The sequence below is a fragment of the Taurulus bubalis genome, assembly GCF_910589615.1.
Source record: "Taurulus bubalis genome assembly, chromosome: 8".
NCBI lineage: Eukaryota > Metazoa > Chordata > Actinopteri > Perciformes > Cottidae > Taurulus > Taurulus bubalis.
In genome coordinates this window covers 27,096,646-27,168,734 of record NC_136596.1, presented here as the reverse complement: position 1 = coordinate 27,168,734, position 72,089 = coordinate 27,096,646, and the positions used below count along the sequence as shown (strand labels likewise).

At 43.7% G+C, this 72,089-nt stretch overlaps 1 protein-coding gene across 1 annotated transcript; it reads right to left on the bottom strand.

The window, feature by feature from the left end:
• Window positions 1–12,807: 12,807 nt before the first annotated feature.
• On the bottom strand, window positions 12,808–64,733 carry nsmfb (NMDA receptor synaptonuclear signaling and neuronal migration factor b; the record flags this gene model as incomplete). The annotated part of the gene is made up of 15 exons (XM_079222650.1): window positions 64,624–64,733; window positions 46,785–46,846; window positions 44,452–45,204; window positions 44,193–44,265; window positions 38,622–38,690; window positions 32,222–32,274; window positions 30,822–30,911; window positions 29,684–29,811; window positions 29,489–29,572; window positions 28,250–28,283; window positions 27,865–27,935; window positions 25,261–25,340; window positions 24,962–25,064; window positions 16,970–17,045; window positions 12,808–12,905 (listed from the first exon to the last, which is right to left on the bottom strand). The coding sequence occupies exons 1-15, from the start codon at window positions 64,692–64,694 to the stop codon at window positions 12,808–12,810; spliced, it is 1,845 nt and encodes a 614-aa protein (XP_079078776.1). The 5' UTR covers window positions 64,695–64,733.
• Between the last annotated feature and the right edge of the window lie 7,356 nt (window positions 64,734–72,089).

The following is a 72,089-nucleotide window of genomic DNA, read 5'->3' as shown; positions in this document are numbered from 1 at the left end:
CGTTTTGACCATCACCGTCCTGGATAACGGCCGTCGCCATCATTGATTTTTGCAACCACTGAAAAGAAGTGACCATATTTGGACATATCCTGCTTTATGGTCTATTTGACTCTAAATGGACATCATTTACTAAATGAACATCATGCTGAATTGAAGAAGACTTGAAACTAGAGATTGAGATAGAGGAGCGAGGAAACGACAATTTAGAGACTTGGGATGCACCCAGTGGCTTCACTTTTCAGCCTGCCCATTCCTCACTTCCTATCCCCTTACTCCTGGCTCCCTCGCTCCGACCACACCCATCTTCGACCCCGGCCTTCATGTTGATCTCAACTACACACCTGGAAACCTTTGTGACTGCATCTCACCGGATTGCGACACTATAACAGGGACAATTCTGTCTACAGACAGACATACCTACAAATACAAAGTACTCACAACCACCTGAGTGGTAGTTCCTGCTAGTAGGTGTCTCCAGGACCACAGTGTGCCATGATGACACACTCAGTCACATGGTGAAACATTACCAGCCTCTGTTGCTGCAGGTAATATGCGATGTGTGTCTTGTATCTTATCAGGATATTACATTTACAAGATAGAAGCAGTTTCAGAGACTGTTCACTGAAGTCATGTTTTAACTTGTGTACAATGTATATGGGCACCTGGGGAATGAGAGCAGAAATACAAACATTGCCAGTAAAAAGTATTGAGAAAGAGCAGAAACCACTGGGTTGATACGTAGAACTCAGGTGGAACAAAAAGCCGGTAAAATGGTGTTTGATCGCTTTCATCTCCTTTTTACATAAATCATTAAACTGCACTCAGAGAGCATCTACAGAGCCACTGCAGAAACGAAGTAAATGTTCTTAGTGTACAGTGAAAAGTGGAAAAAAAGTGGGAAAAAGTGGAAAGCCTGAAAAGCCAGTGAGTCATTCATACTAAATGCAATAATCTAACGCACTTCGTAAACACCATTCCCACTGGAGCCGAGTTCATTATTGATGTCTGCCCATGTCCACACATGTCCTACATGTGACTACATGTCCACATGAATATTGTTATTCATGTGGATGTATTTTAACCCAACCTGTGAAGCACAAGGCAGTTGTAAAATCTTTGAAGTTTAACTTGCATTTGGGAATCAGGTTCTGAACATTTAACTTATCTCAAGAAAACCAAACCATGAACCCGATGGGCTCAGCAGAGGGCCAACAGACCAGCAGGTGTGAGCTCAGCTGATTCTTGTCTTCACACCATCTCCCCCGGGTCACAAGCTCGGGTTGCAGCAGACAGGAGGAGCGCTGACGGTGCAGAGCAGCGCTGAGAAAGAACAACAGTGCTGCTGACAGCTGGAATGGAGTTTTTCAAGACTTTTTTTCGAGTAAAAGACAGGAACAGCTAATGATCCGGCTTCATAAATGGTTTATAAATTGTAACTAATGTTTTTTTCAATGGTTAACTCATTTAACCCCAGTTAAGCCCCAGCCATTTGTCTCAAAAATTCCGAATGGATTTGAATACCCATACTAAATACAGAATATCTCCTCAACCACAAGGGCTATTTGAATAATTTCAAAAGGTATACTATACAGAAAACACGTGTGAGACTAGTTAAGAGGTTAATATAGCAGTATATGTGTTATTGGTTTATTGGTTGATGATAGAACATAGGAAATAAATAAAGAAAAACACTTCCGAAAAGAAAAAACTTCCAGGATGCCCTAGCTTTCTTCCTGGACCTTGAACGCCTCTGGTTCCAACACAAGCGACCTCTGCTCAAGCAGTTTTTTTTTGCTATGTCACATCAGTGGCTTTGGTATGGATTCATGGGAGTACGAGGTCTTGGAGAGTGAGGAAGACCTCCTGATGAAGAAGGGGCTGCTAGGGTTTAATGAACAATTCATGTAAAAATCCTTAAAGGTTTCGCGACTTTCTTTTTCAGACCCCGATAGTGACTTTATTTCTAAAAATGTGAGAAATTCAACAAGTTATTCAGACCAAGAAATATATTAGATATTTTACTTTGTACTTAATTGTGATCACAGCTGGTGTTCGATAGCATCCTCCTCACGCTCTGAACGTTCTCTCGGTTGGAACCTTTCAGCGTTAGCAAAGTGGTCAACATAATGCTCATCCTATTCACCTTTTATTATGAGGATTTTCTATAAATGCTTCCACTTCTGTCTGAGTATAATAAAGAATAAAACATCAATCATACTTGATTTTATTTGTATAGTGTTATTTGTCACAGAACATTTCACCGATTACAAACGAGTCCTCGATGGAATCAACGTCATCGATTACAGAGATTCACCACGTGAAAGACGTGCATTAGTATGCAGATATATGTAAATTATTCTCTCTTTGGCCCCTCCCCTTAAACCCATCACGCCAAAACTGTGAATAATGAAACTGAAAACAATTATCATTGAAAACTACTGTTACTTTAACCAAAATAGCAGAGCGGCATGAGGGAAACAATCTGAAGATTACCATTGAAACGCATCAAAATAAAATACATGTTTAATTTTGGAATTTGTGGAATTTGTTTCATGGCCAAAACAACTTGTTGTTGTTGTTTCCTTTTTCAGTTCAGGCTTTATACTCAATACCACATTTAATGTTTTTTATGTGATAAAAGTAATGCCACTGTCGTGGCTCCATACACAGAGAGAGAGGGAGAGTTCAACGCATTTATTTAAATGAATTGTTTGTGTCACAATCACACAGAAAGATACATTTGAGTTTATGTTGGGCTGCTGTTGTGTCCCCTGACCGATGGTTTGGTTGGTTCAAGGTTCCAGGCAGCTGGAATAACTTGAACTCTTTCCATGTAATGCTGTTTCCATCAGTTCCATCAGTCCTGTGACATTGCAGTTACATATCAATTCCTTTTCTTGGAAACTATTGGGGAATTGGGACCCAAAAGATAGAGCAATACCGTAAAACCGTATTATTAATTAGAAATTAAAATAATTATGAATTCACATACATAGAGACACATGGAGCTGCATACTTTATATTCCTGCCTGTGCAGAAAGTTGAATACCAGCCGAGCAGGCTCGTCCAAAGCAGGGCGCGGATATAGAGGCTGTGTGAGCATCACTTCTATGTGAGCATCACTTCTATGTGAGCATCACTTCTATGGTGCTTTCATGACATCCGTACGGACTAAAAAAGAAAAGAAAAAGCCTAAGAATGCAAAAATCTTCCCTCCCTCTGCAATCAATTAACCACAGGGCTCCTGTTGTGTGTTGCTCGCCATCAATATTCAGCATCCATCCCAGCTTCTACTGGTGGACCTCGTTTCTGTAGCATTTTGCCCAGGTGTTCTTTCTGGGCCTTCGACTCCAATTGACAGGCCTGATGTGGCATAATGGTCTTATTACCATGTTAATGGTGAGCGCCCCTCTTCCACCCCGTCAGCACGTCGTCTGGTCCTGGCTAATCAAGATGGATGCCTTAAACTGAATGCCGTGCCTCTAAACACCCAGCGTGATGCAAGTGACCCTTACTTTTGGTTGCATTACCCTGTTAAATAATATGTACGCCTATATACATATAGAGACTTTTTCCATATCTCCAGTGTATTGTTCACATAGTCAGCCTGCTGCTTGCCACATTCCCACTCAGAAACACTGTAATACTTCCACACACATCATGAACACATGTCCTTCTCACAGCATAAGACATCCTTTTGAAATTGGTTCCCAAAGATGTTCATTTGAAGCAAAAATATGTTTTTACCAAACCAAGAAAGCCATGGATCATGAATGAACTCTGGATTACATCAATGTGGTTTTCTTGTCTTGACCATAGGCTGTTTTGGTCGTTTAGGTGTTTAGGTTGCTTTGAAGCCTCACGTTCGACGATTTGGCCGTCGGCATCTTGGTAGTTTGTTGCAACCAATAAACGGAAGTTAACATTTGGAAAGCGCAGGAGTGATGTAGTGACTTTGTTTACAGTAGTAGGGTAATTTTCTCATTGACTTCTATACAACCAGACTTCTTTCTGCAGCCGCAGGAGTCGCCCCCTGAGGTCAGTTGAGAGGCTGCAAGTGTTTGGTTGGCTTCACTCAGCAGAACTGAAGGTTGCCACCTGTTCTTGACTAATTTATGAGTTTACATTAAAGTGACCGGTGTGGGGTTTACAGCTGGCGTTATGCTGAAGGGGTCAGGCTGTTGTGATGATGTAAAAGCCCTCTGATTGATCTTAACTGGATGATCTATGCCGGGGCTCAACCCAATTAACCTTCAATCAAAGTCAAAGGTGGAGCTGAAGGAAAGCTGCAGACAGATAGATGGCTGACACGGAAAAGACTGGACGGCAGACGGTAACAAACAAGACAAAGGTTAATCACACCCACAGTATTGATGGTTCTTCTCATTTCTTACAGTCAGACCTGCAGGGATATAAAGCTCAGTCTGTAATTGGAACAAGGAGGTTCAGTTACACGTATCTCTTACTGTATCTCAGGTATCTGGCTAAATCTATCTCTGGTTTGTTTATCTCACCTGAAACAAATCTAACTATAAAGCAAGGAATCTCCGTCTGTCCACCTGGCGCTCATCCGATCTACTTCACACTTTATCGGATTTAGTGCAATTTGGACCCTCGACATATTTAATAAGAGTAAACTTTGAATAAAGAAGCACGATTTAAAAAAATGCTGAGTGCAGCAGCAGGGGGCGGAGCTGGAAAATGGTAAAAACCAACCGTTTTTTTTGTCTTCACTCCCCTGGAGTCAACGAGCAGTGCAACTCCAAATGTGTACGTTTTTAAAAATACTCCCTTTTAACATTGAGCATGGGGAAAAACTCATTAAATCCATGCTCTATAACCACAGCTGGTATGTCAAAGCAAGCTACTAATATGCATATATGGAAGATATTAATAAGTGCTTTTCCCCGGTGCTGCAGCCAGTATTTGGGTTTGTTTTTCCCCCATGATAAAATGTGAAATATTGTTAGTATAATAACTGTTGAAAGCTATTGCTCACTAAAACAAAAATGTGAGGATTTCTGTTTAACTCTGCATTATAGTCTAGTAAAAACATAAAATACATAATGACACTAATCCATATATGTAGAATATATATAAATGATCTGACAGACAACCATCATCTCTGACTATGGAGAGTATTCACGCTCTCATGCTGCCTACTTTACCTTAAAATAACTTGATGCACTTCATCATCGAGCATTGGTCCTCACTAGCAGAGCAGAACTACGTTTATATTTATAAAGGTAAACGCTACATGGACTTGGATAGCGCTACCTGTCACTCATCCATTCATACACTGCAGACAGGGACCATGCAGGTTCCACCTTCCCGTCAGGACTCTAACTAACGTTTTATTTTTAGCCGGGGTTCAAACGTATGAAATGGACGAGGCAGCAAATTAGGAGCTATACAGTATTTAAAATGCCAGAAAATGTCATGCTGATTAATAACATAGTGAACACTACTATTAGTGCATGTGGTTTGATAGAAGGCTTCTTTTAGAGCGAGCGCTGACACATGATGAAGGAACACTATAATGCAGCAGCTCAGTGAGAACAAACCGTATATTACTCCGGTTCTCTGCATCCCCCACTGAAGGTTCCCATGGTGATGCATACAGTCTGCCTTACTGCACGTGCACGTCTTTGTTAGGTGGCATTGTGACGTTCTTCCCTCAGCTGAGAACCTGTAATGCTCATAGAAAATATTGTTCTCTAAACACTCACATTCTTGTCTATGGCTCTTTATAAATTGTGATAAGAGTTGTGCATTACACTTATATCCATACATATCCATGGTCAGATTTTGGGTTATATTCAGTGTTTGTCTGCACAAGGAAAGGTTTGGAGAGTTTGACACGTTGCCGCTGCACACCAAGATACAAGATGGTCAGAATGTCCTCAAAAGGTTTCCTCGGTTCTTGATTCTCCTCTCTGCTCTCTCTCACACCGACTCCACTCCCAACCTCCTCTCTCGCTTAGTTACTCATCAAACGGTCCTCGATCGCCTCAGCCTCCCTCGGCCTGCTGGGTCGAGGACAAACTTGGTTTCTGCGCTATTGTGGTCCAGTGGCGTCTGATCCTCTCTTCAATTATTCATCTCATGCTTCTGTGGTCCAGTATGTATGTGTGTGTGTGTGTGTGTGTGTGTGTGTGTGTGTGTGTGTGTGTGTGCTGTAGAAATGTATATAATCATGCAGTGAATTCCTAATCAGCGTATACAGTCAAGTGGTTTCATTTGGTCTGTCCCAGTCAGAGCAGCAGTCCTGGGTTTCAGCTCTGATGAATCCTCCATCTGGACGTTCCCCCAGCTGAGTGCTAACAATGCACTTGTAGCCTCTGCACACATGTTACCGCCATCTGTTTGGCTAATAACGACACGTGTTTCTCACAGTGGGGCTAAAACGTGCAACAATATACATTTACATTATGCAGGGCCAAAATCTCAATGTTCTCTACGTTATCGTCATTTCTGTGTGTCGGTTCATTCTTGATTTGTATTGGACGTGTAGTCCGGCCCACTACCTGTTCGTTAACACGGAGGGGGCGGGGCTTATGACGGATATCGCAGCCAGCAATCAGGGAGCGATCATTATGTTTTGCCTTCACTACGGCGGGCTGTTTTGTCGGCTATCTTTATGTACAGTCTATGGTAAGTAGCTGTCAGTTTCAATTAATGAGTTATCTAAATATTAATATTTTAACTCGAGACTAATCTCTTTGTTGCAAGGATCTAAATTCTACACGAACTAATCAAGTAAAATGTAATATAATCCACATTTCATGCAACTTCCACACAAAGTGAACATTAATAAGTTGCATAATATATTGGCTCTCATCCGAAGTGCATTGCAGCTTCATGTGCCCGTACACATTTAGAAGTGTTACTGTGGTGTTTCTGCCTGCTGCATCGAGAATAGAACCCGAAGCCTTTCTACTGCGTTCACGTCATCACTCAATCAACAACACAATGAGACATGCTGTGTAGAGCTCAGGTTTAATAGGGGGGGAAAACCCGCTTTAAAAACAATCATTTTTCTCACCAACATTGTGCAATGCAACAACATTTCTTTGTTAGTAGTTCAGACACAATTAGTTTGGATTAAAGTTCCATCTATAATGTCTATTCTAAGGAAGAACCCAAAAGCTCAGGAAAGCTACCCAAATATATACTCTTAACTTTCTCTAGTATCAAAATCACCAGACACAGTCATGTTAATTGCTATTATACCTTCTATAATGAACAAGACACATTGTAAGATCACATGAGCGTTGGTGTAGCATCGACCACTCCTACAGGCACTGCTGCGCGTTAGTCTGAGGAAGCTGTTCCACGATGGAGCACTCACTTAAATGGCCTAGGAGTTGATCCAAAGTGAAACAGACGTTACATAAACACATTATTTTCCACTCTTCCCAAAATACAATCTCAGCCCGACTGGAGGTGTCAGGGCAATCAAAAGCGGCATCAATCCATCATCCTCATCAAACTCAATCAAGCTCCCGACTGAGCCCCGGCAATCTTCACGGGAACCGGCAAGAGCAGCGGGGAGGGCACAAAGGTGCTTATTACCAACTTGAACTGGAGGGGGAGGTGTCCTCTTTTCTCCGCCGTGACACACGGCTTCAGTTGGAAGATAACTGGGGGAGAGTTGCCGTTCAAAGATCAATCTCTTGATTCGTGTAATTATGTTCTCAGAAGATGTAAATAGGCGCCTCAGTGAGCGAGCGCCGCAAGCCGCTCTGCGTGGGCCGCTCGCTCACCTCCAGTGGAATCAACACGTCTTCACTGGCTGACGGCTGTCTGCCGTCGCAAAGTTGCCGGCGCACCAAAAAAGATTGCCAAGACTATCCTTGTATCACTCTCTGCTCAACCTTATGTTAGGTCTCCTGCTTTCTCCAATGGTCACACTGTATAAACACACTAGTTTGAAATATGAAGTTGCAGCCGTCAATGTGTATTGAGAAGTCTTTTATAGTGACAAACCCAAAAATGATTGTCAGCCAACTTTGTGGTTCCTCTCGGCTCAAAGAAGAGTGCATGTTGGACTTGGGTTGCCAAAACCTTCAAGCTACTGTAATGGTGCTCTCTAGTTGAGCCATCAGATCTTAACGGATATCTCAACTTATTATTAATGTGTATTCAATTCAAGTGTTAATGCCGACTAATAAAGGATTATCTTAAAAGATGTTGACGATCTACATTCCAGCAAACCTGAACTGAAAACTACTTTTCATATCAGCCTAACAATCAAAGTCCCAATGCCACATTAACAACGGTTAGGTTATGAAACAATGCAGACTTTCTTGCGCGGCATCAAACATCGTTATGTATCAAGCGTTAAGTCGATGTTTAGTTTTGGTTTCACACGGGACACAAACAACGGTCTCCTGAGTGAAAGTCCTGTGTTTGTCCTGCATGTTATCTGCTGTACTGACGGATGAACAGATGTGGACACAGCGTTGGAGGCGAGGAATCAAATCTGCATCTCTCGAAGATCTTCTGCATCTATGTGTTCTCAGAGCAAGTCTCAGGTTCACATTAACGGTTAGTTAATTAGTCTATTTTACAATATTGAAGACCTAAGGACCTAAAAAAGGGAACCTAGATATTATAATTGTTTTGTTTGTTTTGACTTTAAAACTCTTTTCAAGGGCTTGGCTGTACTACTTTAGCTTAGTTAGCTTAGACAGCCGGTTAGCTGCTGTCATGCTTTGAGTTTCAGCACGAGAGGCGATGTCCCATGTGGCCACAGGCTCAGCGCTCCACAGTGTAAGTATTGTAAGTAAGGGCTTTGTTTCCATTGTGATCAGAAAATCATTAGGAATCCATTAAGCTTATGTCAATTTTTTTTTAGCACAACTCAACTTGCAATGTAACCCAATGCAGCAGCAGGATTAATGCCATTGACTTGAGAAGCAGTTAGAAGCATCGAGCGGGCATGTGATCATGTGATCATGTGATCATGTGATCATGTGATCACTGAGAGCAGAGGAGGAAGCAGGACGAGTGCTGGGCGGCAGCACAAAGAACACAAAGGAGCAGAGAGTGAGCAGCTTCCTGTGTAGCTGTCCATCATCCGCAGTGATGAACATCAATAGTCATTCAAATCCATGTATTACAGACAATGCCTTGAACTTTGTCCCCTATCGTGTACATTTTACACATCTAAGTACAGCAATATTCATACTCACTATATTGCTACAGAAGAAAGGTTTTCAGAGTGGGTGATGTTTGAACAAGTACACATCAGCATGAAGCAACACATGAATGTACAACAATAACAAGGTGAGATCTTATTCAGCAAAAGAGACCATGTGAGCTCACAAGACTCGCTCACATGGAACCAGCAGTCGGGATACAATGTTTGAGAAATGTAAGCTCGAGGAAAAAAGAAAAAGTTCTGTGATTTAACATGAATGGATGATTACATACATTTTGCGGTTGGTGAAAATACAAGCAAGAAGATCAATAAGAGTGGCAGCACCGACTGGCTAATAATCTAAAATGACACAAAAAGACAATATTCCAGTATTTGCTGACTGCATGGCGCGCACAAACAAAAGGGTGTGTGAATACCTGTACTAGTTCACATGATACATTGAGCATTATGTTCATTAAGCATTAATTCCACCAGGACAGGAACATTTCATGGCTTCTACTCTGCCCCCTTTTTGTTTGTTTGGGGTTCGCTGTGAATTATAGTTTAATTCAGTTAAACTCAGCGCTTCCTGCAGATGTTGCAAATTAAAAAAAGCCTACCGTACCATGAATATGATGGGTTCTGCATGTTGAGCTGCTGGGAGGCTTTTGATGTGACACGTCGGTGCAGGAAGTGTTTCACTGATGGCGGCTTAACCACCTTAAGAAAATAAACTAACGAACTGAAACGGCAAAGCAGAAGCCACCAGGAATCAAAGAAAAAGGTATTCCTGTTCAGCTGAGTGCAATGGGAATATCTTCAATTTAGTTTAATTTTAAGTCAACAAGTGAACATAGAAACAATTTGAGTTTGTATTAATAGCAAATACAATCAACAACCAATTAGAACGGGGATACTTCTTATAAACTATGATATATTATGCACATTATAAACATGGGAAATTAGATGTAAAGGCCCGGCTCTCTCTGCAGTCTTATATGTTGGCTCTCTTTACAGCACAAACCAGGAGGAGGGTTCAATCAAACCTGTTTTAAAAAATGGGGCTCAGTCCTTCATCCACTTAAAGGGCTTTCATTTCACCCTCTTCCTCAGTGATTATGCAGTGAATATTTTTAAATTATAAAACAGCGTTCTTAAGACGGTCACTAGCGGTCGGGCCGGTCCGGACGCTGCAGTTCAAATCATAACACAACCGACTTCATCGAGCACAATCCTAATCTAGACAATCAAACATTAGTGTCGGATCTCTAAGGCCCAGATATAGGGACCGAAAAAGTTGAATCGGTGCATCCCTAGTTACTATAACTTCCATCATATTTAACCGCATGGTTTACTTACATTCGCACTGGCAATAAGGAGATGTCCTAAATGCTCAACATGTTCCACTGTGGACCCAGAGCTCTCTGTGGAGCCCCGACGTCCTCGTGGATGCATTAAGATAAATAGTCCCCCATCCCGATTCCTCAAGCACTCCAACGCAATGAATGCTTCCTCCAGCTTGGTTGACTGGCACGGTTCAGGAAGCAACAACAACAACAACAACAACAACAACAACAACAACAACAACAGCAGCAACACAAGACATGAATGAAGACAGAAGCAGTGGAAGCGCTCAGCCAGCCGTGGTCCTGACGCACACATTCACAGCGTGCAGGGAAGCTTCGATATAAAGTTATTGTATATAAACTATGCTAGAAACTCCTCCCCTGAACCGCTCTTGAACGCTACTTCAAGGACACACACACACACACACACACACACACACACACGTACAGTGTGGTTTACCATGTATGTACAAGCTCGAGATGGAGCAAAGCATCGGTACGGATACCAGCGAGTATACCGTTCCAAATAAAAAAAACGCTCAATGTTAGTTTTTTAACGCAGCAGGTAGTTCTGCATCGTTAGTGTGGTAAGCCCTTGCTTTAGAAAATATAATCACATTTTATTAAATATGGGTTGGGCCAGCAATGCAGCGTCAGGCTATCACTGACCTTTGTTGTAAAATGGGTTCCAAGTTTTAAAAGGGCACTCTACCAATTAAAATTAGAACACATAAAGATCAGTTCATTTTAAATAACGGAGAAAAACACCCCTGATGATGTCATAGTGTCCGATGATGTCATCTGGGCTTCTCAGCTCAGGCTTCAGGCATGTTTTACAAAAAGCCTGCCCAATAAACGATGGGGTTCAGAGTGTGAAAGACAGGTTAATAAAAAGATGCGATCCAGTTGCATCGTGGAAAACGTAGATGACGTTTTTTGAAATTTTACCCATACATATTAACGTACTGACAGTGCAGTACTAAATTGCTGTTTTTAAACGCTAAAACACACAAAATACACATAATACACGTAATTTCAACTCGAGCAAAAGTATCCTGATGTTTGAAAATGGATATTAGAGATGAACGTGTCACTGAAATGCCACCGCACTGGTTTTCTAAGAGTATAGTCAAACTGAAACAACAATTAGTTGGTGGAGGAGACACAAAAAATATCTCTAAGGAAAGTACCGCCGATACCACTCTGTTGCTACTTTGAGTGATTCAAGTCTTACATAATACATTATTATTATTTACTCCGAAAAAAGTGAGTAAATCAAGTGTTAAATAAATGTATGTATCTACTAAAGAGACGCCGTGGACACACACATGCAATACAAACACACTAACACGGATCGGTTCAGCCGGCGGCTCCAGAAAGGTCAAAGTGTAATGCTGAAAATGGCATGAAACATGCGTGGACACGTCTCTCAGTTCGGCTACAGTTGACTCGAAAGACTATAAGAAAAAAAAAAGAACCTCCGCTCTTCACACACACGTTAAAATATGACATCCCTGACAGTCCGCTGAGGATGACTGTGTGTGGCTGCGAAGGCCTTGGGTTCTGCTCTACAGTGTGTTGCCAACAGCGAGTACAATTCTTAGTATCAAACAAGGGATTTCACCTGAGTTAATACAACAGTCTGTACGAAATACTAGTACATGTATTTGTAAAAAAAGAAAAAAGCTGTGTTAAATAGACAACTCTAAATTTGAATAAGTCTAGATTTTCACATGACAGCGTGGAGAGAGATGCTGTAAATCTATTCTCTAAGGCTCCAGTAAGCACTTGTTTATTTACATATGAGCTCTAATCCCCTTGTGAATAATTTCCACACCTGACAAAGACAATACTTTCATCCTCGTATACGCCTCCATCTTAAAAGAGCAGATAGGTCGGCTAAAGGCAAAACAAAGAGTCTCTTCTGTTCTCTGCTGACACTCTTTCATCTAACATCCTTCCTGAACTCAGGGATCTAACTCTAGTTTGCATCGTCTGACACATTTAGGCTAGGATGATGAGTCCCTCGATTTCCGTCCTTTTTCGCGTCCTCTTCTCTTTCTCTTTTCTCCGAGAGATTGTCAGAAGGTGAAAATGAATAAGGGAGAAAAGGTTGAATCTACGGGGGCCGCCCTGAGTGGGGGGAAATAAAAGACCCGACTGCTGCAAACTTCTCCAGCTCTGCCGCATGGCCCCGTCCAGGAGCCTCTCGCGGTGTTGCGTTGGGGGGGCCCCCTTCAACCAAAGGCCCCGTCACCGTACAGTGGGCTCAGACGTGAGATAACCGCTCCAAAAGCCGACAGAACGCGGGGCGGCTCACAGGAGGTCGTCGTAGTCCAGAAGCTTGGAGTGCTGGCGGCTCTTCCACAGGCGGAACAGACGGAAGTCAAAGTACATCTCGATCATCTCTTTGCCTGAGAAAAGATCAAGACCACACAGCGTTACCCTGCCCATTGGACCATGATTGTTACTAGTTTGTTACTTTTAAAGGACCATATCATTGTCATTTTCCAGTCCCGAGTTGGGGAAGTAAGTAACGACTGAAATTGTGTACGCTAAGATAAGATAAGATAAAATAAGATAATCCTTTATTAGTCCCGCAATGGGGAAATTGGAGGATTACAGCAGCAGTGCACACAAGAGACACATAGAAAATACAATTACAATCAAGTAATATAAATAAACAGAAAAACAGTAATAAAAACAGTAAAGAAGAATACAGTAGCAATATTAAATTACAAATACAGACGGAATAAAAAAAAGTATATAAAAGCACTTAAATGTATTTTTATATATCATCGGGATGCGACTGTGTTCCTTAGTTTGAATAAGCCCCGCGACCTCCACCAATAACTGGAAGGTAAACAATACAACCTAAATGTTAAAATATAACTAACTTATACATTTTGGTAACAAGACGTTAAGCAGGTCACGTTAACCAGTTACGCTAACGTTGTTAACGCAAAGTTTACGTTAACATTGGCTCAAAATTTGTAGGTTACAAAATGTTCTTTATGAATGCATAATGTTTATGAATTCAGTGGAAAATGCTATTAAATAATCATGATATCAATATTGACCATAACAATCGTGACCATGATTTTTGGCCATGATCAAGCAGCCCAAACTGAAATGAGAAAAAAGAATGTCCTTGCCGCTGAGCTAATGTTGCCGTTGGCTCGCTAGCGGCTTTAGCACAGCAATAGTTATTTGCTGCTTAATGTCACAGTTAAGTTGAAATATCAAGACTGTTCACCTTGGGGATATCGGTGAAGGTCGTGGTGCTTCATACAATGTCTAAAACATACACTCAGTTGGCTACTTTATCAACCACCAACACCATACAACAATAAATTGCACGGAGGCATATGGACAATATTTTCTCATGAGGAAACACACATACATGTTTTTCCATCTGGACACTATGGGATCGGGTCCCGGTGACGGTCGTTCTTCAGTGGGACGCCATTGGATTTGATCACAAGTCATGTGTAATGCTTATTATTAAAATACAGCTCATGTTGCAGACGTGAAGCGTGCATCAGCGAGGTAACCATCCCAGCAAACCATTTCTGCTTTGTGTTGTTGCAGTTAGACCTGTTTTCTATTGAGGTTATGATGGTATGTGAGATCAATACCAAGGTGTACTCCGTGACCGTGAGATTATTGATGGAAATGTACATGCCATCAATTTTGCTGACAATAGTGTGATCGTGGCAGGAGAAGGATCTGGTCATTGGGCTTGGGTTGATTTTCTGTCATGGCGTCATCAGTCATTGCATTGGTCATTTTCTAAATAATCGTGTGACACGCGCTTTTGCATGTTTTCACACGCACTCACGCCACACAACCAATTTCCCACGGCAAAAAAAAACAAACATTTTGGGCCGCGGCGCGTTCGTTCCTTTTCAAACTCCCCGACGATAGATGGCGCTAAGGAGCGCATCTGTAAACCTATTCGCTGCATAGACATCCTATTTACCCCAAAGAGTCCCGAAGTTAGCAACAGAAGAAGATTTTCAAACAGACACAACCGCGGGAGAAACTCAGGAGGAGCAGAGACTAAGGCAGACCTGGGCATCTTACGGCCCGCGGCTCTCCCAGTCTGGCCCGCGTGAGGTCAATCAAAAGTGAAAAATAAATAAGGTGCACGCCATGAATGCAATACAAACGGCACTGCTTTTACTTTGAAGGCGATTTATTTATGTGTGCGCGCACGCTTACGCAGCCTCACGACGGGCAGTGTTGCCGACTTGGAGACTGAAGTGAAAGTGTATTGTTATGCAGTTTCTGTCCTCAGCGAGCAGCGGGTGCTGCCGCGAGACCCCCGCGCGTATCTGACCTGCGGTCTGATACATTATGGCAGAGCACTTTAAGTCAGGATCACTTCTGGATTTTTATTTTTCTCTCAAAGAGGAGAACTTTCCTCACATGAGGAGGCCTGCTCAGAAGATGTATAGATCAGATCCTGATCAGATCCAGATACCTGTCAGCTGTCCTTCATCTCCACCTCATTCAACCAGACTTTATGCTCTTGTTCAAGCAACACAGACTGGACTTTTCTCACTGAGTAAGAACAACTGAACTGGAAAACATCAAAAGCACTTATTTCTTTTGTTTAAAGTTAATAAATTGCTGGTCTTTAGCATACATATTTAAGGTATGGTTTAAAAAAATCTTAAAAATTAAATTATTTTGTTTTACTTATTTTCATAGCCTTATTGTAGCATGTATTCTCACCAGTAGCAGCTCAAAACCATATAATTTACAGTTTTTTAATAAATTAATAACATTCATATTGAGTCAATTGAATTAAGTTCAGACTATTGGTTCGGCCCTCCAAATTTCTCATGTGGCCCCTTGGGAAAATTAATTGCCCACCCCTAGAATAAGATATGTTAATGACATGTGTTCCCAAGCGCTCTTTGGTGACGTGGTTGATTACGTTACTGTCATCTGTCCATCATCGTATAAAGCCCGCCCTGACAATTTGATTGGTCCGAACTATTTTTGATTTTGGATAATTTCTCCCCAACGGAGCAGTGCCAGACCGAACTTCCAGACCTCAAATGTTGTGGGCGGGGCTAAATTCGGCTGGTACCAGGCTACATCTTTAGCATACCACCCAAAAATCCACTAGAATGCATGAAATAACATCTACTTAAACCAAAATGTCCTGGGGGTGGACCATCAGCTATGCCTTTGCTTCATAGAATGTAACCAATGTTGTCCATCTCCAGTAGGCCGCCCCTATCAATGACTTTGGGCCTAACAAACCACCAGAATGCAGGGTACAACACCAAATTAATTCAAATTTCCTGATATTTGAGCCCAAAAATCTCACTCCAAGGTTTTTTGAAAAGTTGGCAGCTCTGCCATCATTAGGACAAAAGCATAATTTGTCCGATTCTTCGGTAATCCAAAAACTTTCAAAAGTAATCTTGCATCAGCCTCAGCTGCATGCTAGTAAATCATAGCGCAACGCCCTCTGTTCTATGACCGACAGAACAAATACTTCATAGTCCTCGTGTCAATCAATACACATGCACTTTATATCATCACTACTTATTGCACTATTCCTACACTAAATGCTTTCATCAGACACTGAGGTTGAAGGGCTGATCTCTGACCTGTAGAATTATATAATGTTCTTGTATTTCTAATATTATCTGTTAGACTATATCACCCCTGTTGGCTCCATGTTTAAACTATTATGTAGTTAATTCATTATTTTACTCTAACCAAACCACTCTTCTTTGGAATCGTCTCTCTGCCCAAATCCCAAAGACGTTTTCAGTCGACTCATTCAAAATTAAACTTAAAACACTTTCAGCCTTCGACCTCACTTAGTCTGCCCTGACATGCTGAACTATGGTTAACAGACATATACACAGTTTGAATATATGTTGTGTTATTGCTGCTGGTGTTTTTAATGTATTGTGTTTTCTAACGTCCTGTTTGTAATTCTTTGCGTGCAGTTTCTCTCACTTCTATATGTTGCTCATTGCGGTTTTTATTTTAGGTACAGCCCATGTGATATTGATATTGAGCTCTAATAAACTTTGACCTGACCACATCTAGCACAGTGGTAAGATCATAAAATATACGTTGCCGGTTGCTTCTTCACAGCTCGCATGTGTGGAGAGAATCCGTAAGAACGTTGGCTCAATGGAAGATGGGGAAACACACGGAGGGCGATAACGACATTTTCATGGGAAAATAATTAGCGTTGCATCGATGGGTATCGGGAAAATGAATGATGAGGGATGCCGAGTTCACACCTGTGTATTTGCTCATGTTGCTAATGTGCTTTCACCACGGCCCACCGTCATTGATTAATGGACGCTATTAACATTCAGCGAGCGTGCATGTGAAGCTGTATGAATGTTTTTGTAGAAACAGACATGTCTAAAGATGAAAGAAATCTAGCATGCGTGAGCTTGCAACTATATTGCAGATGTGCGAGTCGTGCTCTCACCCTCTGCAGACAGCTCCAGTGGGGACTTGAAGTCCACCGAGGAGGGTCTCAGCAGCCTCTTCAGAGTCTGGATCAGCTGCGTGGAGAGAGAGAGAGAGGGAGAGAGAGAGAGAGTTATAGAGTGGTACCGCTTCATTCCAAAATGCCATCGGGCGTTCTGAAACGGAAAAACTAAAACCAACCGGTGCAGAGAGCCGCCTGTACGCAGCACTTTGACGCCGTCCATGCGGCGCTGCGAGAAAAGGTCAACGTGCCACTCGCAGCGCAATATAAGTGAAAGGCACTCATGGAAATGTGCTCCGTCCATATAGAGGCATCCGTGAGTGGGGTCCTGTTCGGACCTGTTGGGGACATGTTGGGCACCTGTTGGAACCTGTTGGGACCTGTTGGGGACATGTTGGGGACCTGTTGGGACCTGTTGGGAACTGTTGGGGACATGTTGGGGACCTGTTGGAACCTGTTGGGGACATGTTGGGGACCTGTTGGAACCTGTTGGGAACTGTTGGGGACATGTTGGGGACCTGTTGGAACCTGTTGGGGACATGTTGGGGACCTGTTGGAACCTGTTGGGGACATGTTGGGGACCTGTTGGGACCTTTTGGCGCGGGCCCTGTTGGGACCCTGTCGGGACCTGTTGGGACCTGTTGGGACCTGTTGGGGACATGTTGGGACCTGACCTGTTGGGGCCCTGTTGGGGACATGCTGGGGACATGTTGGGCCCTGTTGGGACCCTGTCGGGACTTGTTGGGACCTGTTGGGGACATGTTGGGACCTGACCTGTTGGGGCCCTGTTGGGGACCTGTTGGGGACATGCTGGGGACATGTTGGGACCTATTGGGGCCCTGTTGAAGGCCTGTTGGGGACCTGTTGGGACCTGTTGGAGATCTGTCAGGACCTGTTGGAGACCTCTCGAGACCTGTTGGGACCTGTTGGGGCCCTGTTGGGGACATGCTGGGGACATGTTGGGACCTGTTGGGGCCCTGTTGGGACCATGTTGGGGACATGTTGAGACCTGACCTGTTGGGGCCCTGTTGGGGCCTGTTGGGGCCTGTTGGAGACCTGCTGGGACCTGTTGGAGACCTGTCGGGACCTGTTGGGACCTGTTGGAGACCTGTCGGGACCTGTTGGGACCTGCCCTGTTGGGGCCCTGTTGAGGGCCTGTTGGGGACCTGTTGGGACCTGTTGGAGACCTGTCGGGACCTGTTGGGACCTGACCTGTTGGGGCTCTGTTGGGGACCTGTTGGGGCCTGTTGGGGACCTGTTGGGACCTGTTGGAGACCTGTCGGGACCTGTTGGGACCTGACCTGTTGGGGCTCTGTTGGGGACCTGTTGGGGCCTGTTGGGACCTGTTGGGGACCTGTCGGGACCTGCCCTGTTGGGGCCCTGTTGAGGGCCTGTTGGGGACATGTTGGGACCTGTTGGGGCCCTGTTGGGGACATGTTGGGGACATGTTGGGACCTGTTGGGACCCTGTTGGGGCCCTGTTGAGGCCCTGTTGGGGACCTGTTGGGACCTGTTGGAGACCTGTCGGGACCTGTTGGGACCTGACCTGTTGGGGCTCTGTTGGGGCCCTGTTGAGGGCCTGTTGGGGACCTGTTGGGACCTGTTGGAGACCTGTCGGGACCTGTTGGGACCTGACCTGTTGGGGCTCTGTTGGGGACCTGTTGGGGCCTGTTGGGACCTGTTGGGGACCTGTCGGGACCTGCCCTGTTGGGGCCCTGTTGAGGGCCTGTTGGGGACCTGTTGGGACCTGTTGGGGCCCTGTTGGGGACATGTTGGGGACATGTTGGGGACATGTTGGGACCCTGTTGGGGCCCTGTTGAGGCCCTGTTGGGGCCTGTTGGAGACCTGTCGGGACCTGTTGGGGCCCTATTGGGGACATGCTGGGGACATGTTGGGCCCTGTTGGGGACCTGTTAGGACCTGTTGGGGCCCTATTGGGATCTGTTGGGGCCTGTTGGGGACCTGTTGTGGCGGGCCCTATTGAGGCCCTGCTGGGACCCTGTTGAGGACCTGTTGGGACCTGTTGGGGCCTATTGGAGACCTGTCGGGACCTGTTGGGACCTGACCGGTTAGGGCCCTGTTGGGGACCTGTTAGGACATGTTGTGACATGTTAGGGACCTGTTAGGACCTGTTGAGACGTGTTGGGCCCCTGTGGGCCCCTGTGGGCCCCTGTTGGGACCTGTTGGAGACCTGTTGGGACCTGTTGGGACCTGCCCTGTTGGGACCTGACCGGTTGGGGCCCTGTTGGGGACCTGTTAGGACATGTTGAGACATGTTGGGGACCTGTTAGGACCTGTTGAGACCTGTTGGACCTCTGTAGGCCCCTGTTGGGACCTGGCCGGTTGGGGCCCTGTTGGGATCTGTTGGGACCTGACCGGTTGGGGCCCTGTTGGGACCTGTTAGGACCTGTTGGGCCCTGTTGGGGACCTGTTGTGGCGGGCCCTGTTGGGACCTGTTGGGATCTGTTGGGGCGGGCCCTGTTGGGACCCCTGTTGAGGACCTGTTGGGACCCTGTTGGGACAGTGAATGACATCAGAGACTTGATCCTGGATCCCTCTGGACTCGTTTATTTTCTCATTTGTTGTTTGAGAGTTTTACCCAAACACATCAACTGCATCCTTCATTATGTGTTTATCTGGAGGCTTCTTCTTCTTCTTCTTCTTCTTCTTCTTCTTCTTCTTCTTCTTCTTCTTCTTCTTCTTCTTCTTCTTCTTCTTCTTCTGCTTCTTCTGCTTCTTCTTCTTCTTCTTCTTCTTCTCCTCCCTCTCCTCCTCCCTCTCCTCCCCCACCTCCTCTTCCTCTCCTCCTCCTTCCTCTTCCTTCTCCTCCTCTTCCTTCCTCCTCCTCCTCCTTCCTCTCCTCCTCCTCCTCCTCTTCCTTCCTCCTCCTCCTTTTCCTTCCTTTCCTCCTCCTCCTCCCCCTCCTCCTCTTCCTCCTCTTTCTTCCTCCTCCTCCTCCTCCTCCTCCTCCTCCTCACCCTCCTCCTCCTCCTCTCTTGCTTCCTCCTCCTCCTCCTCTTCTTCCTTCTTCCTCCTCCTCCTCCTCTTCCTTCCTCCTCCTCCTCCTCTTCTTCCTTCCTCCTCCTCTTCCTTCCTCCTCCTCCTCCTCCTCCTCTTCTTCCTTCCTCCTCCTCCTCCTCCTCCTCTTCTTCCTTCCTCCTCCTCCTCCTTCCTCCTCTTCCTCCTCTTCCTTTTCCTCCTCCTCCTCCTCCTCCTCCTCCTCGTTCCACCTCGTCGACCCTGGTCCTCCTCTCACTCCCTGGGGTCCGGTCCATTGTCACACAAGGAAGCGGCCTTCATCTCCAGAAGCCAGTAGATCTGTCAAGTTCAGTTTGTTTCATGCTTTCTGGTTTTCCTCTTTTATTGAGAGGTTTTCTCATTTTCAACCTAAACATGTTTACCTTTATGTGCCGTTAGAAAGAGAGGAACGGAGCCGTGGCTTTAGATCTTTTAAAAAGAATCACCAATTTAAACAAACCATTGCATTTAATTCATCATTTTTCATAATTGATCATCTCACCCCTTTAAGGATGCTTTGATCTGGAGAGATAATACACATATAAGATGTAAGATCACATCTTTTTCAATGACAGAAAATGCAGGAAGCAATTTGGTCATATTTGGCAAAGAATAGTATTTTGCTATCGTTTAGTTAAAACTGTCAACATTGAAGTTATTCCTTCAGAGAAGCTGTGGGTACATTTCTGAAGATTTGGAGACCCACTTTCCTTTCATTCTTGGAGCATTTTCACATGTGGACTTGAGTTGATTTTCAGATGTCTTTTGTTCTCGGGTTTAGGATATTGTCACTATTTCTGTCATTTTGGAGGCGGGAAGACTGACATCACGCGGATATCTGTGCACTCAGTATGAAGGTAACGCTGAAGCTGGTTAGCTTATTTTAGCACAACACACTGGACACAGTGACTAAAAATATATCAAAATGTGCTTTCCAGCTCCGATGTGTCATGCTGGTCTCGTGGGGGTTCGCGTCCCCGACTATTTATTCTCTTATCGTCGCTGTGCGGTTGCCAGGCAACCATCTGGTCTGTATAATCCTGTATTCCTTAACATATGGAGGATGACATGTTTAAGCCATAAAAGGTTGGAAGAGAAAAACATCAATTTGTGAGAGACCAAGTGTGCATCATCTGTCATATTGTGAAGTGATGACGTTAAAGTGGACCTTCATGACGCCATGTGGTCTGATGATATGATGATGATGATGATGATGATGATGATGATGATGATGAGGAGGAGGAGGAGGGAACTGAAGCTGGGGTCCCGACCCAAAGAGGGCTACGAGAGCAGTGGATCCCATCCGGGTAACGGGGAGCTCATCTGGTGACATTGGTGATTTATTATCCGACTTCGACTCCATAATATATATTTAGTTTCTCACACGTCAGCAGGTGGGTTCTGTAGAGGTGTACAGGAATGTCCTCATATACCATATATTTGCTTTTTTGGGGGGTATACCGTGAATATAGGTCAGGGCTCTAACAGATGGAGAAACCAGAAACGGGGAGAGAGAGAGTAGTCGCAGAATAACACGAGAGAAGTTCTTTCACACGACGTTCTCCAAAAAGAGAAAATTGGACAGCGAATCCAGAACCGGACAGACTTTTAAGCAGCAGTAAACTCTGCCCACGGTTTAAAGCCAGTGTGTCTCATGTGTGCAGAGACCGTGGCGATCACAAGACTTGAAGTGAAGCTCCACTCGAGACTAAGCACAGATCTTTTGAGCAAACGTACCTCACACCCGACATGAAGTACACCTAAGAGCCCAACATGATCAGAATCCTAACACAATAATTAACTGTCCAACACTGATGTCGACAGAGAGGGAAATGAGCCGGAACAAGTGGTTTAATAACCACAGGTAAAGTCCCTGCACACACATTTCTCTTTTTAGAAGATGAGAAGAACATAATACCTTTTGGTTGACATCCCTTCACACCTGAATGAACTGAGTCTAAAGCTGCAGGGCAAGTCAGCCGAGTTCACCTCTCTGAAGCTTTCTGGTATGTGTTGTATTTTTAATGCAGCACTTATTTTACTTGAAATGAGAGAACATTTATTTATTATTGATCATTTATTCAGTTCAATTTGAAAACTAGTTGTTGTCTACATACAGATATGAATACAAAAGCTAGGCAAACTGCTATCAATATGTATGGGATTGAACCCAAACACCAGTTAGCCCTCATGCTACGGGACTTAGCATGAGGAAACTCTAACTGGGCCTTGTTTCATTCTTTAGAGACCCCTGATGTATGAGGTGTAGTGCTTTTAAAATGGGATAATATTCACGATAGTCTATATTAACGTCTGTCAAGAATAGTGTAAAACTACATATAATTGAGTTTTTTCCATGAAGAGAGCCCGGTTCGTCTCTGGCTGACGGGTAAGTCGCTATCAGACACTGAGCAGCGGTATTTGAGTTTTGAGTAAGAAAAGGTTGCTAATACAAGCTCGCCTCACACAACTACAATCTGTTGTGGATTTTCTTTTCTTTCTTATAAAGAAAGCACATTCCTACGTGTACGTGGCTGAAGGAGCTGTGAGGTGGAGCGTCATCGGAGGTAGCTCACCTCGGTCTATTAATAGTGTCTCTCCAGCTGCGCTTGTGGCAGCAGCCTCCCTGAGACCTGGATGGAATCACGGTGGAGAAGATGCCGAATGTCACAGAGCGCCGCTGGGACTCCTTAACCCCTAGAAGTGCCCAGGCCACAAGGAAACCATGGCTGTTGGCAATGTGCCACCATGTTTTACATTCTCCGAGGGTATCGGCCGCAGTTGAAACGTGCGTTAACGATGTTAATTAAAAAATATATATATACTTTTTATCTTTAGGCAACAAAAGTACTTGATTATGTTGAGTAAAACGTCATGATTTGGCTTAACATAAGTTTGTTTGTTACATCATTTAAGATACAATTAATTATTTAAGATACATTTAAATCCTGGAGAAAATGTTTCCTTCGAAACGTAATAGTCTGGCAGCATTTAACACGCCATCCTTTGTTGAGCTCAACTGTGAAGGAGCGTTATCTGAAAAGCTTGTCTTGAGACGCCTTTAGGGCTCCTTGTTTTCTAAATAACTCTCATTTGCCCCATTAATATTTTAATACAGGGCTCTCAAGTGTCACGCATTGAGCGTGACTGTCACGCATTTCGGTCTTAAGTCACGCCCTCCCGCCACACATCGTATTTCTCACGCTGAATAAAAACTCTAGGCTATTTAATGTGCCGCAGCGCACAAACATGACCTGGTCGCGCTGCCCTCACCATGGAGGAATCAAGCATCAAGGTCGAGCGGTACACACGCATACAAAATGCATGACGTGACCTTCACCCGCACCGTACTCTGATGTCTCGCGGCTATTTTGGCATTCAGGCGCTTCTGTAGCGCGGGCCAAAAGGAGCGCTACAAGCAGAACAAGGGCCGGTACAGCGGTAAGCAATCGCAAGGAAGCAGCGGAACAAGTGGCTCGAGACCGGGCTGCATGAGGAAGTATGAATATTTCAGTGTGTGTGGGCACGTTCCTATGCGAGCGTGGCTGCATGTAGCATAGCATATATATGGGAGGAGCACGAGTGTGTCGGTTAACGTGTGAGCGGGTGATTGCAGCGAGCGGCGAGTGGGTTTAGCTTAAATGAGTGAGTGTCAAGGACTCCATTCTGTGTGTGTGTGTGTGTGTGTGTGTGTGTGTGTGTGTGTGTGTGTGTGTGTGTGTGTGTGTCGACAGCAGGATCAGAGCTGCAGCCGGGCAGCACGAGGTCGTGGCTTCGGCACAACTCCATACACCTCTTCCGATGATTCATGAAAAAAAAACTTTCTTGCACATTATTTTATCTTTCTCATGCAGAAAAAAACTGCTTCCGTCTTTGGTTATTTCCCGTGCATCTGCAGAACGTGCGCCGACTTTAGACTCGAAGCCAACCCATTGTCTAAATGATTTATCTGCATGGTGCTGTACACAGCATGTGTGTGTGTGAGTGTGTGTTTGAGATTTTGTGCTGCATGGAGACATTGAAGTGAACTTTTGCACCAACCAGAGGAGTGTGGGAGTCGGTGTTTGTTCTCCCGGCTTGGCACCACAACACAAAGCACCTCTGATTAGGGATGGGTATCGTTTGGGTTTTTTCCGATACCGGTGCTAAACCGATACTTTTAAAACGATACCAGTGCCTGAACGGTGCCTGAACCGATACTTTTTTATTGCCATGGCAATTCCTTTTCTTAAAATTGAACAATATATTAACTGTTTAAAGTATACTTTACATATAAATAAGTACACACAACACACTTGTCTTCAAACTACAGCTTCAAACCTTTTAATTTCAAACTATAAACAATATTTTTTTTTTTTAAAAAGAACAGATACAAGCATCAGGTGTTCTGATGGGACCGTGTGCAACAGAACTCAGACTCTGTTGGATCCTAAAACTGCTGCTTTACTGGACTACACATCATCATTAATATCAACTGGAGAGATTTGTTCCATCAAGCCGAGGACGGACGTTCAAAAGCTCGTGTCTGCAGCGATCTCTGTGTGCGCGCTGTGTGTGAGCGCTGGAAGCCCCGCCCCCTCGAGCCCCGCCCCCTCGAGCCCCGCCCCCTCGAGCCCCGCTCTGCATGCAGGCGGACAGAGAGTGGAGGAGTGCGCTCTGATCCGCGCTATTTTAATAGTATCGATACATCAAAATCCTATCGTTTTTAACGTACGGGTACTGCGCTACCTTTTTAGTATCTATATACCGAGCAACATTACAGAGTAGTGTAAAAAAAAAAGTATTTAAATCGGCTCAGGCACCGAAAGAAAGCACCGAAATCTGCGTTGCTTTTCGGTCCGGTAGGTACCGGACGTGTTGGCCCCGGTTCTCGGTACCCAACCCTACCTCTGAGGCACGTTTGCAATTGGTAATTTTGGGCTACACAAATAAATTGACATGAGAAAAGAAAAGAAAGGACGCAGTCGGAGTACCTTTTCTCCATTCGCGCTGCCCAGCACGTAGCAGCCCATGATGTGGATGAGGTTGGGCTCCGGGTTCAGTTTGCTCATCAGCCTGCCGAGCCGCCGCCAGAACCTTTGGCGCGCGGGAGAGAACGAGAGGTTACGGTACACCGCGAGGAAATGGGCGAGACGGTACCACATTTTATCACGTTAAAGATTTCCATCAAATGCTTTTTTAGCACCTTCAATCTTTTAAATGTAGAATCCATGTGTGTCTGTGTCATAATGAAAGAGTTATGAAAACAATTCCCCGCAGAGCGAAGTCTTACTGGATCATGTCGTCTTCCTTCTCCACCTTAGCGAAGGTGGCCACTTTGTTCTTCAGCAGGTAAAGATGGCCCGGACCGCCCTGCGGAAAGGTTCTGGTGTTACTTTATTAGTTATGCTTTTAGTTATGGAACGCCTCATTTATTGATGTGCAGGTGCAGGTATGTGGTATACAATGTATGTGGTGTGAAGAGCAGAGAGTTGTTAGAATTGAAACACCAGACATGAGTTATTTTTTTAAATGACACTTCTACTGAAGATCTAAAAGTTCAGCAGTAAAAACAGATGTACTTAAAAGATAATGTATATATGAGTATATGAATAATGCATTGACGCAGGCCTCCTTGTGGAAGCAGCAGTAAGTGTAAAGCTGGCGATGACGCCATGAACCCAACGCCTGTGAGGAACATCTCAGGTCTTCTCTGATCCGCCAGCAGTTCATCAGCATGAGGCGATGACGCAACACCCGAACACAGACATATTTACTTGGAGAAACAAATCTCATGAGTGCCTTCGCAATGAAACAAAAGTAAACAAATGCCTCTTCAATTATAATAGAAATGCCTACAAACAGGAAATAAATCATAAAAACACAATAAAGCCTGTTACCGCTCGCCAGGAAGTGAAGTCATCTCTCGCTGTGCTGAAGGTAATAACCGCTCATGCTACAGATGGGACATGGGCCAAACCAAAAAATGTCAAAGTGCTTGTCAAATGTTGGTGGAAGGAATAAGAAAGGAAGTTGGACATGACGAGTATTCTATTGGTATTCACGTTGACCTCCAGAAAGCTTTTGATAATGCCAAGTATTGATAACATTGGAGAAGTATGAGAGCTCACTGCACGGTAATGACATGCTGTCCAATACTTTTTATACTTTTTATTAATGCTTTTTGTAAAGTGACAACATTTATTTTGCTCAGAAAATAGTTTAAAGGAACTTTTGTTTGCTATTGAAAAGGAGCTAGAAATCATTCAAACTTGAAAATAATTGCATGGGGATATTGAATACAAAATCTATGATGATAACATTGAGAGAGAATTCCTCTGGGATGTGATATTGATATTTCAAAATCAATAGCAATACTGTATACATCTAGAGGTGTATTAACTTGCATATCATTTATTGCTCACCTATACTTCCTTACATATCTTTTGTTGATGAAATTGAATGATTTTGTATATTATAAAATAATGCAAACATTGTTCAGAGCCAAAACAAAGTCACTGCCAGACTGTGTACAAAAGCTTGTTTTCAATAAATGAGTGTAAATATGATTTGAGGTGAAGTTTACCGTACATAATAAGGGATTAGAAGGAGATGTATTGTTGTTATTATGGAACAATGCTAACATAAATTTAAGAATGTGTAACTCCTTTTTGGTTTTCCAAAGAATTGTTTATGAAGCTATTTATGTGTGAATGAAATATGTTTTTGCTTTTCTCTTTGTTATATTTCTTTTCTTGAGGGGAGCTTAATTGATAATAATGTAAGATAAGCATATATGAGCATTACGCTTCTGCTATGCCTTTTCAGTCATATTGTATACTAGATTGTAAATACGTTCATATTAATTGTATTGTGTTTGACGGCTGAATAAAACACTCATACTACTGCTGCTAACGTAGCAGCTAGCCCACCGCCAACAAGCTGTAGTGGTGTCATGATGAACCCCTTTCAGTCAAGAAGGATCAGAAAGGTCAGAAGCTCAGTCAGAAAAGTGAAGACAGCTACGACGTCTCAAAGGAGGCTGAGGACCGCCGCGTCTGGCTGGAGCTGCTAGAGCAGGATCTACTTTACACGGAGGAAGGATCCCATCGACCTGGGTGCGCACCCCACCACCTCTCCTGAGCCTCAAAGAAGCAGAGTCAGTCCCTGATTGGCCTCCAGGGGAAACGCACCAGGCTGCTTTCTGTTCTTAATTAGCAGCCAGACGGCGATCTGAGTGATGCTCCATCAACTCGGGGGGATTGTGACATTCAGCGAAATTTAATGGAGAAAAAAGGGAAATGACAGTAGCAACGACTTGATATTGATTATGCCTAATATATTTCATCAAGGCAGCGGGGGATGTGCTGCTTTATTCAGCAGGACTGAGAATGAGAGCAGCATCAACTAAATAATTTAAAAAACAGCTCATCGTGATGAAATGTTATTTCATATTTCTTATTTTTATAATAACTGTTGTATAATTTATTTTGATTTCCAAATAGGCATGTTTATTAAACAAATTCCCTTCGTTGAAAGCTTGGTTTTGATTTCATACTTGCATTTCTTCGTAATATAAATAACAATAATTTCTTATGCTTTTATTGTGTCACTTTTCTGGTGTCGCTGTTCTTTTCATGACATCACCCTCTCACCTATCAGCCAATCACCATCCTCCTGACTGCCCGAACAGTTTACCGCTAAATGAAGCCAAACGCAAATAATTGTTTGCAAATAATGCATAAAACATATTGCTATCCTTAGCAGCTGATATGAGTCCATCCCTCAATCCATAAATATTAGTTGGACAAAAGTAATCTGAGTTATTGCAAACCAACTATAATATACAGGACAACGTGTCGATGATGTCACACTATCTGTCTCTCCTGTCACTCACCTGACAGAAAATGAGCATGTTCCAGATTTTACAGCCTTTCCTGTAGGCAGTCAGCTTCTTCTCGATCTCCTCTGGGCGAGAGACATGCAGAGAGAGAGAGAGAGAGAGAGAGAGAGAGAGAGAAAGGTGTCACTTTTCCCACTCCCATAATGGTGAGACACATAAATTGGCTGTCTCTCGAGACACACACACACACACACACACACACACACACACACACACACACACACACACACACACACACACACACACACGTGTGAGGACAAACACAATGAGTCATCTCTGCCCTCCGGCAAGCTGAAACTTATTCCGCCCTCATCTTTTCCACGTTCCCACTTGGAGAGCTCAATAATACAAAATAAAACCCCACAGCTGTCACACTCACCGAGGATGTCGTCAAACGTGGCATGTTCATGGTCCTTTGAACGGAAGATTAACACAGAATTATTATTTCATACAACCCTGCGGCGCAGAAATTGAATCAAGTTGAATGAAACTTGGTTTTCTGCACAGAAGGTTCCATCATTTACATGAATCAGATTTGAGCTCGTTTTTATCCTGAGAGTTCTTATTTTACGGTACATCAGCGTTTTGAAGAGTTACAACAACAGAATCATCATTCCCTCCATCATCAACATCACAGCCCTGTTTCCTAGAACAGTGGTTCCCAACTTCGGGGTCAACGAGGTAAATACGAGGTCGCAGAAGCTGATTAACGAGGTAGGAAAGTAAAAAAAAAAACGATGCTCATCCTTTGGGGACCATGAACGTCTCCACCAAATTTGATGGCAATTCATCAAATGCTCGTTAAGACATTTCAGTCCGGACCGATCAGCTGGCAGTCCAGGAGCCAGACGGTACCACCTTTAGCTGGAAAGGTTGGGGACCACTGCCCTAAAATGATAATGACATCATCGTTTTATTATGAGTCTGGAAACGCTCCAGTGGATTTTGCATCTCACTTAAAACGTCTCGGGCCGCGTTCACTTTCCAGGAGAAAAATACCAGCATCAGATTGTCTTTATTTTCCATCTGAACAGACAAGAAGCAGGGTAACACGTAACAGCCAGTGACTGTGCTCTAATTTCTTAAATTCACCTTTGAAAGGCACTTGCATATGAGATATATATCCATGTGTTGGATCAAAAATTGCAGAACAATCTCAGCTCTCTATATAATGAGGCACAATTGTCATAAGGCACAAGTGTAAAGTGATAATACGGCCCTAAAGCTGAAAAATGTAACCTTGATTTTTGAAATTCTTCATATCTCTCGTGAAAACATAACTTTACTCAAGTGGATGAACTGTTTTGTGATGGAAATTGGTTTAGCAAAGGTCTTAGGTTTACAAAAGCAGTGGAATATATGAATAAAACGGTAGATACATGTAAAGAAATGTCTATTTTCCCTCACTGGGCGGAAGGTGGTCGTCGCTTATGATTGTCAAACTGGAAACAAATAAATGCCGTCTGTCACCTCAGCTATTCCGTGAAATCTAAAGGTGAATCCACGGCAGTTAAACGGTTCTCGTAGTTTGATGATTGCGACGGATAAAACGTCCGGATGGTTGCCGCGGTGAAGCCTGCGCGATGCACCACATCCTTCTCCGACATGTTGTACTCACATAAAGGATGGGGATGATGGAGGGGTCGTCCCTGCGGATGATGTTCGGGACGTATTCAGCCTTTGGGACCTTGGAGGAGACCAGCTGTGGAAAGTAGGACACACGCAGAAGAACCTTCATGCTCCTGTCTGCGTGACTAACACATGTTGGTTGACTTCAAAATCAAATGAGTGAATTGAATGTGGAGATCTGCACCATGATTTTGGGTGGGATGAAGTCCTCTCCCTCACAGGCCGCCCTCTCCATCTCCCTCTCCTCCTCCCAGTCGGCGTCCTCGCCCGGCCCTTCATCCAGAGTCCCCGAGGAGCTCTGAAGCTCGCCACCTGGCACACACACACACACACACACACACACACACACACACACACACACACACACACACACAGGAACAATGGGTGAGATGAAAGGATAAAACACAAACGAGATTAGAGGGGAGCGTGCTCCTTTTTAAAAGCGCAGCGCCTGTTATTTTATGTTTCCTGCACGGAAGGCGAGTGACAGAGGAGAGTTCTGATCAGAAGCAGACGAGACAACAACGCTCCTCGTGCATCCAGACGGATACGACACACGGCAACAGGCAGATGTACAACCGGGTTGAAAGATGGGGGTGGCTGAGTGGATGGCTGGCAAGAAGATGCGAGTGGAGACATTCAGATACACTGCAGACACACGATGACAGAACGGACAACAACAGAGTGCAACAACAGCTTGTTCAGGGTTCCTAACTGACTGAGTGATGTAATAAGTGTCAGACTTATAAGAGATAAGAGCTGGTCAAACACTAAATGCTGAGCTAAGGTGCTTCATTGCTTCCTTCCTATCTCCTTTAGCCTTTAGCCTTTAGCATAGGGATCGGGATCATCCTTTACCAAAGGAAAGGAGACGACGCCGGCCCACAATTCCTTGCGGCAGTAATGTTTAAGGCAAAGCCCCATCGGGCTCTCAACAAAATCCTCCGTCGAAAACATCCTTCTTAGGAGGTGAGATTCTAGTTTGGACAGGAATGCTGACTTGAACAGTACAGCATTGAGCATTACTTGTTTTCTTTAGGCAACAAACAAAGATTTTAGATTTTTTTTATCTCCACCATTGCCTAGTGTACGTGCAGACGGATTCTCTTAGCACTGCGGTTGTCTTTCTCCTAAGTCCTTAAACTCTCCTTCTATTCGGTATATTCTGTGATGTTTGCATTTTTGAGTTAATACATTTAACAAGAAATGCATCCAAAGTTTCATGCGTGTATAAGTGTCTGTGTAAAGCGTGTATATTCTATGCAGTGTTGTATTGTTCATATCGTATGGCGTTTTCTTTGGGATTGAGAGCGTCCACTCACTGTCTCTGGAGTCATGCAGTGAGTCGGGCTTGACGGGTGTCGGGTCACTCCACGAGCGGCTGAAGCTCTTGGCTCGGCGGTCGGCAAAGGCTGATGGGATTGGAGGGGAGAGTGTCACACACACACACACACACACACACACACACACACACACACACACACACACACACACCCTCTAAATGATCATCAACCCCAGAGTCACAGCCCCTGCTAACTGGCCTGAGTGCTTCATGTTTACATTGTGGTAATCCAGTAATAGTTTATTGATTTTCATGGAAAATGTGTCGTGTTGGAATGACAATATGCTTTGGCTACAGGAGCAACTTAGTCACTTCTGACTGCAGCTGCAACTTGTGATTATTAACTTTGGCAAGAAAACATCAAAAGAAATATGCCCATGTTTAATATGGGCATTTATATCCCCATATTTAACTTGTTTAACAATTAGCCATTTTGTGTGCAACCATTCAAAATCCCAAAATATTGTGTTTACTATCACATAGGACAAAGAAAAACAACACAATCAAATAATTAAAAATGTTGAATGCTTGGCAAAACAACTTTGTGACAGAACATTGTTGACATTTAATTTATTATAGTGTGATCAAGTCGATCCCAACGTGAGCTATCGAACTGTATTTGGAGGCACTTAAATGCTCCGTAAAGTTTACTCAACATCTGTCTCCTTCAACGCAGATTGAAGTCTCACATTAGAAAATTTGATGCAAAAACATATAATATATACATTTTTTTTTTTTTTTACTTTGTCAAACAAAGAGTTAATGCGCTGCATGAGATATGGAAACTCCTTTCCCAAATAAGTTCTGACGTAGTGAACTTTGACCTCGTTCAGGTTATATAGTGATCGATTGAGTCTTTACCGGAAACCTTTGAAAAAAACCGGCACATTTGGTTTTACTCTAACCGTGCCTAATTTGCATTCATTTTTTCAAAAGTTTGATGGAAATCAGCTAGAGAGAGAAGATCCACAGCTGTGCAGACGTGTTGTAGCATTAGCGTTACATGAAATGGCCTTTGAACTTTCCAGCACGCAATCAATATCGTAAAAATGACACAATCATTTTTCTAAAGCAAATGTGGCCGACACACACACACACACACACACACACACACACACACACACACACACACACACACACACACACACACACACACCTCTCTAAAACACTTCAGTGAAGACGGACCAAATCACCATCAACGTGGAGTTTAAAGAATAAGGTGGTATCTCTCATTCATAAACATAAACATGTCTCATTCCATGCATGAAGTACAAATACATTCCGAGGTGTGTGTGCACACGGTTTGAGCATGAATGCATGACAATGCTCTGACATCAGGGTACTGCACACACATGCATGCTGACAGACTGGAGGACTTACTCTGGACCTTGATCCTGCGGCTGCCCACCATCCTGAGGTGCTTGCGGAAGTTTCTACCATTTTAGGGAAGAGAAGAAGAAGACAGAGAAATCAAGAATGAGGAACAGAACAGAGTCGGAGAATTACATGTTTCCAACGTACAGAGTCAGATGTGTCGACACCTCTGGGTAAAGTCTAGCCAGAGCAGTGACAAGAAGATTGGTACCAAAATCTCCAGTAGCACATGCTACATGCTAGCATACATTATGCTAAAGATAACCTCAAAGTACCTGATGTTTCTTTCTCAATAAATAATACTTTGCAATAACCTAGTCATTTTCCAGAAGAACTTATTTCATCTGCTGCACAATTGAATGTTTTTTTACCCTTTAACCTTCTTTATTTCCTGATTGAAACAATGACGTTAGCTGAAAATGATGTGTGTCCTTTGCCTCAATTAAATAATGTGAACCTTGATGTTTTATAATTAGTTATATCTGTCTTCATGAATATAACTTCATTTTTACAGAAAAAAGTCAAATGTATTTTACTTTTGTCACACAAAACAAGCAATAACATTTCCAGCCACCTGGATAGCAAACAGGATGCAACTTGACAAATCGATTAAATATCATTTGTATTGGTCAGCAGGCGGAATCACATTTTTCATCCAGATGGGCTTGAATTTTCCTTTTTTTTCTTTTAACCCAATAACTAATAACAATAAATAGTGATACATAATTTGCTAATGTATTGACGCTGTCTTTTCTCCTTGCATTGTTTGGCTTGCAATTGGAGAGTATAGTTCTTAGACCACCAGCAGACCTTTGAAAGACCTCTGTGATCTGATTGGCTGAGCCGTCTCTGGAAGAAGTTGCATTGTGAATACATTGAGCACTTTAAGGTGGAAGGAGCCTTTAAGTTGGACAGAGCCGTCTGACACATATGAAAACCAGTTGGTTAGATCACATCTAGATACTTTCTGGTCACATTTTAATATGAGAAGTGATAATCACTTTAAATGCGGTTTGCTAACATGTTAGCATTCAAAGAGAACCTAACTGGTAGTGAGGTGGTTTTGGTGCCAATCCTTTAATTATACATCTCAAGAAGCCAGTTTAGTGCTTTACAAAGTGGTTGAAGTTACTCAGACGTGTCATATCAAACTTCTTCAAAACCCCGAAAAGAGACGAGCAGTTTAGGACTCATTCCAATGCATCGTGAATGCAACTGGATTATTGTCTTTTAATCTTTTAGTTGTCTCTTTCCATCTTCAGCTTGTTTATCTCTCCCGTCTGGATTTTTTATTTATTTATTTGCATCAAAAGCATCGTATGGTTCATTCGTACCGCTGGAGAAAGATGAGTGGGACAGCGAGAGAAAGAGAAAGAGAAGCAGGGGAGGAAGCAGAATAGAGAAGCAGCTCTAAGTGGGAGCAAGTGGAACAATGTGCGGCCTAAAAGACAGCTTTTCATTATTCATCAAGGCTTGTCAGACTGGGAGGGTTCAGTAGGGCGCAAGTGGGTAATTTATCCCTGAATATATATTCTACTATGTGTATCTTTATATTTTAAATATCTGTTTATTGATATTTTCACGATTTCCTTTGTACTGCCACTGCTGCACAACAATAAACTTTTTTCTTTTTTAAGTGGATGTTGCACAATTTATTACTATTACTCTAAAATTAATCTATGTATTTATTTGTTACATTTGGCTTTACAAAGTTAGTAAAGCGGTCTTTTAGTATATTATTAGAATAAATGGCATTCTCTTCCACAGAGTGAGGCATACAACTTATTAAATAAACACTCAGATCGGTATTAGCCGATACCCAGAGCCCAGGGACCTACATCGGGACTGAAACAGTCGGATCTGCAGGGATCTTTATATTATGTAAAAACAGGAAGAAAAAATTCAGAAAAGATCCCATACAAATGTATTTTTACATGTAGTGCTATTTATCAAGCTATATTGATAAATAGATAAATAGCACTGTTTAGTTGCCTAGTTTTGGAGAAATCTGCCGTAGTGATGTGTGAGGGATGACTTGCTGAGTAAGGTAAAGGAGTCCCAGTTATCAAGCTTATGTATCATCCCAGTCCAACTGGGATGATACATAAGCTTGAAACGAGAAACATTTCAATTTCATGTGCAAAGCAAATCACATAGGACCCGAGAAAGAACCCTGAGGCACACCGCAGGAAAGAGCAGCAGTTTTAGACATGGAGGGACAGAGAGCTGTTCGGCAATGTAGATCCTATAGGTTATGGAAAGAAAATACCAAGGTTTGTGTTTTGTTTATGTTTTCAGAAGAGGCTGAGCAACTGCAAGTGCAAGTGCATGAGCCCAAAACAGCTATATGTGGATGTATTGAACACCATAAGTAAAATACAAGTGAAATATATGGTTTGGTACATGAGAAAATTCAAATAGCATTCAAATAGCCCAAATAGGCCCCAATGGGCCCAAATGGGCCCAAATGAGACCTTGCCTGGATTTTCTGAACTAAACCCTCTCTAACTATGTTCTCCTTCACTTTCAACCTTTGCAGAGAGAATGTTCACATATTGTGTTATAATTTGGGTTAGAGAATGTTCACATATTGAGTTATAATTTGGGTTAGAGAATGTTCACATATTGTGCTATAATTTGGGTAAGAGAATGTTCACATATTGAGCTATGATTTGGGTTAGAGAATGTTCACATATTGTGTTATAATTTGGGTTAGAGAATGTTCACATATTGTGTTATAATTTGGGTTAGAGAATGTTCACATATTGAGCTATGATTTGGGTTAGAGAATGTTCACATATTGAGCTATGATTTGGGTTAGAGAATGTTCACATATTGAGCTATGATTTGGGTTAGAGAATGTTCACATATTGAGCTATGATTTGGGTTAGAGAATGTTCACATATTGTGTTATAATTTGGGTTAGAGAATGTTCACATATTGTGTTATAATTTGGGTAAGAGAATGTTCACATATTGAGCTATGATTTGGGTTAGAGAATGTTCACATATTGAGCTATGATTTGGGTTAGAGAATGTTCACATATTGTGTTATAATTTGGGTTAGAGAATGTTCACATATTGAGCTATGATTTGGGTTAGAGAATGTTCACATATTGAGTTATAATTTGGGTTAGAGAATGTTCACCTGAAACCTTTTCAGTCAAACACAAACAGCTGAAAGTCGAACACAACGACCTAAAGGTCATTGTGTTCAAAACAGACTAAAACTTAACATTTAAATAAGAGCAGATGAGTCTTTGACCACCACATTTCAATTCACTTCATCCTTGAGTCCAGGTGGACATCTGGCCCTCTGAGGCAAATTTGTGATTTGTGACTTTGGGCTTTACAAAATGAAATGAATGGAATTGAATTAGTTCACGAGAACGGAGGAGCAGACAGGAGGACAGTCAGAACACATGATGCCAGGTTGTTACTGGACAGAGAAAAAACAAATGACTAATAACAAAAAAAGAAAAAGCATCAGGTCAAACTACAGGACATGTGAACTGCTTCTCTGAGACATTTTCCTTGCTATGAAGATCGGACCCAATTAAACAGGAGTTGTTGAGTTTACAGGCGACAGGAGCTCTGACGTGAACTACAAAGATGTGAAACAAAGCTGTGAGAAACTGTGATGAGGTCTGACGACTGATACGGCTGGTTCACAAACCCCACAGCTCATTATTTCTAATAGGACCCACCTGTAGTCAGTTATTACTAGCTTTCCCCATGCAGTCCCTGCTGTTTGTGCCACTGTAATGGACCACATCACCAAGTCTCATCACCAAAAGAGCCGACATCAAGCTGATGGTATCGGTGAGGATCCCAACCACACAGCAGTGTCACAGTAGAAATGCAAAGCGCACGCCCTCCCACGGGCGCTTGTCTCCAGCTATTTTGTGTCCAGAGTTCAGTTTGGAGGCAATCCACAAAGAACAACGTTGACATGAGCGTTGATCGCAGGAGTCGTGAGGGCAGAGCCTGAAATAGCGGGATGACTCAGAGGAGGAGGGGAGGAGGAGGGGCATCAGCCACAGATGTGACAACAGCTTTTAAGCGCATCAAGACCACCGAGTCAAATTCATGCCGGTGTGTGTGTGTGTGTGTGTGTGTGTGTGTGTGTGTGTGTGTGTGTGTGTGTCTGCAACTATGCAACCCTCTCAATCTGGCTGTGACCTTTCCAATAAAAACATAATGTCTTGCTTATTCAAACATGCATAATTCAATTTGGGGAATTTGGTGTACCTTTCTATTTTAATAGAACAGTACATTGCATTCTGAGAGTGTGTGAGTAACACACACACACACAAATATATAAGAAATATAATCCACACATACACACACACTTGAACATCGCATGGCATGTCTCAGCCTTGCTTGGTGTGAGGTTGTTTGCCAACTATTGATTGATTTACTCACTTGGAGCAATGATTTGACACTTCAGGGTTCAGTGAAGAACCCTGAAGTGTCAACACACACACACAAAAGCACAGACCTGTTCACCAATATGTGCTGGCAGTGGAAAAAGCGCACAAAGAGATGAGGAAGGACCTGATGAAAGAAACCTGCCTTTAACGAGACATCATTTCCCTTTTGTTCAGAAGTGAATCCAGTCAAGCTTCAGTGGTGTTGGTTATAATGTGTTTGTGCATCCCATTGCTGGCGTTACACACCAAATTAGCAACAGGGAAAAGTGTGATGCTTGTAACAGTGGAGGCACCTTTCATTCAGCATCAGACCTGCAGCAACCGCTGTCGCTACTGCTAGCTTCAGGAGCAAGAAGGTTAGTGTTGACTTTAGTGAAAACTAAAATCAAGCTTTTAAATGTTTATCAGCCTCATTGGCAAATTAAATTAAAAACCCTTTGCTCTGTTTGTATCACATCACTACGACCTAAACAATCTTTCATCCATGTCTTTCATAAATGGACTTTTAATGGTATTTATTTATTCACCTAGTTTACTGGTAGAAGCACAAATATCCAGGAAAAATGACCAAATCAAGTTGAGCAGACTCCCCTTCTGAAACGCTCCCACTGTGGTAGGAGGAAGGAACTGCACCCTGTGACATCCCAGCGTCTTCAGAAGCTCAGAAAGGGGCCGTTATTATCTATTCACCAATAGATGAAGAACTCTCCAACCTCTAGTGGCCATGGCAATTATGACAGGAGCAACAAAGTCAGGTGACGTTATTTCAACGTGGTTTTAATGAGGTCGGGTGAAACAAACACAGGACTTTCACCCAGGAGAACACTGTTCTTGTCCAATGTGAATCCAGACCATGTGATTCTACCCCTGTAGTATAACATGGTAAGAGTGTGACTTAGGCCTTTTTATTTTGCCTAAGTCAAAAGACAATGTGACTTTGGACATTTTACAAGCTTTTTAATATGGTATTTTGAAGCTAGAATTTAAGCTAGCAATTTAGTTAGCATTTTTGTCAGTGAAAATCTCACTGGAACATAATATTAGTAATCATAACAGTAGTACAGTATGTCTGTTGTCAGAGTCTAGAGGCAGCTTGTGCACTATATTACATTTTGTCAAGTTTTTTGTGTTTTCTGAAAAACCTGAACAAATTAATTGGACCATTATTTTAGGAAGGTGACGATAACAAGTGTACTTATTTTAATCCAAACAACAAACATTTCCTCGACTTAACCAAGTGGTTTTGTGGCATAAACCTTGTGTCAGGTTAAGTTTCACTTCCACAACGCCTGAAGCCCGTCTGAAGGCGTCCATGCCACTGAGATACCGGTAACCGGATTGTTTTGGGTCCTGTGCCCTATGACCAATGTGCTATTCTGACCTTCACCACTCAAGGTCAATTCCTAACCTTGACCTCTGGTCTCCGCCTCAACCAGCTACATAGAGCGGGTCTCGCCAGTGGGATTCATAACTCCGGTCTGAAGCGTTAGAATGGGAGCGATAACCACCGATAACGAATATTCAACCGGCTGAAAACATTCACAGTGGGTGCAATGAACTTCAATGAATTAATCTTATCTAATTCTCCAGCTTGCATCAGTTGAATCAATTATATCATGAAGGTATTGGTATGTACTGTTGGGCAGAACAAAAGAAAAAGTACAATGATAATAATAACTTGTGTAAAAGTGTGGTCCATATCCTCTCATCATCCTCATCAAACAAGTATTATCTTATCCTGTGTGGGATACAAACAAAAGGTCTTAAAGTCTTCATCAGCGGATAGGTGATGGCTCAGTGAGATGTAATTGAGATTATTTGGTCAAAGTTAAGAAATATCTAAATTGTACCAAATTGGCTATTGAGAAAAAAGAGATCTTTAGATCTGATGTGAGACTTGTCGAGAGGGAAGTTTCTTTTGACACAGTCAAAGGAAAGCACACAGGACAGGACAGGACAGCGAGGACACGGTACCTCTCCATCACGGTGGCTTCCTCCTGCTCTCTTTTCCGCCTCTTTTTCTCAGCAATGCCTCGGAAAGCCCTGCCAGGACGTCAAAGCGTTAAGTGGATTGCGTGGGGAAATGAAATTCCACGTTGTTTTTTCTTTATTTCGTAGCTGCGCCAAAGAATTTTTGTCGGAACCCAAACTGACCCAAGGGGTAAACGCTCTCTTTAGATTTAGATTTAGCTCAGAAATCGTTTATCCTGAATTCCGAACACTTTTAGATCGGAGCAACAGTGTTTTTTATTTATTGAAATGACACCAAGTTGAGAGAAATTTAGCAGATTCAAGCCCTCTGGGTCCAGTTGGGTTCGGGCATGACTATAAGGTTCCAGTTAAGTGTGGCTGGGCGACAATAGAGGGGTTTAAGCCCGTAGGGTTAGTGGGGGGTTTAGAGAGGTAGAGGTAGCAGCACAAGGATGTTGTATCCACATGTGGATATTCTCAAGAAGTACACACACACACACACACACACACACACACACGAGGACCACAATGCAAGATAGGGATCCACAGGTAGAGACACTGAGGAGCAACCAAGAAACCCACCCTGCCTCTCCAACGCGAGCTAACTGAATTATTAAGTGAGTAGCCGACCAATTCCTATACGATACCGAAACCCTGATCTCACATACGTGCCCGTCCCGGTGTCCCGTTACTTCTCATTCTGTCGCTGGGTAAGTCGGTCGGCCTCGGTGTGCCTTTCCCAGAGGGGCCGGGCCGGCTCTTGACAGGATGTCAGACATAATGAGAGTCATCCGTGACAACGTATGTCGGAAAAGGAAGTCCCGTCGTGTGACTGACATCGGACAGACAGCTGACGAGCGCTTACAGCGAGGAACAAAGGGCCCAAGTCACCGGAGTCCGTGCAGCGCTTATTATCCGATCGCTGCCGCCTCTGCTGTTACACGTACATGTGCTCCGTCACTTTCTCCTCCCTGGAGCAGAGGAACGCGGTGGAAGTGACTCTTCCTTCTGCCTGTTGCTCCTTCCACCATCTGCCATCATCCGAAAGTGTAAAAAGCTGAAAGCCCTCCGAATGAATCCGACTGGTTAGAGAGGTTTGTTTTTCTTATGGGATGGGTTTGTGATGTTAACTTGCAATGTGTTTCGACATCCATTTTCTATACAAAGTGATGTAATAACTTCAAATGAAATCATGCAGTTCAACAAAAATGAGCAGCAACAAGTTGCACTTATTGAAAACATGAACTGAGTTTAGCTCACATTTACTAAAATACTAAGATATGGTGCTATATTACATAACTGAGGATTGATTACAAGACACAAGATATTATGGTAATACGATATATATATATATATATATATATATATATATATATATATATATATATATATATATATATGTATATATATATATATATATATATATATATATATATATATATATATATATATATATATATGTAGCAACTTTGCAGATGGCACACAGTCAGACTTTTTATTATTATAAGCAATTACTACTAACTGTGTAGATGTATATATATATATATATATATATACATATATATATATATATATATATATATGTATATATATATATATATATATATATATATATATATATATATATATATATATATATATATATATATATATATACATACATACAACTCCATTCTGCACGTGAAGTGAGACCGACCATTGTTGTACTCCACCTTCCACCTTTCCGAGAGTGCTGCTTCTTTTTTTTTTAAATGTATTTTGAAGAAACCATCTTTGGCTTATCATAATTAGTACAGACATCAACATGCAGAGAACTCATCAACCAGATAACAGCGAGCAGTTTTTAATGCAGAGACTTTGTTAAACTTCGTACATGTGCTCATTAAACACTCACAGCAGCCGTGCGTTGTGCCGCAGAGATATCCACTGAGATGCTAACCAGCTGCAGAGATATCCACTGAGATGCTAACCAGCTGCAGAGATATCCACTGAGATGCTAACCAGCCGCAGAGATATCCACTGAGATGCTAACCAGCTGCAGAGATATCCACTGAGATGCTAACCAGCTGCAGAGATATCCACTGAGATGCTAACCAGCTGCAGAGATATCCACTGAGATGCTAACCAGCTGCAGAGATATCCACTGAGATGCTAACCAGCCGCAGAGATATCCACTGAGATGCTAACCAGCTGCAGAGATATCCACTGAGATGCTAACCAGCTGCAGAGATATCCACTGAGATGCTAACCAGCTGCAGAGATATCCACTGAGATGCTAACCAGCTGCAGAGGTATCCACTGAGATGCTAACCAGCTAGCCTCGGCCCGCTGTGAGACCAGAACAGAGAGTCAGCTGACGTTGAAGCTGCAGGCGTCTGTGTGCATCTTGTAGTTTATTTACTGGATTAAATCCAAAGCGGCAGAAACAAACAAAAGAAAACGACTCGCACCCTCGCCTCCTGACCTCCTGACCTCCTTACCCCCTTACCTCCTTACCTCCCCCGCCGCCAGGCGACTACTTCACCTGGAGCTGATCCCCAGTGAGCTGGAGACGGAGGCTGCGGGTCCTTCTATCGTGTCTGCCGCTTTAAATTTAGTCTGATGAACAAACTATCGAAGAGTAAAACACACAGATGGCTTCCCTACTGGCGGACTCCACATGTGAAGCTTCTAACAGGTCACACAGCAGCGGGATCTTCAAACATACATATTTATATATATATATATACATATATATATATATATATATATATATATATATATATATATAAATATATATATGTAAATGTAGAATGTATGGACCCCGCAGTGGAGGTGAAATGCTGCCAGGAGCCAGATCTCACACATCGCACCTCCACACTTTAACTTGGTCACTTATTTGTCTTGGGTGAGTTTAGTATTGCTGATTGGACTCCTTCCCTGCTCCCGGGTGGACTGTTGACTGACTAGAACTTCAAACACCCGGTCCAGCGGGCTCTGAGGTCAGGGGGGTTACGGACACAGCGGACTGAAGAGCACAAGGCCACACGAGGAAAAGGGTTGAAGATATGTAACCCAGCCGACAGAGTGAGTGATAAAGAAAAAGAAAAAAGGAAGAGCGACGAGGAAGGAAGAGTGGGTGGAGGTTGAAGGAGTTACTCACGATATTCTACGGTCGTGGTTTGGAAAGCCGCCACGTAGAGAGTGAGAGGAAGAAGAAGAAGAAGAAGAGAGGACGAAATGAAAGAAAAGTCAGCAACAGGGCACGTCAGATATTACACACACACACACACACACACACACACACACACACACACACACACACAGCTCTTACTTTCCTCTTAAATATCAACTCAAAACAATATCAGTGAGCGAGGACGGAGTGAGGAACAGAACAAGACGGATGATGAGAATGCACACAGCCGACAGACTAATAGTTGGATCAGTTCTACACTAAATGTGTAGTTAATCACACTGCACACACCCATCATACAGACACTGGTCTGTGGCTTTAATCAAAGGCCAGTGTCGGGGCCCATGTATCAGGCCGACCCCGATAGGGACGGGAGGAAACAGATGGAGAGAGAGGAGGAGAGAGAGGAGGGAGCGTGGGAGAAAGATCAAAGGGCTGAGGAGCTTTGTCTGTTTGAGGACCATAATTATGAGATCTGGGTGATAGGTGATAATTATCTAGTCACGAGGAGCGGAGGGTGTGTGTGTGTGTGTGTGTGTGTGCATGACCAACACACATTCTCTACTTTCTAAATCTGGTCCATTCCAAGTTTTTTGGACGGAAGTTGGCACGTCCATTGTTTTGTTTGGATCTCTAAATGGCCCGCAGTAAAGAACTGGTCACAGCAGCGTTAACAGAGAATAAAGAGAGGATTTAACGTACAGTTGTTCTATACGTCTTGGGAATATGAGAACATAACACATGTGTCCTTTTGCCAGCTCCGCCACAACCGCATTACTGTTTGACAGTCAGGGTGTGAGTGGCGGCCGGCTGGACCTGTTTCTGTCTCGTCCATTGGTGATATTAGTCCAAGAGAATATTTGAGTTTTCTTGTAAATTGACCATTTTAATCTCAGAGAATATTCATTTAAAAAATATATATATATTTACGACTTTAACAGGAAAACACCGTTAGCTCTGTCAGCGCTGTTAGCATCGATAGCTGCAACAGGGGGTTGAATTGAGAGCTGTTGAGAGGCGATTGAAGCGCTTTTTAATTTTCAAGTTTAGCTCCCCTAATTTCAGAAATGTTGAGGTTTTTTTCCCCTCGTAATATTAACCCCCGGCTCTCTATTGACTTTTTTTGATGAAGCTGATATCTTAGCTAACAACATTTTGTCAGTGTGACCCGGGTTCGATTCCCGGTCAGGGAATTCACCTTTGAAGTTAGCGTTGAGGTATTGTGCTCATTGCTTGATGAAGACGACATCATGCGTCAACATGATCGCTTGATATAAACACTATAATAGACAATACAATTAACCTGTTAGTGTTCATTTTGACTATTACGCCGTCGTAATGATCATATCCACAAAAGAGCAATAGTTTGCAAAGAGTAAGAGCTTCTACCACCAAATATTTCCCTAAGAGGTGTGGATGAATGGATGAATTGTTCTGATGTGACCAGGCCTTTAAGGTGGGAGGAGCCATTGACATAACATTTATGTCGTCATCTGAAAATCTTCTGTAGAATCCACAGAATAAGATGAATGTTAGGTGGTATGGTCTGTCTTGAGTGTTAAATAATGTGTGTCAGGATCTAACAGTGTGATCTAATGTGGTATCTGTGAGGGATTTACAGATCAGATACACTGGTTGACCAAGGTGATCAGTGTGGAGGTCTGTGGCTACCAATAAATAATAATAATCATACTAATAATGATAATAACACAAAATGTAAAACAGACAAATCATTTTTCAGTGTTCTACACGCATTCATCACCATAATACAAACAAGATTAATTTTGGAATTGGCACTTTGCAAGCTCAATTGAAAAATGAACAGCAAAGTGCACTTTAGCGTTTGATTTCAAGTTATGTTTTGATTTATGATCATTTCAAATACGAAATTAAAGGGGATTTCTTCCAAAGTTTTTTTGAGAAACCTTTTATAGTCCACCATTATGAAAATGAGCATAAAAAGAGCCATTTACTTGCAATTGTTCAATCAGAATGTGCTAAAATCATTCAAATCCAAATGTAATGTGAGTTTGTTATTGGGATTTGAAGCTTAAGTTGCACATTTTCAGTCAATTCAAAATGTAGATTTTACTTTAGATGTTTAAGAATACACAAAAACTTGTCATGGGAGTTTAAAAAAAAATGTCAAGCATGAAAATCAACATGAATTCCCATTTGGTTAAAACAGTAATTGCAGCATCAGCAGCCAATAACTTCCATAACTCAGAGATGAACATAACAGGAGTGGATTAATATAAGTGAGAAATGTGTGAACGCTCATTAAAATGTTTTGTAGTAGAAACATTTGAGCTGCACGTCTTGGAAGGAACAGGCCGAGCCGCATCCTGCCAACCTGCGATGAACACGAGTGGGAGGGGAGGCGTGATCCATGCCATACTCACGCCTGCATGGTGGTGGTGGCTGTCTGAAAGCTGAACATATTCTCTTTGGGGAACCAGCTATTAGGATTGTCCTCTGCAAACACAGAACACAAGAGCAAGGCGTGGTATCAGCATTACAATTATGGAGGAGGCTGGAGTGAAGTGGAACCTCTGAGGGCTGAATGGGCCCAAAAAAGACTTTGTTTGACTGGTGTTGTATTTCCCGCCTCTTACTTTACATATCTATAACATATCTACCGTACGTATTGTCTCTCTTTACCCCTGTCATCAGTCGGCGCTCTGTCCTCGCTGTACATCCTCTCCAGTTTCTTGCGGGGCCTCCCTCCATCCTGCGGTGAGGGGTCCAGGTCCAGGGAGCGCTGGCTTTGACACGGAGCCCGGATGCAGGTCACGCAGTCCGGGGTGTAGTCCTCCCGCGACCCCCCTCTCCTCATCCCCCAGTCCCGGATGTTGCTGGCGCTCCCCGAGCTCTGCAGCGGCTGCGACGCCGCCGGCGGGCCGCCGTGGTGCTGGTGGCCGTGGTGATGGCTGCTGCGGTGATGGCTGCTACGGTGGTGGCTGCCGCGGGCAGCGGACGGCTGGCTGGTGCAGGACGGGTCCTGGTTGGCCGGGGCCGGGCCCTGGGGCGGAGGCGGCTCCCTGCAGGCCTTCAACACCTCCAGCTCCAGGCTCTCCTCGCTGCCTCGGGCCCCCAGGGTCATCCCCCCTTCCCTGGTGATGGTGTACACCCTGGCCGGCTTCACCGCCGCGTTCTCTTCAGGTCCCCGGGCCCCTGGAGGGTCCTCTGTGGAGAGACTGCGCTCAGCAGAGAGTCGACGCTTGGAGGGGCACAAAGGGGCCTGGAAGGAAATCCCCTGAGGCGGAGGCTGAGCACTGGGATTGGACTGGCAGGACTGGTTGGGTTTAGCGGTGGGTAAGCAGTGGATCTGTGGCGTCAGATCGCTGCTATGCAGGCGGCTCACGCACGGAGAGTCGCAGTCCTGGCTGGGGAAGGTGTCGGACAATAGGTGATCTGGAGACAGAAAGGAGAATAATGAAGAAGATGGAGATAGATGTTCACGTCTGGAGTTTATACGGATTAATAGCTGAAGTATAAACGAACAGAGGGATCGTTTGTTTGGGATTCAGAGCGTTGGCAGCAGAGAGGTAAACATTAGCGAGCCAGCAAAGCTTCTGGGAGAATGAGAAGGGAGAGCGGAGAGGTGGCTGAGAGATAATAAAAAGCAGGTGAGGACTGATGAAAGATTTGGAAACGGATGAGCCGAGAAATAAAACACCCTCGGGCCCCGCCGGGTCACGGAGGATGGACGGCGCTCCTCACAGACTGAGCAGCTGCAACGCTGCAGGCGCTGGTTTATTTTTCCATGCTATCTGTGTTGCGGATAAACAAGTTTGGGACCAAAGTGGCTCAGCAAAGTTCATCCGTGTGCAAAGCAAATGTCGCTGGAGGCTCTGCGACACGGTGACAACCGGAGAGCTCATCTCCACACACGGCGCCTGAAATAACTACGACTTCGAACCCATCACGCGCCACCGCCGCTTAATGGGTTCGACAGAAATACACTTCAATCAAATGGCGTGAAGAGGGGCGAGGTTGTTGTGGACGGTCGAGCACAGGACTGCCGCTCATGATGCGTTTGAAAGTGAAAGTCAATGCCGACTTCTTTTAGATCACGTATCGTTACGCTATGAACGACATTCAACCCAAACTGTGACCGTGTCTTTTGACGTCACGAAGAACACACTGTGGAATGCACTGTTAAGAGGTCGTGGAATATATATATATATATATATATATATATAAACATACATGCATCTATATATTATGCATATATTACTTAATTACGCATATACATTCATCACATTGATTTTTACACTTCCGTTTTTAATCATGATTTGAGAGATGTTTGTAAGTTTATTGTACAAAAAGCTAAAAAAGGGATTAAAAGAAGATGTATTTCTATTGTAGGAGTTCAGTTATGAAACAACACTAAAATGGATGTAAGAACGGTCAACTCATTTTTGGTTTTCAAAAGGATTTTTTTTTTGTGAATGAAATGTATGTATATGGAAGATGTATGTGTATATATGTATGTATTTTTTAATTTATCTTTTAATTTATTTTGAATTAATTATCTGATTTAATTGATAATAATAATTTAGGATAGGAATATATAAGCATTTTTTGCTTCTACCTATATCTTTTCAGTCTTTCTATTTCGTATATTATATAGAATATTGTATTGTATTGTAATGATTGACTGAATAAAACACACAAACAAATTACTGTACAGCTGTCTACCACAAATATATACATTATTTCATATTCTTTATATGCTCTATTTTATCCCTACATTTTAACGTCTGGACTATTTTATGTCGTAGATTCTCATTTTGGTATTGTTGCCTGAAGACTATGATTTTCATGACCAACGGCTGCTATTGATGAGGATGCTTTGCATATTTTAAGTGTTATCCTCCAGCCAAGCCTCATATGTTGGAGGATATTGACCTAATGAAGAGAAATAAGCGGACATGTTCCACTGCGCAGTGTGCCGGGTGTGAAGACGATGATTTGAGTGCATCACCTACCTGCTCCCTTGCGGTTCTCTGGGTTGGTATTGGACAGGTATTCCCCAAACGCTCTGGCTGCTCTGTGGAGACAAAACAAGTGCAGCGGTTAACCGCAGACACAGAGAGGCGGCTCACAAAGTGTCAAGACTCTCCCACACAAACAGTCCGTCCCGGGTTGGCCGTCAACATGGAGACTCCACCAGCCCATACTCTGGAAGCACCAGGGAGACAGCTTGCCTCCCCTGCACAGCCGATGGGCCCCACAGAGGACTGTGACTCTCACATACATATACCAATACAGATACATGTGAGGAAAAGCACACATATTTGGCAGGAACGGAGAGGAACTGGCGTGCGGCGTAGAGAATGTATGCGGTCTGTCTGTAGTTTATAAAACATGGAGCTACACGGGTCATTCTCTCTCAGCACTGCTGCTGTCAGGCTGCAGCAAAATGACTCAAACACAAGAGGTGGAATGGATTATTTTGGCATTTTCAGCGTTGGCAGCAACAAAATGGCAACATCTGCACCGCTGTTGAGGTGAAGCCGTGGCACAGAGAGGAGGAGCGGCCTTCTAAAGCCACAAGGAAGCCTCTAACAACAACTGCTTTAGTTTGACGATATATTGTCCCGGAAATAATTGCGATATTATTGTCATTTAAAGCCACTGATATAATGACAACATCATAGCATAATAATGCACATAAACCCTTTCGAAGAGCAATGGATATTTCATTCTTCAGTTCCAAATGTTCCTGTTCCATGTCTTCTGCATCACAAGCAGCAAGACCAGGAATGACAGAAACGTCTTTCAGTGTGAGGGAAAGCCCTGCTGCGCCTCCTGGCACCACGCGGGCCCAAAACATTTATGATATGCATCTTTTCATGCTGACAACGACACATGTAAACACACCAGGCTGCATGGAGGGATGTAAAAGGTCATATTTATACATTGTACGGTAAGTTGATTGCGTAATTATCCCCCTTGAGACCTCGCTCCATTAAGTATATGGGGCCAATCAACCTTTATGCATATGGTAGAGCAAATCTAGATTCATTTGAACCATATTCTGAGCGGAGGCTAATTAGATGAGGATTTTATCCTCCGCTCTCTTAATGGAATATAAACAGCACCATGTGGAGGGGGAGGGGTCTTTATGAACGTTTGTAGGCTTCACAAGGTAAAACAGGCTCACCCTCCTTTGAAACGTGGAACATGGCTCACAATAGCTGCAGTATTAGTAAACTATAGCCCTCGAATGTCAGTCCAACTTATCATAGAAGAGAGATATCCAGACTCTTTAGGAACTGGCAGAAGATCACGGTCCAATCAGCTGGCGGACTGGAGTGTGTACTATTTTGTTTCATAGTGAGATACAGATTTCTCTTGTTGAAACATCCACACACTTATAGTACACGCCATACAAGAAGTAGGCCACACACACACACACACACACACACACACACACACACACACACACACACACACACACACACACACCTATGGAGTAGGAGTCAGGCCTGTAATCCCTCTTCCTCCCACACCTCCAACCTGGCCTTCCTGCCATCTGCACATGCCGATACACAGACAGACTCCCACAATGTCAGAGTGTGCACGGAAAAAAAGAAAGAGAAGGAAATAAGAAACGGGCTGCACACACTCGCACACTGGGCTTTTCTCCATGCACACAGCGCTGCTCTCGGGGGGAGGCTGTAGTGAAGCGCTGTGTTGTTGCTGTGGCCTACATGCCCGCCTGCTACGACACTCTAAGTAATTAAATGTTAGGAGGCTCCCAGTGAAACACTCCGCTCCCAGCCTCGGTGATGGAGGAGAGGAAGAGGAGGAGGAAGAGGAGGGGGGCACGTGAGAGAAAGCATGCATTCATCTCCGATCTATCGGCTTCAATAAATATTCCATACGTAGCTGCGAATAAAAGCCATGTCACTGTCTGCAGGACAAACTGCAAGCTGCCCTAAACTGTGCTTTAAATAAAATAATCAAATAATTATTCTTACAAGGTTTTATGAGCTAACTTACTGAGAGGCATTTTCACGACATATGATGTTAAATCATTGTGAATTGTCTTCTTGACTGAAGTAATTAAATCATTAATTCATTAATAAGAAGGGTTAGGAAAAGTGAAGCCCAGAGACGAGATCGGGAGCATTTTGATTGCCTCTAAACGTCTCTCAACATGTCGAAGGCAAGCCGGGTGATTAACCCTAAAACACTAACGTCTTTAACCCTAGAACACTAACGCCTTTAATCCTAGAACACCAACGTATTGAACCCTAAAACACTAACATCGTTAACACTAGAACACTAACGTCTTTAACCCTAAAACACTAACGTCGTTAACCCTAAAACACTAACGTATTGAACCCTAAAACACTAACGTCTTCAACCCGAAAACACTAACGTCTTTAATCCTAGAACACTAACGTCTTTAACCCTAAAACACTAACGTCTTTAACCCTAGAACACTAACGTCTTTAATCCTAGAACACTAACGTCTTTAACCCTAAAACACTAACGTCTTTAACACTAGAACACTAACGCCTTTAATCCTAGAACACTAACGTCTTTAACCCTAGAACACTAACGTCTTTAACCCTAAAACACTAACGTCTTTAACTCTAGAACACTAACGTCTTTAACCCTAAAACACTAACGTCTTTAACACTAGAACACTAACGCCTTTAATCCTAGAACACTAACGTCTTTAACCCTAGAACACTAACGTCTTTAACCCTAAAACACTAACGTCTTTAACCCTAAAACACAAACGTCGTTAACCCTAAAACACTAACGTATTGAACCCTAAAACACTAACGTCTTCAACCCGAAAACACTAACGTCTTTAATCCTAGAACACTAACGTCTTTAACCCTAAAACACTAACGTCTTTAACCCTAGAACACTAACGTCTTTAATCCTAGAACACTAACGTCTTTAACCCTAAAACACTAACGTCTTTAACCCTAGAACACTAACGCCTTTAATCCTAGAACACTAACGTCGTTAACCCTAGAACACTAACGTCTTTAACCCTAGAACACTAACGTCTTTAACCCTAAAACACTAACGTATTGAACCCTAAAACACTAACGTCTTCAACCCGAAAACACTAACGTCTTTAATCCTAGAACACTAACGTCTTTAACCCTAAAACACTAACGTCTTTAACACTAGAACACTAACGCCTTTAATCCTAGAACACTAACGTCGTTAACCCTAGAACACTAACGTCTTTAACACTAGAACACTAACGCCTTTAACCCTAAAACACGAACATCGTTAACACTAGAACACTAACGTCTTTAACCCTAAAACACTAACGCCTTTAACCCTAGAACACTAACGTCGTTAACCCTAAAACACTTATGTATTTAACACTAGAACACTAACGTCTTTAACCCTAAAACACTAACGCCTTTAACCCTAAAACACAAACGTCTTTAACCCTAGAACACTAACGTCTTTAACCCTAGAACACTAACGCCTTTAATCCTAGAACACTAACGTCTTTAACCCTAGAACACAAACGTCTTTAACCCTAGAACACTAACGCCTTTAACACTAGAACACTAACGTCTTTAACCCTAGAACACCAACGTCTTTAACCCTAGAACACTAACGCCTTTAATCCTAGAACACTAACGCCTTTAACCCTAGAACACAAACGTCTTTAACCCTAGAACACTAACGTCTTTAACCCTAGAACACTAACGCCTTTAATCCTAGAACACTAACGTCTTTAACACTAGAACACTAACGCCTTTAATCCTAGAACACTAACGTCGTTAACCCTAGAACACTAACGCCTTTAATCCTAGAACACAAACGTCTTTAACCCTAGAACACTAACGCCTTTAATCCTAGAACACAAACGTCTTTAATCCTAGAACACTAACGTCGTTAACCCTAGAACACTAACGTCTTTAACCCTAGAACACTAACGTCTTTAACCCTAAAACACTAACGTATTGAACCCTAAAACACTAACGTCTTCAACCCGAAAACACTAACGTCTTTAATCCTAGAACACTAACGTCTTTAACCCTAAAACACTAACGTCTTTAACACTAGAACACTAACGCCTTTAATCCTAGAACACTAACGTCGTTAACCCTAGAACACTAACGTCTTTAACACTAGAACACTAACGCCTTTAACCCTAAAACACGAACATCGTTAACACTAGAACACTAACGTCTTTAACCCTAAAACACTAACGCCTTTAACCCTAGAACACTAACGTCGTTAACCCTAAAACACTTATGTATTTAACACTAGAACACTAACGTCTTTAACCCTAAAACACTAACGCCTTTAACCCTAAAACACAAACGTCTTTAACCCTAGAACACTAACGTCTTTAACCCTAGAACACTAACGCCTTTAATCCTAGAACACTAACGTCTTTAACCCTAGAACACAAACGTCTTTAACCCTAGAACACTAACGCCTTTAACACTAGAACACTAACGTCTTTAACCCTAGAACACTAACGTCTTTAACCCTAGAACACTAACGCCTTTAATCCTAGAACACTAACGCCTTTAACCCTAGAACACAAACGTCTTTAACCCTAGAACACTAACGTCTTTAACCCTAGAACACTAACGCCTTTAATCCTAGAACACTAACGTCTTTAACACTAGAACACTAACGCCTTTAATCCTAGAACACTAACGTCGTTAACCCTAGAACACTAACGCCTTTAATCCTAGAACACAAACGTCTTTAACCCTAGAACACTAACGCCTTTAACCCTAGAACACTAACGTCGTTAACCCTAGAACACTAACGTCTTTAACCCTAGAACACTAACGTCTTTAACCCTAAAACACTAACGTATTGAACCCTAAAACACTAACGTCTTCAACCCGAAAACACTAACGTCTTTAATCCTAGAACACTAACGTCTTTAACCCTAAAACACTAACGTCTTTAACACTAGAACACTAACGCCTTTAATCCTAGAACACTAACGTCGTTAACACTAGAACACTAACGTCTTTAACCCTAGAACACAAACGTCTTTAACCCTAGAACACTAACGCCTTTAACCCTAGAACACTAACGTCTTTAACACTAGAACACAAACGTCTTTAACCCTAGAACACTAACGCCTTTAATCCTAGAACACTAACGTCTTTAACCCTAGAACACAAACGTCTTTAACCCTAGAACACTAACGCCTTTAATCCTAGAACACTAACGTCTTTAACACTAGAACACTAACGTCTTTAACCCTAGAACACTAACGTCTTTAACCCTAGAACACAAACGTCTTTAACCCTAGAACACTAACGTCTTTAATCCTAGAACACTAACGTCTTTAACCCTAGAACACTAACGTCTTTAACCCTAGAACACTAACGTCTTTAACCCTAGAACACAAACGTCTTTAACCCTAGAACACTAACGCCTTTAACCCTAGAACACTAACGTCTTTAACACTAGAACACAAACGTCTTTAACCCTAGAACACTAACGCCTTTAATCCTAGAACACTAACGTCTTTAACCCTAGAACACAAACGTCTTTAACACTAGAACACTAACGTCTTTAACACTAGAACACTAACGTCTTTAACCCTAGAACACTAACGTCTTTAACCCTAGAACACAAACGTCTTTAACCCTAGAACACTAACGTCTTTAATCCTAGAACACTAACGTCTTTAACCCTAGAACACTAACGTCTTTAACCCTAGAACACAAACGTCTTTAACCCTAGAACACTAACGCCTTTAACCCTAGAACACTAACGTCTTTAACACTAGAACACAAACGTCTTTAACCCTAGAACACTAACGCCTTTAATCCTAGAACACTAACGTCTTTAACCCTAGAACACAAACGTCTTTAACACTAGAACACTAACGTCTTTAACACTAGAACACTAACGTCTTTAACCCTAGAACACTAACGTCTTTAACCCTAGAACACAAACGTCTTTAACCCTAGAACACTAACGTCTTTAACCCTAGAACACTAACGTCTTTAACCCTAGAACACTAACGCCTTTAACCCTAGAACACTAACATATTTAACCCTAGAACACAAACGTCTTTAACCCTAGAACACTAACGTCTTTAACCCTAGAACACTAACATATTTAACCCTAGAACACAAACGTCTTTAACCCTAGAACACAAACGTCTTTAACCCTAGAACACAAACGTCTTTAACACTAGAACACTAACGTCTTTAACACTAGAACACTAACGCCTTTAACCCTAGAACACTAATGTATTTAACTGTAGAACATCAACGTCTTTAACCCTAGAACACTAACGTCTTTAACACTAGAACACTAACGCCTTTAACCCTAGAACACTAATGTATTTAACTGTAGAACATCAACGTCTTTAACCCTAGAACACTAATGTATTTAACTCTAGAACACAAAGGCCTTTAACCCTAGAACATTAACGTCTTTAACCCTAGAACACTAACGTCGTTAACCCTAAAACACTTATGTATTTAACACTAGAACACTAACATCTTTAACCCTAAAACACTAACATCGTTAACACTAGAACACTAACGTCTTTAACCCTAAAACACTAACGTCGTTAACCCTAAAACACTTATGTATTTAACACTAGAACACTAACATCTTTAACCCTAAAACACTAACATCGTTAACACTAGAACACTAACGTCTTTAACCCTAAAACACTAACGCCTTTAACCCTAGAACACAAACGTCTTTAACCCTAGAACACTAACGTCTTTAACCCTAGAACACTAACGTCTTTACCCTAGAACACTAACGTCTTTAACCCTAGAACACTAACGCCTTTAACCCTAGAACACTAACATATTTAACCCTAGAACACAAACGTCTTTAACCCTAGAACACTAACGTCTTTAACCCTAGAACACTAACATATTTAACCCTAGAACACAAACGTCTTTAACCCTAGAACACTAATGTATTTAACTCTAGAACACAAAGGCCTTTAACCCTAGAACATTAACGTCTTTAACCCTAGAACACTAACGTCCTTAACCCTAAAACACATATGTATTTAACACTAGAACACTAACATCTTTAACCCTAAAACACTAACATCGTTAACACTAGAACACTAACGTCTTTAACCCTAAAACACTAACGTCGTTAACCCTAAAACACTTATGTATTTAACACTAGAACACTAACATCTTTAACCCTAAAACACTAACATCGTTAACACTAGAACACTAACGTCTTTAACCCTAAAACACAAACGCCTTTAACCCTAGAACACAAACGTCTTTAACCCTAGAACACTAACGTCTTTAACCCTAGAACACTAACGTCTTTAACCCTAGAACACAAACGTCTTTAACCCTAGAACACTAACGTCTTTAATCCTAGAACACTATCGTCTTTAACCCTAGAACACAAACGTCTTTAACCCTAGAACACTAACGTCTTTAACCCTAGAACACTAACGCCTTTAACCCTAGAACACTAACATATTTAACCCTAGAACACAAACGTCTTTAACCCTAGAACACTAACGTCTTTAACCCTAGAACACTAACGTCTTTAACCCTAAAACACTAACGTCTTTAACCCTAGAACACTAACGTCTTTAACCCTAAAACACTAACGTCTTTAACCCTAGAACACAAACGTCTTTAGCCCTAGAACACTAACGTCTTTAACCCTAGAACACTAACATATTTAACCCTAGAACACAAACGTCTTTAACCCTAGAACACAAACGTCTTTAACCCTAGAACACAAACGTCTTTAACACTAGAACACTAACGTCTTTAACACTAGAACACTAACACCTTTAACCATAGAACACTAATGTATTTAACTGTAGAACATCAACGTCTTTAACCCTAGAACACTAACGTCTTTAACCCTAGAACACTAACGTCTTTAACACTAGAACACTAACGCCTTTAACCCTAGAACACTAATGTATTTAACTCTAGAACACAAAGGCCTTTAACCCTAGAACATTAACGTCTTTAACCCTAGAACACTAACGTCGTTAACCCTAAAACACTAATTTATTTAACTCTAGAACACTAACGTCTTTAACCCTAGAACACTAATGTATTTAACACTAGAACACTAACGCCTTTAACCCTAGGACACTAACGTCTTTAACCCTAGAATACAATTGCCTTTAACCCTAGAACACGAACGTCTTTAACCCTAGAAGACTAACGTCGTTAACCTAGAACACTAACGTTGATTTTGGTTACGTTATTTTCATTGTGTTGCTTTTGTCTGAGTTGCATGGGTCCTTGTGTAGCTTCATGCTGCTCACTGACGTTGTTGAAGCTAGGTGTGTCTTATAGAAGGTTGGCTTGACTCTCTGCTCCAACCTGTTTTTTTCAACCTTCAAGTGTTCGGGTGATTTTCCCCCGTGCCGGGGGACATCTTAGGATACACTGTGCACCTCTTCTTCTCTTCCTCTCTTCCTCTTTCACTCATCCTCTCCTCTTATCCTCTTCTTTCTCTCCTTCTGGATATATTATTGTCTCTTCAATGCAGATTTCTAACTCTACTTTCTTTTTCCATGGATTCATGGCTACCTGGAACCGGTCCTGCCTGCTGCCATGGCCCTGCTGATGCCCCCCTCCCCCTCCCTCCTCTTCTGCTTCATGGATCGTGGTTATCTGGATCATGGACTATGCCTACTACTCATTATATGAATAATTTCTGTCATATTCATGTAATGTGCTGTAACTCTGTTATGTTTTTCATTCTGGCCACATGACATATATTGCTTCTGTCCATCCAGGGAGAGGGATCCTCCTCTGTTGCTCTCCCTCAGGTTTCTTCCCTTTTTACCCTGTGAAAGGGTTCTTACTATCTTTATTTGGGGGAGTTTTTCCTGATCCGATGTGAGGTCCCGGGACAGGATGTTATGTGTACAGACTGTAAAGCCCTCTGAGGCAAACTTGTATTTGTGATATTGGGCTATATAAAATAAACTGAATTGAATGAAAGTGGCAGTGTTTCCAGGTCCCTTTGGAAAACCTCTCGTTTTACTGCAGCAGGGTCCGACAGTTCGCTCAGAGCGGTCCTGATCCTGGTCCTGGTCCCGATCCTGGTCCTGGTCCTGGTCCTGGTTCTCCGGCGCCTCCCTTCGCTCCAGCGGGCCTTAGGCCTGACAGCAGTGTTCAACGTTCCTGTCTGTGGTTTGATGAGGTTGATCCAACCTCGCAAAGTGAAACGCCTCAAACGTTCTGAGTTTGTTTGTCGTCAATTTAAGTAATACATATATAGTTTCAGAATATTACCCTGCTCCCCCGTCCCCAATATCATTTGTTTTACCCACACTGCTAATGTTGGAAGCGTCTGTATTAATACACTGAGAGGAATGTGCAAAGGTTCAAAGGTCAATGCAAGTCGGTTCCTGCACTTGATCGTGTGCTTAATGTCTCTGTTTTTGAAGTGAATCTGGGGGAACATGAGTTTTCTTTTATGCCGTGTCCTGAAGCACTTAGTGATGGCCCAGACCTCCTCCACGGGCAGTTTCTGACAGATCTCTGTCGTACAAGCAAAGACCATAAGCACACGACAGGAAAGATTACAAACACTTCAGAGCTACCATCGCATTTTAGGATTCAGGACTGTTTGAGTCACTTTAGAAAGGAATTGCGCAGCACAACAGTTTCCGGGAATTAATAGATTCCACTTCGGTGAAAATAGGATTTCATGGCCTCTCTCACACAAGACCCCATCACTGCACAGATGAGCTGCAGCCACGGTCCAGTGTGGCTATAAAACATCTGAGCCCGCACTTTAGAACTAAACCAATCACAATAATGGCAAAACCATAACTGAGACTTACATAGATACTTGGAGCACTTTTTTATTATTTCATGCAGTGAAGAGAAACCCTTTAAAATTACTGAGAGAGGGAGAGGCCTAAGTTCTCACACTGAACCCATGGGTACAGAAGGGAGGGTATAGAAAGAAAGTAAGTTTGCATTGACTATTTACAATTGAAGGTCAACACCTTCCACCCACTTGTTGGGACATCTCTTCCTATCAGGATGGCGTTCAGGCGTTCAGGCCGTCCCAACACGGTCTCCCTCTCTCTTCAAACTACTAACAACAGCTGCATTTAGCCATGATGAGGGGAGCTGAACATATTCATATATTTAAACAGAAATTAAAAACTGATGTATTCAGTCTGGCTTTCATGTAGTGTTTAATACATGTATGCTTTAAAAATAATACATTTATGCGTCTGATTCCACAATGTGTCTTGTGTGCTTTTATGCTATGGTTTTAGTATTTATACATGTTTTACTTCTTGATTTGACTCTTACAGTTTGATCATTATCAATATATTCAGTGTTGTATTTTGTATTTATTCATTTATGTTTCTTAACTTTTTGGAGTGCATTAATCTCTTCACTTCTCCATTACCATCTTGTTTGCACATTGTCATTCACTTGTAAAGCACTTTGAATTGCATTTGATTGATGCCAAATAAAACAAACTTGATTGATTGATTGAAACTATGATGTTTGGAGTCACTTCTGGACGTAGCAGGGACGGTGATCTCGTTCCACACTTAGTGTCTTTTCAAAATAAACCTCCAATGTAGGTTTACGTGGTTGTTATGCTTACTTGGGCTACACACTACTTTGCTTTATGCCACAAAAAGACGTAGTATTGAAGAAAAGATTGTGTTTTGGGTCAAATAAGTCTTCTTGTCACATTAACTGGTGTTATTTAATTACGTAAGTTACATAACAAAACTATAGAACTGTTCAGCCGATGCGTTCTTGTTCCTCTAAAGAGCTGTGAGGTTCTCTTCCTCCTTCTTCATCTGTCCACTTTCTGCAATGCGCCACAGCCAACAGCCTCAGAGCACGACGTACAGCACCATGCAGTCCGTACGCAGAGTTCTAGGGTGAATGCCTCATGTACTCATTTTCTCTGCCGTGCTCAGCGTCGTGTTATGTTCAAGTCGCACAACTATTTGTTAACGGTCAATTCATTCCTTCATACAGTCGCCAACAGGAAATGGCGTGAGAGAGAACAGTTGCAGCAAAATCGTCCATAATATCAACACTTCTATCTGGCAATAGGGGAAATATTAAATGTTCTGCAAGGGAAATGTTTTCATCAAGATAGACCGTCTCTCAGACTACACCACATTGTGTAAAAAGATTAACAGCTGTTTGAGGTCCATTTAGGTTTTTCTCCCGACTGACCATCACAACGTTGCACAAACATCTGATATTGATTATTATAACAACCTGTGCAATCAATCTGCTGACCTTCGGTGAGCTAATGGATCCTTACCTGCTATTGGCATCGCATTAATGGTCCCATTCTCACGAGAGAGCATCCATCTCGTTAAATAGAGCAGAGGTCAAACTAAAATGTCCAGTGAGAAGGTGATTCGGGTTTCTTTGATTTCCTTCAACAAAAGAGTGTGTGTGCGCTCAGTTGAGGGATTTTGGGAGCATCTTGAAACTCATAACCTGCCCAGCCTCTGGAGAAATATATTACGATCATCTCCTGCCAAAGGGCAACAAAGCTCTGCCCCTTGAATAAAAACCAACTTCAGCCCGCCAATGGGTCTCGCCCGATCTGAACCCGAGGCTGCTCCGGCATCCTCGGTGTCCGGTGCCGGGTCTCGTCGGATGAGATACTTTACATATGTTTCTCTCCCTCCAGCACCTTTTGATGAACCCGCTTACGGCCCTTTGCGATATGAGTAATTGCCTGACTCGTGGCCTTTGTTGTTGGTGGAGTGTAGCGGAGCAAGTGTCCCTTAATGAAGTCATCAGCCTCTCACTAGCCAACCCTCCGCAGTGTGCAGAGGGAGAGGACGCTAACACAGACAGATACCAGCGCTGTACACATTCTAGTAGTATGGTTTCACAATATGTATCCATCCGGTAAAATGATTTATTATTCAGATAATGCAATTATGGCACAGCACTCGCGGTGGGAATATTCGTGAAAGAGACACAACATTAGTCGCATGCCCTCCAGTCAGATAAGGAATGTAAATTGACATGAAAACCACTGAAAGCAGTTAAACTGTCAGTCGAGGAGATTCAATTAGTTGAATTGTTAGTTGATGACTTCGAGGTAAGAGCAGTTGAAATGTCAGTTGAAGAATAAGAAATGAACGTAGTAACAGATGCATGTTCCATTTCCCTTAAAGAGATAGTTTCACTGTGTGCACAATAAATAGTTAAAGTGCAATGAAAGCAGTCTAAACGATTAAAATGTCATTAGGTGTCCTGTGTCCTGTGTCCTGCAGGTTTTTGAGACAAAGTTAGCAAATTTAAATGCATTCGAACTGAGAAAACCTTTTATCCGTATTTAAGGTTTTTGTTGGGCCCGTCAATAAAACTCTTAAAGGGACAGTGTGTAGGATTTGGGGATAAAACCCCTGGCGGTGCAATACATGACCTCCTCCCAACGTAGATATATGAGGGGATCATTCTACACTCAGAAAAACACAATTATTTCTTTCAGGGGTCTATACACTAAAGAAAACTAAAGAAGTCCCTGTTAATGAAGCTGGGAGGTGAGCGGTAAGATGCCCTCACTGATCGGACCAATTATGGTCTGAGCGGACGGAGCATGGAGGGTCACCGTGAGGATCCACCCACAGTAATGATGACACAGCATCACGGCAAAGGAAAACAGCTGCCGTGTCAGTTACAGCATATTGCTTTCACCATACATTTGGGCTGATGTTGTTTTTTTATTGAATATCAAATCATCAGTGTCTGCAGTGTCAGGTATGATTGATGTTTCTGCAGCTACCAAAATAATAAAACCCTATATACATTTCGGTCCCATCTTAGGGGACTATACACTAAAGAAAACATAGTTATCAATGTTATATTCCATTCTTACTAATAAATCCATCGAAATGCTGCACACTGGCCCTCTCAATAATGTGTTGTTCATTCATGTATGTCATTGTTTATTTCAGGGTTTTATGAGAATGGACCCCAGCACATCACACAGCTCGCTGATGCCACTGCTGATTGTTGATGAGCCATGTTGGCAGATAACGATCGTTTTTTTTGGTTATGTTACAGCAGCTGGGAGCCTCCAGATGAACTTTCTTCCCCACCGTAATTATTTACCGTGTAAACCATCAAAAAATATATACCGTAGAATTAGCTGTCTTAATTATGTATTATGAGCTGCTTATAGTTCTCGTGACAGGTCTCGATTCCTTCTCTAATATCTATTTTGTATTGCTGTGAAAACACATCCATCAAATAACTGCATTTATTTCAAATGTCTTGCCAAAAAAAACAAATTTCACAAGATACATTTGAACACATCATCACAACAATATAATCTATCATCAGCCATTACGTAACTCAACGCAACCTCCGTTTACGCCACCGACGTGATTTTATTGTCTTGGTGGGGCGTCGTGCTCCTGAGCAACCACAGGTGGCGCAAATCCACCAAGTGCATTGACATGAATTGAATACGTGTTTGTGACCAAGCCTCAAACCAAAACGCACACTTCACCTTTTTGTGTATTCTATGTACATGACTGTGAGTAGTAGCTCTGCAAAGGGTCATTTTGCAGACGTATTCCTTGAAATACATTTCTTGTAGGACTCTGCATCCGTAACATACATAACATGTCTCTGTAGGCTTTAACTGCCAAGGGCCTTGCAGTGTAGATGTTACACAACCACTTATTTATTTGCTTTACAGTCTCCAAAATGCCAACCAAAGTACACGCTCGAGGCAACTGTGTATTCACGGAGTACTTGGCATGCATTGTAAGCCTACACACATAAAAACACACGGGACGCGCGGGCAAAGGCAAAAGAACACTCAGTCAAACTAGCGGAGGACGCCTGTATTCTTGAGGCTCTTGTGCTCCTCCAGCCCCGCCAGAGACATGAGACATGGACGTGTCACCCTGCATCGTCCCTATGAGCCTCACATATACAGTCACTCTCCTTCACACACACAGAGAAGGAAGGAGCCTGGCACCATGACATCATCTAGGTTCTAGATCATACGTCTTCTCGCCCCACCCCCCACTCCTTATTTAATATTCTTTCCTTTACTTATTATACCTCTCTTCTTCATTCCACTTACCACTCCCTCCATACTTTCTATTTTGGTCATATGAACACATCTCCCTCATGCCACTGTGTTCCTTCCTCACCTCAAGCCTCATGTCTTTAACAATACGGCGGGATACAATCGGCTGCGTCGGGGGGCCGTACGGAGCTCAGCCGAGGCCGACTGTGATGTATAATTCACGGGCAAAAACTCTCCGAGACGCAAGTGTGACGTGCTGTGGAAGTCTTCTAAATGAACGTGTTTGAAAACGGAGGCGACCGGCGCGATAAAGCTCATTCGATAGCCACGGCGGCCTGAGGAGCACGCGAGCCTTCGCCGTGCGTGAGGGGTATTAGTTTAGATCCCGATGGGCAGGTGGCTTACCTCAGCGTGTGTGAATGTGAATGATGACATGTACGCACAGCGCTTTGAAGCAGTCAGCAGACGTGGAAGGCGCTGTACGTTTCAGATGTTTTTGTAGCGAACATTAAACCTCAGCGCTGCTCCACTTTCAGGCCCTGGTACTGTGCTCTGGCACGACGTTGACACTTAAACTTTCGGTGAGGAACTTTGACCTGTCTCAATTTAATGCTGGTGCTTCAGTTTGACACGAGACATTCAGCGAGAAGATCGTCTACTTCCACATACATAGTGAGAGTGCTGGTCGGCGGTGCTAACGGGTCACAAGAGATCAGAGGCCTCTGAGAGCAACCAGACCCAGGACCAGATACACACATGTTGTATTGGAGAGGACTCTCGGGACATCCATCCATGCACTCAGCCATCTACTCATCCAGCCATCGACTCATCCATCCATCCATCCATCAATCCATCCATCAATCCATCCATCCTCTCATCCATCCACTCATCCAGCCATCTACTCATCCAGCCATTGACTCATCCATCCATCCATCAATCCATCAATCCATCCATCCACTCATCCAGCCATCTACTCATCCAGCCATTGACTCATCCATCCATCCATCAATCCATCAATCCATCCATCCACTCATCCAGCCATCTACTCATCCAGCCATCGACTCATCCATCCATCCATCCATCAATCCATCCATCAATCCATCCATCCTCTCATCCATCCACTCATCCAGCCATCTACTCATCCAGCCATTGACTCATCCATCCATCCATCAATCCATCAATCCATCCATCCACTCATCCAGCCATCTACTCATCCAGCCATTGACTCATCCATCCATCCATCCATCCATCAATGCATCAATCCATCCATCCTCTCATCCTTCCACTCATCCAGCCATCTACTCATCCAGCCATTGACTCATCCATCCATCCATCAATGCATCAATCCTCTCATCCTTCCACTCATCCATCATCCAGCTATCCCTCCATTGAGCCGAGCTGAAATAAAGACTTTGTGTCGCCAAAGACAGACGTAGTTTGTCTCCTGCTTTCCTGTCACGTGGGACGCAAAGAGAACATGAAAGAAGAAGTGTCTGAATGTTCCAGGCCCTCCGGCTCGCTGACGCCCCTCCAGGACACTCAGACAGAGGCCGGCTGGTTTCACACACAACAGCTGGGAAATAGCCGGATGGCCTGACTGCACTAAAAACCAACGAATTCCTTGTTTAATTTCAGTTTAATGACAATATTCAACCAGAGAGTTAACACAGCACCACAAGTCGTCAACAGCCCGAGGTTAGTCTTTGAAACGAATCCAAACCTGATTATCTTGATTGTCTCCCTTGGACTCCGGCAACGTGTTTGCCAGTGAGCTCTGCACGGCGCGCTGGCGCTCGCCAACGCGGCTGCTGTGTGATTCAACGCGGTCGGCGTGAGAAACAATGGAGCAAGAACTCCACACAGAGAGCTCCGTGCTGTGAAGGAGACCGTTTGAAGGCACTTCTCGTGCTCTGCCGGTGGCCACGCGGAGGCCAAGCTCTCCTCTGGACCGACAGGTTTAGAAAGAGGCAAATAGTTTTACGATCCTTAGGAAAAACATCTTGTTCTAGGTTTGTTCTATATTGGTGAAGACACCAGACCACCGGTTCACCTCTCCCCCAGCTTCAGCTCTCACCGCTGGCTGGGACGTCTCCTCGTTCTCGCCTTGTCCCTGGAGGCCCAGAGCGCTCATCATTTTCTATCTCATTAGGGTCAAAAGTAGCACCGGGATCCATTTTTCCAGTTTGATCCGGCTTGGCTGCTCTCACTGTTGTCACGTCATGTAGATAAAGTCAATATCTCTCTCTCTCTCGCGTTCTATATGCGTATATATTTTATTTATTTTTAAACCCAGTCTCTAAATCATTTTCCCGCACAGTGATTCACTTTGGATGCAAACCTTAAGCCTTCTTTTCAGAGCTGCTTTTTAAAAGCGCTCGTCAGAGTGATCAATCAAACCTGCATCCGGCCGCAAGCAAATCATTCCCCGCACGCCAGATGAACTGGGATCATCCGGCTCTGCTCGGACCGGGTTCAGAGGAGGAGCTTTTGTTCGCCGTTAAACTCTTTTGCGCACGGCACTGCAGAGCAGCGGTGCTCGGGATCAGGAAGTAAAGCGGCGCGCACGTGACTGACAGCGGACCGGTTCAGCCGTCTGCCCTGTGGCCTCTGAGGTCAGCGAGCGTGGGCGACGCCGACCAGAGACCGTTAGTCACCGTTAGTCACCATTAGTCACCGTTAGTCACCGTTAGTCACCGTTAGTCACCTTCAGACGGACGACACGATGATCCTACACCCCGGACTCTGAGACCTTTTGTGCATGACTCATACGGTCAGAGATAAATGCCATTACAATTAGTCAAAGTCCGGTGAGTCCAGATGAAAGTCTGCCGAGTAGATGGGTGTGTAGAGTAAAAGGGATTAAACGCTCTGCAGACAACAGGACTGTTCCTCAGGTCATCGTTACGTACGGAGCACTGGACATCTTTACATGTATAGCCTTTGTGTAGAGGGACATCCATTCCCTCCCCTTATCAAGCTCACATTCACACCTGCGGGCAATTTAGAGTCATCTACCTCAGCTGCATGTCTTTGGAGGAAGGAGAAGAAGAAAACACGCTAACACGGAGAGAACACGCAAACTCCACACAGAGGGGCTGTGCGGAGGCTGGGCTGACCTATGCTGTGCTAACAGCCAAGCTAAATTCAAAGATTTTTTTTTATGTGTGTAGTCGGAAACTAATTTACATACTTCATTATTTTTGCTAACTACTCGTGATTATTTCACTATGGAATCATCTGCAGATATTTTAAAATAATATGTTGAATTAAATGTCAGGAAAAATCGACAAATATGTTAAAAAAAAGTGTTGTTTTGTCATAATAAAGCAGGCTATTGGTTTAATCTGCAAATAAAGATGTTCCTTATCATAACCAATATAACACAGGGGCATAATAACACAGATACATATCTTCTGAAAAGGTTTCCTTTGAGACTTCAAAGTCAGGACGATGCCGTCTGGACTTCCAGGAAGATTTAATTATTTTTACCTCAAAGAATCCACGGAAGGAGAACAAGCTTCTGGAATAAAAGCCAGAAGCAAAGTGACTCTGGACTGCTGGAGGAGTTTTTGTGGAAACAATATCACACTGAACATTTATAAAGAAGAAGCTATTTTTTTATCTGCTAGTACTTTCCGTTGCACGTGTAATCTGTCTAAAATCGTCTGAAAGTAGTTTTGAGGCAGCAGACTGGAGCGGCTCCGGAGCGCGTTATGGACACACACACCACACAAACACAAACTCACGAGCACACACACACACTCACACACACACCAGCAACCACACACACACAAACACACGCACACGCACACTCACCTGACTTTTGCGGCCACAGAAGATATCGCATCACTCCTCAGACTCTTCCTTTTGGACACCGCAGTCCCCATGCTGAAGTGGAAACGACCCGGGGAGGAAAACGCGGACCATTCCACAGACTGATCGGCGAGAACAAAAACTAGAGAGAAAAACAAATAAACCACCAGTGGGGTAGGGGGGATAATAACCATCCGTATCCCGCGAGAGATTTGCTTATTTTACGTTGATCCCCATCGTCTGCGCGGAGGAAGCTGAGCGGTGCGGCGCGCGGCTGCAGGAGGATGCGCTGCTGCGCTCTCCTCATCCAACTGAGGCTCCAGGAAGGAAACGGAGACCATAAAAGGGAAGACCTGCCCGCACGCCTCCTGCGCGGCGCACGGCTCATTATATGAGTGTGTGTGTGTGTGTGTGTGTGTGTGTGTGTGTGTGTGTGTGTGTGTGTGTGTGTGTGTGTGTGGTGGATGCAAGGAGGTGTGGACACTTGAGTCCACAAGTAATCTTGCAGTGCATCATCATCTACCAAGCTGTAAACAACACCGTGTCCTTCACGTGGGCGCTCTGGGATGGATAAAAACAAAGAAGTTGTATTTTATTTCAAAAGTGTTTTATTGCGTATGAAAAATGTGGTTCAAATCAATCAATCCAGTGGATGTCGATCACGTAAGTTATTAGGGTTCATCCACTGGGGACCTCACATCTGTGTTTATAAATGTCTACATGTCAATCCATCAAGTAGTCTGTCCATAGAAAAGACGTCTATGGTGACGTCACCCACTGGTCACTGGACTGCTACTATGAAGGCCATGTTGGCGTCGCCATCTTGGATTACGGCCATTTTTTATTTTTTTGCAAACATTGAACAGAAGTGAGCAGGCTGGGAAGTGATGTAGAGACGGCGAATACAATACGTCTCTATAGTGACCTGTCAATCACCTTGGAGCCCCGCCCTAAAGCAAACCCTGCTTTATGGTCTGTTTGACTCTAAATGGACTATAATTTATTAAATGAACACCATGCTGTATTTAAGAAGACTTGAAACTAGAGATTGAGACCATAATAACAATAATGATATATAATATATAATAAATAAAGAGAGAAGTAGAGTCATTTTCTCATAGACTTCCAACCAACTTCTAATTATGCGAGACTTTGGGAATGTCGTGAGGAGAAACCCACGCGGATAAAAGATCCAGACGTCACATCGTCACGGTTCCTCTTCAGCTCGTGTTGTGAACGCGAGACTTTGGAAAAAACGCTGCGTTCCACTTTGCCACTTTACACCCAGCCGTCCAATCACAGTGGAAAAAGGGCGGGACTAATGTGTTTTATTATGAGCATGTTGTGCTATTGTATTGTTTGTACTGGAGGTGTAGACGTGTGTCCTCCTGTCCGGATGCATCTCTCCCTGTGGGATAATGAAGGTGATCTGAACCCGGACAAGGCGATGGCACCCGTCACACAGACCGCTCTGCTTCATCCACAGCCGTCGTGCTCTACTCTGTGCCAACATGTTAACCTCTGCGAATATTCCGTATCATAGCAACCAGACACAACCAAAGCTCAGCTGCTTCTCCAAAGCGCTCCCAGCTGGCCGTGTTCAGAAGAAAGCCTGCTGTTTTCAGCTGGGGGGAAAAACAGGTTTGTGGACACGGCCCTCTCAGCTGGGGATGTTGTCTGTTTGTCTGTTTGTCTGTTTGTTTGTTTGTTTGTTTGTTTGTTTGTCTCATCCTGGCAGGCGCTGGTACAGATGTGCTGATGATTTTCATTTGCAGTGAAATGGAAAACGAACTCCAGAAAAGAGTCAAAGAAAGCGTTGCATAAAAGGCGTTAAACATTTGTTTGATTGAAGGGAACTTTGGTTGCATCTTTACAGCGTGTTGATAGGCTGTTACTCCCGACCCGTAACCAATCAGATAGCTCTGTGCCTGCAGAGGCCAGACTGACTCCACCCGCAGCTTTACATCTATTTATTCATATATTTGAATCAGCAATAATTAATAATGTGCGTTATTACTAAGGCCCAGTGTCATTTTGATTTAGAATTCTTTCCATAGAAAATCAAATCTCATGTTTCCTCTCTGTATCTCCTGGCCTCACAAAGCAGCACGGAGAAGAGATGCTGCACCATCTGTGAAGGAACACGAGTGGTATTGACTGAGATATCCATGAAATGGCAACAGAGACACTTTTAGTCTGATTTCACCATGAAGCACCAGACATGTCTAGTTTAATATGCCAGTAACCACACCTACACCTACTAGTAGTATTTATTCACACTCTAAAAACAGATGATATCAGCACCTCAGACTTAGCCACTACTGACTATTCAGTGGTGTTGATTTGAATAAAGGAATAACTGACTGTCCAATACAATGCATAGCAGATGAACAAATGCAGAGCGCAGTCAACAAAGAGAACATTACGAGATTCATTTCCACTCCCAGGTGTGTATTGACCTGAGAATCATGCAGGATAGTTTTTACTCTCAGAGGGATGAACCATGGTGACAGGCAGCATCAGACAGACAGACAGACAGCATGGTGACAGACAGACAGCATGGTGACAGACAGACAGACAGCATCAGACAGACAGACAGCATGGTGACAGACAGCATGGTGACAGACAGACAGGCAGCATCAGACAGACAGACAGCATGGTGACAGACAGACAGCATGGTGACAGACAGACAGCATGGTGACAGACAGCATGGTGACAGACAGACAGACAGCATCAGACAGACAGACAGCATGGTGACAGACAGACAGCATGGTGACAGACAGACAGCATCAGACAGACAGACAGACAGCATGGTGACAGACAGACAGCATGGTGACAGACAGCATGGTGACAGACAGCATGGTGACAGACAGACAGCATGGTGACAGACAGACAGACAGCATGGTGACAGACAGACAGCATGGTGACAGACAGACAGACAGCATGGTGACAGACAGACAGCATGGTGACAGACAGCATGGTGACAGACAGACAGACAGCATGGTGACAGACAGCATGGTGACAGACAGACAGCATGGTGACAGACAGCATGGTGACAGACAGCATGGTGACAGACAGACAGACAGCATCAGACAGACAGACAGCATGGTGACAGACAGCATGGTGACAGACAGACAGCATGGTGACAGACAGACAGCATGGTGACAGACAGCATGGTGACAGACAGACAGACAGCATCAGACAGACAGACAGCATGGTGACAGACAGACAGCATGGTGACAGACAGACAGCATCAGACAGACAGACAGACAGCATGGTGACAGACAGACAGCATGGTGACAGACAGCATGGTGACAGACAGACAGCATGGTGACAGACAGACAGACAGCATGGTGACAGACAGCATGGTGACAGGCAGACAGACAGCATGGTGACAGACAGACAGCATGGTGACAGACAGACAGCATGGTGACAGACAGACAGCATGGTGACAGACAGACAGCATGGTGACAGACAGCATGGTGACAGACAGACAGACAGCATCAGACAGACAGACAGCATGGTGACAGACAGACAGCATGGTGACAGACAGACAGCATCAGACAGACAGACAGACAGCATGGTGACAGACAGACAGCATGGTGACAGACAGCATGGTGACAGACAGACAGCATGGTGACAGACAGACAGACAGCATGGTGACAGACAGACAGCATGGTGACAGACAGACAGACAGCATGGTGACAGACAGCATGGTGACAGACAGACAGACAGCATGGTGACAGACAGCATGGTGACAGACAGACAGCATGGTGACAGACAGCATGGTGACAGGCAGCATGGTGACAGACAGACAGACAGCATCAGACAGACAGACAGCATGGTGACAGACAGACAGACAGCATCAGACAGACAGACAGCATGGTGACAGACAGCATGGTGACAGACAGACAGCATGGTGACAGACAGACAGCATGGTGACAGACAGCATGGTGACAGACAGACAGACAGCATCAGACAGACAGACAGCATGGTGACAGACAGACAGCATGGTGACAGACAGACAGCATCAGACAGACAGACAGACAGCATGGTGACAGACAGACAGCATGGTGACAGACAGCATGGTGACAGACAGACAGCATGGTGACAGACAGACAGACAGCATGGTGACAGACAGACAGCATGGTGACAGACAGACAGACAGCATGGTGACAGACAGACAGCATGGTGACAGACAGACAGACAGCATGGTGACAGACAGCATGGTGACAGACAGACAGACAGCATGGTGACAGACAGCATGGTGACAGACAGACAGCATGGTGACAGACAGCATGGTGACAGGCAGCATGGTGACAGACAGACAGACAGCATCAGACAGACAGACAGCATGGTGACAGACAGACAGACAGCATCAGACAGACAGACAGCATGGTGACAGACAGCATGGTGACAGACAGACAGCATGGTGACAGACAGACAGCATGGTGACAGACAGCATGGTGACAGACAGACAGACAGCATGGTGACAGACAGACAGCATGGTGACAGACAGCATGGTGACAGACAGACAGCATGGTGACAGACAGCATGGTGACAGACAGACAGACAGCATGGTGACAGACAGACAGCATCAGACAGACAGACAGCATGGTGACAGACAGACAGCATCAGACAGACAGACAGCATGGTGACAGACAGCATGGTGACAGACAGACAGACAGCATGGTGACAGACAGCATGGTGACAGACAGACAGACAGCATGGTGACAGACAGACAGACAGCATGGTGACAGACAGCATGGTGACAGACAGACAGACAGCATGGTGACAGACAGACAGCATGGTGACAGACAGCATGGTGACAGACAGACAGCATGGTGACAGACAGACAGACAGCATGGTGACAGACAGACAGCATGGTGACAGACAGACAGACAGCATGGTGACAGACAGCATGGTGACAGACAGACAGACAGCATGGTGACAGACAGACAGCATGGTGACAGACAGCATGGTGACAGACAGACAGCATCAGACAGACAGACAGCATGGTGACAGACAGCATGGTGACAGACAGCATGGTGACAGACAGACAGACAGCATGGTGACAGACAGCATGGTGACAGACAGACAGCATGGTGACAGACAGACAGACAGCATGGTGACAGACAGACAGACAGCATGGTGACAGACAGCATGGTGACAGACAGACAGACAGCATGGTGACAGACAGCATGGTGACAGACAGACAGACAGCATGGTGACAGACAGCATGGTGACAGGCAGACAGCATGGTGACAGACAGCATGGTGACAGACAGACAGACAGCATCAGACAGACAGACAGCATGGTGACAGACAGACAGACAGCATCAGACAGACAGACAGCATGGTGACAGACAGCATGGTGACAGACAGACAGCATGGTGACAGACAGACAGACAGCATCAGACAGACAGACAGCATGGTGACAGACAGCATGGTGACAGGCAGCATGGTGACAGACAGACAGACAGCATCAGACAGACAGACAGCATGGTGACAGACAGACAGACAGCATCAGACAGACAGACAGCATGGTGACAGACAGACAGCATGGTGACAGACAGACAGACAGCATCAGACAGACAGACAGCATGGTGACAGACAGCATGGTGACAGACAGACAGCATGGTGACAGACAGCATGGTGACAGACAGCATGGTGACAGACAGACAGCATGGTGACAGACAGACAGCATGGTGACAGACAGACAGCATGGTGACAGACAGCATGGTGACAGACAGCATGGTGACAGACAGCATGGTGACAGACAGACAGCATGGTGACAGACAGCATGGTGACAGACAGACAGCATGGTGACAGACAGACAGCATGGTGACAGGCAGCATGGTGACAGACAGACAGCATGGTGACAGACAGCATGGTGACAGACAGACAGACAGCATGGTGACAGACAGACAGCATCAGACAGACAGACAGCATGGTGACAGACAGACAGCATCAGACAGACAGACAGCATGGTGACAGACAGCATGGTGACAGACAGACAGACAGCATGGTGACAGACAGCATGGTGACAGACAGACAGACAGCATGGTGACAGACAGACAGACAGCATGGTGACAGACAGCATGGTGACAGACAGACAGACAGCATGGTGACAGACAGACAGCATGGTGACAGACAGCATGGTGACAGACAGACAGCATGGTGACAGACAGACAGCATGGTGACAGACAGACAGACAGCATGGTGACAGACAGACAGCATGGTGACAGACAGACAGACAGCATGGTGACAGACAGCATGGTGACAGACAGACAGACAGCATGGTGACAGACAGACAGCATGGTGACAGACAGCATGGTGACAGACAGACAGCATCAGACAGACAGACAGCATGGTGACAGACAGCATGGTGACAGACAGCATGGTGACAGACAGACAGACAGCATGGTGACAGACAGCATGGTGACAGACAGACAGCATGGTGACAGACAGACAGCATCAGACAGACAGACAGCATGGTGACAGACAGACAGCATCAGACAGACAGACAGCATGGTGACAGACAGACAGCATCAGACAGACAGACAGCATGGTGACAGACAGACAGCATGGTGACAGACAGACAGCATCCGACAGACAGACAGCATGGTGACAGACAGTGACTTCCATCTGAACAAAACCCCCGAGCTGACTAGTAATGATGTGCATGGGAACAGTGGACTTGGACAAGACTGGCAGCGTGAGAAAGACCCTCGGCGGCCAATCATGTCAGAGTAACACAAGCGAAGTGTAAAACCCCAAAGGGAATACACTGTACTGGACCTGAAATAGTTTATTTCCTGTTGCATTTTGGCTTTTGTCATTTGCACTTATTTCTTCCGTTGCCCGCTCCCTCAGTTTTTCTTTTGTGTTGGTTTTGCTTTTCATAGCAGCTTTTGTTCATCAAAGCTCACTCTCCCTTCAGTTGCCTGGGGTCCCGCGCATGGGTCCTCCTCTGATCGGACTAGCGGGACAACCAGGGGTCGGGTGGGGTCACATCTGGAAACCTTACCACCAAAATATTAATGAGCCCGGTCCAACTCTCAAAAACCTCTCGTGATTTCAACAGCAGCCGGCCCCAGAGCCGTATGGTCTGTCATCACCAATACTATCAGTGGATGACCACTTCAGAGGCTCTGGACCTGCTCACATAGAGGATACGTAGTTCAGGACATACTGTACGTTCTCATCGACTTACAGACTGCCGCTTTTTGACTCAACAGCCTAACCGCCGATGGGGAAAAATAAATTCAGCTCATTTATCTTTTCATCTTCAAATATTTCTATTACGACTCACATAAACTCAGTGAGCATATCCAACATGTCTTCCATACTAAATGACAAACTAGGCTGTGTGTTGGTGCAATAAGAGCTCTTGGTGGTCTGTTGAGGTTTGGTTGGATCAGTGTGATCTCACAGAAATGCCTTAAATGGCCAAGACGTCTGAACAGC